This window comes from Hyperoodon ampullatus (assembly GCF_949752795.1).
Source record: "Hyperoodon ampullatus genome assembly, chromosome: 5".
NCBI lineage: Eukaryota > Metazoa > Chordata > Mammalia > Artiodactyla > Ziphiidae > Hyperoodon > Hyperoodon ampullatus.
Genome location: NC_136918.1, coordinates 35,311,019 through 35,383,107, shown reverse-complemented (window position 1 = coordinate 35,383,107; position 72,089 = coordinate 35,311,019). Strand labels below are relative to the sequence as shown.

General features: G+C 37.9%; 2 protein-coding genes and 1 pseudogene across 3 annotated transcripts; 2 read left to right on the top strand and 1 right to left on the bottom strand.

Annotated features, from left to right (window-relative positions):
• Window positions 1–24,549: 24,549 nt before the first annotated feature.
• On the bottom strand, window positions 24,550–55,829 carry PIGX (phosphatidylinositol glycan anchor biosynthesis class X; the record flags this gene model as incomplete). Its single annotated transcript, XM_079705207.1, has 9 exons — window positions 24,550–24,693; window positions 27,383–27,483; window positions 28,772–28,825; window positions 29,387–29,600; window positions 38,745–38,886; window positions 52,471–52,534; window positions 53,785–53,862; window positions 55,232–55,712; window positions 55,788–55,829. 9 exons carry the CDS (start codon window positions 55,827–55,829, stop codon window positions 24,550–24,552), a joined length of 1,320 nt encoding a protein of 439 aa, XP_079561333.1.
• On the top strand, window positions 41,193–41,813 carry LOC307053149 (ras-related protein Rab-5A-like; annotated as a pseudogene). The gene has a single exon. The product of its transcript is annotated as a ras-related protein Rab-5A-like (transcript).
• A 4,885-nt stretch (window positions 55,830–60,714) lies between the features above and the next one.
• CEP19 (centrosomal protein 19) lies at window positions 60,715–61,827 on the top strand (the record flags this gene model as incomplete). Its single annotated transcript, XM_079704437.1, has 2 exons — window positions 60,715–60,844; window positions 61,466–61,827. The coding sequence occupies 2 exons, from the start codon at window positions 60,715–60,717 to the stop codon at window positions 61,825–61,827; spliced, it is 492 nt and encodes a 163-aa protein (XP_079560563.1).
• Between the last annotated feature and the right edge of the window lie 10,262 nt (window positions 61,828–72,089).

The following is a 72,089-nucleotide window of genomic DNA, read 5'->3' as shown; positions in this document are numbered from 1 at the left end:
TAGGAAGCAGATGTCCAGCACATACTACCAATACAGCACCACATCAACTTCTCTGTCATTCAATGATCCACAGCCATGCTCTGTCCAACAAGGTCTGGACCTTCCCCTTCTGGGGGGAAGGAGGACTCTTCCCTAGGTGCTGAGATATGAGCCCTAGGGGTAGTAGTTTCTCCTTATTTCTGTTATTCCTATGTTCTTTGGAGTTCTGTTTACTTTTTACTACTAGCTAGTCCTTCACTCCATTCTCCTGCTATAGTCAATAATTCTTTCCATGTTCAAATTATTGTGTGGTCTCTCTCGTGATTGGACCCAGAGTGATACAGTCTTATCTATTAATTTGACACTTACACACTTCCTTGAACTTCGGTCAACCAACTTCTAACTTTTCTTCTTTCTACAAGATTATAAACTCCTGGCTGCCAAGGAACACTTTTCATACTTCTCTGTATCAATCTGACACTGTGTAGCATAATGCTCTTTAACACAGAAGCACCAACAAATGTTTAAAATCACACTTCAAATGATTCATACTCTATTACACCTTCATTAGTTTAAGGCCACTAGAAACATGTTCTAACAACCCACATTTTTTCCAGAATTTTCACCACCAAAAGCATAAGTAATTTGAATACTATAAGAATGTATTCCTCAGTATTCCTAGACTATAAGGTTTCAAAGTCAGGAACAGCCTGTGGACTTACGACCTTCCAGACCTTGTAAGATAGGAGATAATGAACTACTCATGCTCACAGACTGTTCATGGCTACAGGGTCAAAAAGGGGCTGAGCATGACTAATGCTTATTTTTGTATAAATGTGAACAATGAGGTAAAAAATTATGTTCAGGGCTTCCCTGGTGGCGCAGTGGTTGAGAGTCTGCCTGCCGATGCAGGGGACACGGGTTCGTGCCCTGGTCTGGGAAAATCCCACATGCCGTGGAGCAGCTGGGCCCGTGAGCCACGGCCGCTGAGCCTGCGCGTCCGGAGCCTGTGCTCCGCAACAGGAGAGGCCACAACAGTGAGAGGCCCGCGTACCACAAAAAAAAAAAAAAAAAAAAAAAAAATGTTCAGAATAAGGATATAACAGCCAAGTGACTATTTATTTAGAAACAAATAAGTATATTGGGATTTCAGGGTGACATGGTTGGAAGTATAAGAGGCTTTATGGTAAGCTTCTACTCTGTGCTTCTGAACACCTAGCAGAAACCCCTTCAACAAGAACAATATCATCAACACTGAGGGTCCTATGAGAAAGACTGGGAGGACAGAAGCCTACCCTCATTGGCCCCAAATCCAATTTGCCTTGTTATCTTTTGCTAAAAATGTACCCTCTAGCTTATCCCAATAAAATATAACCAGCTTATATAAAATCTGTATGCAGTGCTCATTTTCATCAAGCCTCAAAACCAGCCCTCTGTGGGATTAATTCAATAGCAAATTAGAATTGGTAGCCATATCCGGAAGTGAGAAAATACAAGAATCATGCAACTGCCTTGAGTTCAAACACGGAAAAAGTTCTACTTTTCAAATGCCTTTTACTCATTTAAAGCAGTACCTCTGGAAGAGTGTTATGTGGACTGGCTATTTATTACCCGTACTGAATGAAATACAAAAATTGAAAATAAGTGTTTAGAAACTTTCAGAGCAATTTGACAGAGTGATTTGCCATTGACTCTAACAACAACAATTGGGGCTTGTATTTTTGCCTGGTTTTTCTTTCATTTCCATTTTATGGTATTGTACAAAAGTTATTATTAGCCCATTACAGAAAATTTCTAAGAAGCATTCATCTAAAATACTCAATTCTGAACATAAAATGCTTTCCCAAAGGAGACGAAGTTAAACAAATGGCCAATAAGCACGTGAAAAGATACTCAACTTTATCAGTGATCAGAGAAATGCAAATCAAAACCACAATGAGATACCATCTCACACCCATTAGGATGGCTATAATCAAAAGACAGAAAATAGCAAGTGTTAGCGAGGATGTAGAGAAACTGGAATCCTCATACACTGCTGGCAGGATTGCAAAATGATGCAGTTGCTCTGTAAAACAGTCTGGTAGCTTCTCAAAAGATTAAACATGGAGTTACTATATGGCTCAGCAATTCCACTCCTATGTATATAAATGAAATGGAATATTATTCAGCCATATAAAGGAATGAAGTACTCATACATGCTGCAATATGGATGAACCTTGAAAACCCTGTGCTAAATGAAACCAATCACAAAAGACTACGTATTGTATGAATCTGCTTATATGTCCAGAATAGACAAACTTATAGACAGAAAATAATCTGTGAAAATAGGTCTTGCCTGGGGCTAGGGGGTGCAGTTCAGGGTAAAATGAATGACTGTTATTGGGTGTAAGATTTCCCCTTGCAGTAATGTAAATATTCTGGTATTAGACAGTGGTGATGGTTGTACAATCTTGTGAATACGACAGAAACAACAACAAAAACCCACTTAATTGTACATCTTTGGAAAGGTGGATTTTATCATATACAAATTATATCTCATGTTTTTAAATTTAAGGGAAAAGAAAGAAACCACGGTGGGGCAGATGTAGTGGAGAAAGCAACGGGGACTGATGGAAACAGGCAGAGGCAAAGATGGAAGGTCTGCCTCTGCTGAAGAAGATACTCTAAAGAACATATGGCAGTCCCCTAGAGTATTTCAAAGAGAAGAGTTCTGAAAAATGAAGAACGGACACATCACTGGAATAACCACACTGCCTTTCAACGGGACTACTTTGAAGGTGACAAAACTATTTCAAGTTACACTTTTCACTGTATTCAGAAAAATAATCACTTCTAAAACTTCACAGCCATGCCTCCTAAGTTCTATGCTGCTGTTCTTCGTATGTAGAAAAAAAAAAAAACAAAAACAAAAAAACTGCTGTCTCGATTTATTCTGCTAGTAAAATTTTTATCCAATGAGATGGAAAAATATAGAAGTAAAAAGGTTTTTTTTTCCCATTTTTAAGAAATTAGCATTCTTGGAGGAAAACAATTTTTGAAAATCATTTGCTTCAGGATTTCATAATACTATCGAAATAACCTAATTCTCAAAACTATCTATGCTTCCCAAAACAGCTTCCTCAACTTCTAAGCTGCTGTAGCCTGTAACCTAATAATTGTTACTTACTGTCCCCAAATCCACTCAGTCTCTCCCAGTCTATTCTTTACAGCACAGGGAGCCACTTTAAAATACATAAAACTTTATCACTTCAGTCCCCTTCTTAAAGCCATTAAGTAGGATACTTAAGATGAAGCCCAGTAGTGCATGCATGATCAGGCTCCTCATTTTCCAGACTCATCTCTCTGTAGACTTTCCCTCAACAGGCTTTAAGTTTTGTCTATTTTTTCAGTTTCTCTAATAGCCATCTCAGGCCTTCACACATGACCTTTCTGGAAAACTGTCGGTTCAGTGACCAATCATCCAGTTTCCCTGGAACTGGGGGAGTTATTCTGGGACACAAGATTTTCAGTGCTAAACCCAGGAAAGCCCGGGGCAAACTGGGATTGAAGGGGTCACCCTACTTTCTGTTCACCACCTCTACCTGTCAAATACCTACTTCAAGTATTATTGGCCTAAAGGTCACTTTCTCAGGATACCTCCTCACTCCCATCCCAGGCACATTATTTTATTCTGTCTTAACATTCATCACACTGGATCTGCTTTTAAAAGTCTGTCTACCCTAACTACGTTATAAACTCCACAAGCACAGATCCAGTGAGTATTCCGTTGACCATTACATCATTAATACCTAACACTGTGTCTAGTTCATGTGTCTCAGAGATGAGTATTCTTGAATGAATAAATCAATCAATGAAAGGTGTATCTGTGATGGCATCGGAGCCAAGTAAAGTTTGTTTCCTTTTTTTTTTTTTTAGATGTTGGGGGTAGGAGTTTATTAATTTATGTATTTATTTTTGCTGCGTTGGGTCTTCGTTTCTGTGCGAGGGCTTTCTCTAGTTGTGGCAAGCGGGGGCCACTCTTCATTGCGGTGCGCGGGCCTCTCACTATCGTGGCCTCTCTTGTTGCGGAGCACAGGCTCCAGACGCGCAGGCTCAGTAGTTGTGGCTCACAGGCCTAGTTGCTCTGCAGCATGTGGGATCCTCCCACACCAGGGCTCGAACCCGTGTCCCCTGCATTAGCAGGCAGATTCTCAACCACTGCGCCAGGGAAGCCCTGTTTCCTTTTTTAGGCTAGGGGAGACCCAGGAAATTTTGAAGATATTTTCACTATTCTATCTTCTTTAAGATCACTACTCTAGAAAGCTAAGATAATTAAATGTTCCATTTATCTCGATTCTCACAACTGATAAAACTCATCCAAGCACCTCACCTTAACTACTGTATATACAAAATAAGACCAGCAGGATATTAGTCTAAATTCTCAATACTCAATCCCTATTACAAGCATTTCTCCATTTACAACAGATCATACTCCTACCCAGGAGATGGGATTCTAGGCAACAGGAACAATAAGAATGATCTAGTTCATAAGACAAAAGGGCACACAGGTGCAAGTAGGGGGAAATAAGACTGTTAAGTGGGACCAGAAAGTTGCAGGTGCTGGGCAATGGGGAACACCTGGAAGTTCGAGAGGTTTGGTTTTAAGTGTCTTTTATTCTCATAATAAAAGTAGTACAAGGTCATTACAAAGAAACCCAAACCAGAATAAAATTTAAAGAAAAATAGAATATCCATAATTACACTTCCCAGAAAGAACTGGTTTTTACATTTCACACTAGAAGCAGGAAAACAACATGGTTGAAGAATGAAGAAATTCTTAGTATGTCCTTCCTAAGTCATTGAAATATTTATTTTGTGAATACAACGTGTCAGATGTTAGAGATCAAAGATAACTAAGACGAAGTCTCAGTTTTGAGCTCACCATCAGTGGGAAAAGAGTAACAAATGACTACTCCGCAATGAGATAAGAGCTGACAGGGATGAGTGGACCCAGAGCTCCTATGCATATGAAAGTAATTAAGGCAAAGAAATCAGAACTGGCCTTTGAAGAATGAGAAAGAACTTGCCAAGCAAAAAGAGAGGAAGGTCTTGGTAAACAGAGGAAGCAGTGTGTTAAAGAAACTTTGTAATCGAAATGTGATCCTCCTTTTTTTTCTTCTTCCCTTTGGCTTTCACCCAATCACTACACTAAAAAAGTGAAACTATGACTAAGCATGAAAGAAGTAAAGGGGTGAGACTCAGAAAATGCTTCAAAAGTGCCTATAAGGTAGTGAATGGTGAAGCAAGGAACAACAAATTAAAAAGTTAAAAAAGTAAGAAGAAATGTGTTCAACAGAGTGAAGTCTAGCTTTCCTCAAGTTTGGTCGCAAAACCCAAATGGCAATTCAAAATGAAAAACGAGGAGAGGGGCAACAAACGCAGATATTCCTTAAGATGGGGCTACATAACGATACGTATGTTGAAAATACCATTAAGTCGAAAATGCATTTAATACACCTAAACCTACCAAGGAACATCATAGCCCAGCCTACCTTAAACATGCTCAAAACACATTAGCTGACAGTTGAGCAAAATCATCTAACACAAGGCCTATTTTATAACAAAGAGTTGAATACCTCCTGTAGTTTACTGAATGCTGTACAGTGAACAAGAGAATGGTAGTATGGGTATAGAACGGTTGTTAAGTGTATCACAAGTGTATACCCTTGTGATTGCATGGCTGACTGGGAGCTACAGCTCGCTGCCTCTGCCCAGCACCACCGGAGTACTGAACCTTGTATAGCTGGCCCAGAAAAAGATCAAAATTCAAAGTATGGTTTCTACTGAATGCATACCACTTCTGCACCATAGTAAAGTCAAAAAATCGTTAAGTAGGGGGACTGTATGTATATAAAAAGTGTTCAACTAGACATCAAAAAGATGCAAATTGTAACAAGATGCCATTTTCCTACAATCAAAGTGAAAACAATCTAAGACCTTATACTGAAAAATGAAGGTCAACTGCAGACTGATTATTTGATTACTTAGGTGGTTATCTAAGTTAAACAAAAACTGAAACCAGTTTATTGTAGTAAAAAATAGTATCATGGGCTTCCCTCCCTGGTGGCGCAGCGGTTGAAAGTCCGCCTGCCGATGCAGGGGACACGGGTTCGTGGCCCGGTCTGAGAAGATCCCACATGCCGTGGAGTGGCTGGGCCCGTGAGCCATGGCCGCTGAGCCTGCGTGTCTGGAGCCTGTGCTCCACAAGGGAAGAGGCCACAACAGTGAGAGGCCCGCGTACCGAAAAAAGAAAAAAAAGTATCATATCAGAAGTCACCATGAAGTCTATCCCAAATTTCCACGAAGACAATTTATATAAAATCTTTGAAGGCTTTCCATTAGATAAGGTCACGCAATCTCAACTAAGAAAAGATTCATGACCCATCTATGTTCTGTTTCACAAAAGAAAGTTTGACCATTTGCCTAAAAGAAGATATAAAGATAGCTCGCTCCTCTCTGCTAGCCATACTTCTATTTGGAGACCCAAAGTCTGCCTCAAAGAAACAAGCTAGTCAGTCATCCTTGCTAAGCCATTTCTTGCTATATAGAAGTGGGTTCTGTGACAGCTGGAGCTCCTTATCATCTCTTCTGATCTTTCTACATACATTTAGGAGACTGCCATGCAAGTTCCAGAAAACAAGTATCTTTCTATGTGCCTGTGTGTATGTAAGGTTCAAGTGGAGCTGTAAATGGGCAGAAAAACCTGGATTGGTACATGGCTTCCTGGGAGGTGTAGTCACACAAGCGAAGTGCTGTGTTGTGGGTACTTGGTTAGAATCAGGAAGAGCCCTAATAGTAGCACATGATAGAAACCAGGGTACCATAAGATCCCACCATCCTAGCCCAGAACTACCCTATAAGATGAATGCCAATTTATCACTGGAACTCAGGCTAGGTGCTGTGTGTATTTATCCTTTAGCAATACACCTAAGAAGAGGTTTCAACTAGAATCCCAGTCAACTGTAGAGGCAAGGACAATCAATCCCACAAATGTTTCTGACAAATGCATATCAGGTAAAAGATAACTGTTACCATTCAAGGATGAATAAGCAGGAAAAAATCCAACACTGATCCCAACAAAAAATAATGCAGCACAAGAAAGAGACAAAATTACCTTTCACAGAAGCAGAATCTAACTTAGAAGGTGAATTAAAATTACTTCAGGACAGGGACTTCCCTGGTGGCTCAGTGGTTAAGAATCCGCCTGCCAATGCAGGAGACACGGGTTCGAGCCCTGATCAGGGAAGATCCCACATGCCGCGGAGCAACTAAGCCCGTGCACCACAACCACTAAGCCTGCGCTCTAGAGCTCACGAGCCACAACTACTGAGTCCATGTGCCACAACTACTGAAACCCGCCTGCCTAGAGCCCATGCTCCACAACAAGGGAAGCCACCGCAATGAGAAGCCCGCGCACTGCAACAAAGAGTAGCCCCACTCGCCGCAACTAGAGAAATCCCACACGTAGCAACAAAGACCCAACACAGCCAAAAATAAATATTAAATAAATTTTAAAAAAATTACTTCAGGACACAGAATTAAGTTCCAAACACTGTTTGGTAAAATCCATGAAACTGGCATATATGAAGAGAAAAGACCAAGATGAAATGAGAGTAATTTAAGAAGAAAAGGGAGTGGAGTAAACTTTTAAAGGATGTAAAGAAACTAAAATTTCCATAGCGGAAATAAACCCTACATTGGAGGTAATAAAGGAAAATCAAATGAGTGCTAAAGACAAACATTCGAGAAGCTCACACAAAAGACAGAAATGATACACCAACCTAATTACTGTAAGTGTTTTCAAGGAAGAAAAAAGAACTAAAAATAACCAAAAATATTTCTGGAAATGAAAAAAAGTATGAAGACCGTAAGGAGTTAATGTATCAGGCAACATTAATAAACATGTACAAGACACAATCAGTCAAAATATTTCAATAAAAAGAAAAAGGAAGATTCCTAGTACCATCAGATATAGGAAGCTCTGAAACAAAATTAATGCGAGACCACATGGCATGAAAGTTTCTGTGGACATTAGTGACCTAATAATTATTAAATGTGCCTTCCAGTTACTCCCATATTAAATGAAAATTTATGTTAGCTGACATACATGATGACTCAATTTAAATGTAAGATTGAGAAACTGACAATGAACATTAAAATGAGGGTTGGTTAAGAGAATAAGCCAGTCTTCAGTTATGGGTAGTCAAAGTATAATTTTCTTTTTCAGACTGACAAATCAGAAATTGTTATTTTTTTAAATTTTAGATTTACAGTTGAATTCACTTATAGATTAGTTAGTTGGCTTTAAGACATTGACAGATAACAGGATAAACACACATGCTATGGAATATTATTCAGCCTCAAAAAGGAATTAAGTACTCATAAATGCTGTAACATGGATGAACCTTGAAAACATGCTACGTGAAATAAGCCAGACACAAAAGGACAAACGTTGTATGATTCCACTTATATGAATCATCTAGAAATGGCAAAATCATAAGAGAAAGTAGATTAGAGACAGTCACCAGGGGTTGTGGGTAGGGAGGAACAGGGAGTCAGTGTTTAATGAGCGTAGATTCTGTTAGGGAAGATGAAAAATTCTGGAGGTGGATGGTGATGATGGTTGTACAACAATGTAAGTGTACTTAATGCCAAAGAACTGTATACAGTTGACCCTGAACAGCTTGGGGGTTGGGGCGCGACCCTCCACACAGTCAAAAATCTGAGTCTAACTTATAGTCTGGCTCTCCATGTACTTGGTTCCTCCAAATCCAAAGTTCCTCTGTATCTGCAGTTCTGCATCCTAGGATTCAACCAACCTTAGATAGTGCAGTACTGTAGTATTTACTACTGAAAAAAATCCACATATAAGTGGACCTGCACAGTTCAAACTCGTGCTGTTCAAGGGCTAACTTTACTTTAAAATGGTTAAGATGATAACTTTACATTATGTATATTTTACAAAAATGTAGAAGCAGTAGCAATGAACCATTAAAAAACAGAAAGCATTAAATAAAATAACAGAAACACACCCAACAGAATTAACTATCACAATACACATAAATGTTTTAAGTATTCACTTTGGATTAAAACAAAAATAAACTATATGTAATTTAAAAGAGATACAACTAAAAATGGCATGGAAAAACAAGGTTGGATAATAATTTATTGAAGAATAACAGGACAGATGGGAATTTAAGATAAGTAAAATACGAGACTTAGAAAGATTAAATATGACAATTATTTTTATTGATTAGGTGTAATACAGATCTTTAGCAGTATAGAACTTAAACATGAATCAGTAATATTACACCAAAAACATGATAAAAATCATTAGGATAGAGAGAACATGAAGACAAGCCGCAGAGTGGAAGAAAATATTTGCAAAAGAAGTATCTGATATAAAGATGCTAAGTCTCATACTGCATTAGGGAACTGCAAATTAAAACAATGAGATAGCACTACACACCTATTAGAATGGCTAAAATCCAAAACACTAACATCAAATGCTCGTGAGGATTTGAGCAACAGAAACTCTCATTCACTGTTGGTAGGAAAGCAAAATGGTTCAGCCACTTTGAAAGACAGTTTTAGCAGATTCTTAACAAAACTAAATATATTCTTACCATACAATCCAGCAATCGTATTCCATGCTATTTACTCAAATCAGCTGAAAACTTATGTCCATGAAAAACCCAAACTTGGATGTTTATAGCAGCTTTATTCATAACTGCCAAATGTGGAAGCAACCAAGATGTCCTTTAGTGGGTAAATGGATAAACAAACTGTGGTATATCCCAACAATGGAGTATTATTCAGCATAAAAAAGCAATGAGCTATTAAGCCATGAAAAGATATGAAGGAAACTCAAATGCACACTGCTAAGTGAAAGAAGCTGAAAAGGTTATACATTGTATAATTCCAACTATCTGACATTCTGGAGAAGGCGAGACTATGGAGACAGTTAAAGCTTCAGTGGTTATCAGGGATTAGTGAGAAGGGAGGGGTAAATAAGTGGAGCACAGAGAATTCTGGGAGTGAAGAAACTATTCTGTATGATACTGTAATGGTGAATACATGTCATTATCCACCATTTGTCCATACCCATACAATGTGTAATATCAAGAGTGAACCCTAATGTAAACTATGAACTTTGATGGGTAACGATGTGTCAATGTTGGTTCATCAATCATAACAAACATACCAAACATTGCAGAATGTTGATGATGGGGGAAGCTGAGGAAGCGGGGAGATCAAGGTATATGGGAACTCTCTGTACTTTTGGCTCAACTTTTCTGCGAACCTAAAATTGTATAAAGTCTATTAATTAAAAAAAAAGTCATTAGAAATACAAAAGGACACTCTTTACTTAACAAACACGTACTGAATACATACTTGTTCTAAGTTCTGAACAGAATAATAGCAAAGAGATAAGTGAATGAAAAAATAATTTCAGGTGGAAGTGCTATAAAGAAAAACACTGAGGGGAAAGAAGTTAGATACTGAGCAGGAGCAGGTGGAGGCTATTTTAGACGGCTGATCAAGTAAGGCCTCTTTAAAACGGTGACATATGAAAGGAACACAGTATTCAGGGGGAAGAAACAAAAATGTAAAGGCCCCAATGTAAGCACAAGCTTTTCAGAAACAACGCTAACTCTTAGTCTTTGACAGATTAAGATTAAAAACTTAATAAAGACTGTCTTATAATAAAAACTATTAAGGAATAATAAGATAATTTGAATAAAGTTTAATTGACAGATATATGTGTGTATATAAAACTGTACGTGCAAACAGAAAATGTTCTTAAGTTTTCAAAGAACATTTAGCAAATTGGATTATGCTTTAAGTCACAAAAAAACCCTCAATAAACTTAAAAGATATTTTAAAAGAACAAAGTCACTGACAATGAAAGAAAATACAGTGAATAGAACTATACCAAATAGTTCCTGAGTCAAAGAGGTAATCAAACTAGAACTAGCAACTATTTGGAAAGCAATGAATATAAGAATATCAGGGCTTCCCAGGTGGCGCAGTGGTTGAGAGTCCGCCTGCCAATGCAGGGGACATGGGTTCGTGCCCCGGTCCGGGAGGATCCCACATGCCGCGGAGTGGCTGGGCCCGTGAGCCATGGCCGCTGAGCCTGCGCGTCCGGAGCCTGTGCTCCGCAGCGGGAGAGGCCACAGCAGTGAGAGGCCCGCGTACCACAGGGGAAAAAAAAAAAAAAAAAGAATATCATTCACAAACATTTTAGAGTGCAGCCAAAGCTGTACTCAGAGGCAAATTAAGAGCATTAAAAATGTTTTCATTTAAAAAAAAAAAAAGAGAGAACTAAGAATTTACTAAGTTAGAAAAAGTACAGTAAGTCCCCTACATATGAACCTCCAAGTTGTGAACCTCCAAGTTGTGAACTTTCAAAGATGCGAACGTGTGTTCACAGGTCCAACCACGTAAGTTAATTCACATGTCTGGCATACACTGTCATATGCGGGCATCCTCTACAAGTGGTTGTGCTTTTGTGTACTTTACTGTACAGTACTGTATAGAGTACAGTAGCACAGTATCTTTATTTCAAGCCCAGGATGTCCAGAAGCAAGTGTAGAAGCAAGCGTAAAAGCAGCGGTGATGTAGCTGGTAGTGAACGTCAGGTATGAGTGAAATTGCAGCTTGCCCTCCATTTCCTATTGCTGACGATCCTTCAGCTCTACCATCTCCCACCTCCTCTCCTTCCTCCAGTTAGTGACTCTTCTTGCCTGTTCACTCGATGCTAGCCCATGTATGCCAGTTGTTGCACTGTACTACTGTACTTTTCAAGGTATTGTACTGTAAGATTAAAAATGTTTTCTTTATTTTTTGCATTTCTTTTTTATGTACTATTTGTGTGAAAAGTATTATAAACCTATTACAGTACAGTACCATATAGCCGATTGTGTTAATTGGGTACCTAGGCTAACTTTGTTGGACTTACGAACAAACTGGATTTACGAATGTGCTCTTGGAATGGAATGCGTTCGTATGTAGGGGACTTACTGTATAAACAAACAAACAAACAAAAAAACAGAAAAACCAGAGCAAAATAAGAAGTAGAAATTAGAAAATCAGAAAACAGAATTAAATCTCAAAGCTTCTTATTAAAAACCACTAAGTAGATAAACATTTGGCAAATCAAATTAAGAAAAATAATGAAATCACTAATAAAAGGTAGAGATGAACACCACAGATTTTAATTATAAAAAATATTATATACACCCATATAATAATATATTTGAAAATCTTAAAAAATGTAATCTGGGGAAATACAAATTTCTCAAAACTGACTCATGAGTAAGTAAGGATTTCTCCAGACTACAGAAGGAACTACAGAAGTTACCATATGGACTGTGTATTCTTATTAAACTAAAGTTCTATGAGACTCTCTTCTATTCTTTCAATAAATTCTGTACACTTGACTAACAAGAGTGGGGTTTTGATTCCTCATGATATATGCCTTAGGATATATAACCTTTGGGAATGTTATTAGCAAATTTATTTATATACTTTTATCAGTAGTTAAAAGAAAAATCTTTTCATCACCTAAATAAGTTACAAAAACATTTGATAAAATTCGGAAGACACTCCTCTTTTTTACAAAGAACAGAATAATAAAAAATTTCTCTCTAAAACCAACAGCTGCATTCATCCCTAAACTGTAAAAATACCAGAGACATTCCAAGACAATTATCACTTCTCTTATATAACTGTGTCTTGGAGATTCTGATCAACGTAATAAAGAGCTAAAATACTAATAAATATTATAACTATTGGAAAGGAAGCAAAAGTTACTATTATTTTCAGGTAAGACAATGAACCTGAAAAACAGAAGTAAATAAAATTTTACTGAAGTCCAGCAAGATAATAAAAATAATTGTGACCACAAAAATCTAGTTACTTCTAGAGGTACAAACTATTGGGTGTAAGATAGGCTAGAGGATATACTACACAATACGAAAAATACAGGCAATGTCTTATAACTGTAAATGGAAAGTTACTTTAAAAACTGTACAAAAAAATTTTTTTATGGAAAAAGTGAACTTACTAAAAAAAAATCTAGATACTTCTGTATACTTATCAGAAATAATGAAACTAAATCAAATTCACAAAAACAAAATTATAATTTAAACAGGAAATGCAAATTAAATTGTATTTTTTATTTGCCTAGCAATAAGCAAATTTAACAATTTCATTAAGAATGATGGTTGTTTCAATGAGGATAGCAACAAAATGAGACAATGCTAGTGATGGTATACATCAAACCTTTCTGAAGGGTAATTTTTTTTTTTTTTTTTTTTTTTTGCGGTACGCGGGCCTCTCACTGTTGTGGCCTCTCCCGTTACGGAGCACAGGCTCCGGACGTGCAGGCTCAGCGGCCATGGCTCACAGGTCCAGCCACTCTGCGGCATATGGGATCTTCCCGGACCGGGGCACAAACCCGTGTCCCCTGCATTGGCAGGCGGGCTCTCAACCACTGCGCCACCAGGGAAGCCCTCTGAAGGGTAATTTAACACTTGTAAATGCTTATACCCTTTCATTCAGTAATTCCACTTCTAAGATAATATTCTAAAGTAATACTCAGGGATGAATAAAAAGATATTCATCATAGCATTATTTATATAAAATATTAGAAATAGGTTATACATTCACCAATAGGAGAATAATGAAACTAAGGCATAGGTGTGCAATGGAATGTTAGGCAAACATTAAAAAATCATTTTTAAACAGAATTTTTAAGGAGAAAGAGGGAAACTTTCAAGATTTGAGGGTAAGTTAAAAAAAAGCAAGATAGCAAATTATACAGAATATGATTCCAATTTTAGAAGAGTAAACTATGTACACACACAAATATAAAGAAACACCAAGGGGGAGGGGATGTGGGAACAGATGTATATGTATGACTGATTCACTTTGTTATAAAGCAGAAACTAATAAAAAAAAAAAAAAAAAAAAAAAAAAAAGAAACACCAAAATATTAAAAGCAGTTATCCACAGGTAATGAATTAATGGTTTTTTTTAAACTTTATTCTTTATCAAACATCTGGTTATATTTTTACCATTATATCTGCCAATGTAACTTTTTATTCTTTAACAATTTGTTCTTTAGAGCACCTGAAATTGTGTTTAAAAGTTTTACTCCAGAGGCTTCCCTGGTGGCGCAGCGGTTCAGAGTCCGCCTGCTGATGCAGGGGACACGGGTTCGTGCCCTGATCCGGGAAGATCCCACATGCCGCAGAGCGGCTAGGCCCATGAGCCATGGCCGCTGAGCCTGCACATCCGGAGCCTGTGCTCCGCAACGGGAGAGGCCACAACAGTGAGAGGCCCGCGTACCGAAAAAAAAAAAAAGAAAAAAAAACCACCTTGTTTTTATGAAATAAATACACCTTGTTCTTATGAAATAAATGCAAGATTAAAATAAAACCTTGTATTTTTCCAGAACCTATTAAACATTTACATGAAAAAATATTACCTACAAGGTAATACAGCCTGATCAGAAAGATGTCAGGAAGAACTCAGTAATGCAGGTTAAAAGGGCCCTGTATGCATACATGTGTATATGCATCACTTTTAACCAACACTACTGAGTTCTTTGCACTTCCCTTTTGATTAATTTCAATTGACAACAATTGAGAAATAACTCTCATTTCCAGATGAATAACTCATTCTCTCAGCACACTGCAAATAAAGATTATGGACGTGTTAAGAAAACATATAAAAGCAATAAGAATATCTAAGTCATACTGGAAATCAGGAAAGAGTCCCAAAGAAAGCTATACTCAAAAGCTGAAATTTGAAGGATGAGGATGAATTAGGTAGATGACAAGAAATAGGCGCCAAAGGGGGCATTTTCCCCCCTTTTTCGATGTGATGCTTACAATAAAATGATTTAAATATTCCTTTCTGAATCCCAATAATGTGACTAATTTTTACACCAACCTCAAACTCCTGAAATATTGTTACACCTGTATTTTATTTCAGTAGCCAAACTCTTACCCCACCAAGCACCCCCCCCAAAAAATATGGAAGTATTAAGATTCAAATACAAGTTATTAAAGAACCAGAAGAAAATATAGAAGACTGTTTTTTGATAAAAATGTAAAAGATCGTCTTAAACAGAAGGCAAAGTATTAATATCTACTATGTGTAAGGAGCTTCTACAATTCAATTAGTATAGTCTTTTAGGAAGGCAATTTGCCATCAAAACTTAAAATGCACACTTAAGAATCCTTTTAATGGAGATACTTGTATACATGTGCATGTGCACAAAGGTATAAGGAAGTTCATTAAAGCTCCAGTTTTTTGGTTTTTGTTTTTTTTTTTGCGGTATGCGGGCCTCCCACTGCCGCGGCCTCTCCCGTTGCGGAGCACAGGCTCTGGAAGCGCAGGCTCAGCGGCCATGGCTCACGGGCCTAGCCGCTCCGCGGCATGTGGGATCTCCCCGTACAGGGGCACGAACCCGTGTCCCCTGCATCGGCAGGTGGACTCTCACCACTGCGCCACCAGGGAAGCCCAAAGCTCCAGTTTTAGTTGCCCAAAAGTGGAAAAAACAAATAACCATGAATAATTAAGTAAAGTACAACTATACAATGGAATATCTCATGACTATTAAAAACATGAGGTTTAACTACAAGTACTGAGATGGAAACGAACTTATAATGATTAGATTTTTTTAATTAAAAAAGAAAATCAAGGTAAAACTACATATACACTGTGCTTATTTCTAATTGCATAAAGAAAACAAACTTGTTTACAGTGGGTACCTGTAAGGAATGGGACTAAAACGTAAAGAAAGTAATTTTCACTTTCTACTCTAAATAATTGACTTGCTTGAACCTTCTGTAATAAGCATGTACTGACTACCTTTGGAATTTAATTTAAAAATAAGGAAAAAATGCACTATTCTCATCTGCTATGATGGCTATCTCTGGGGGCTAAGTGATTTTTGTATAGTAATTTTTGTCCCATTTCTTAATAGTTTTCACTACTTTCTAAATTTTCTACGAGAAGTATGCCTATTTTAAAATCTGAGAAACATGTATTCAAAAAACCTGTATTTTATTTCAGTGATGAAGCTATTTTTTTTCCTGAAAAGTAATTTTTAACAGTTATGGTCTCAGAAACTTGGCCCTGAGATTCAAACCACTTTCAGAAAGCAGTCTTAAATCTAAGTTTGGAAGTATAATATTTGCTGTAGAAGCAATTAAATATAAAACCTATTTCAGAATGGAATATTAACTATTAATATTATTAGCATTAATATTAATAACTAGCATTTATTAATCACTTAAACACTTCATTTGCTAAGTACTTTTCTCTGCATTATCTCATTTGCTCTAAGTAGCCCTATGAAATGTGTATTATATTATTATTAATCCTCATTTTACAGATGAAAAAAACAAGCCTGAAAAGAATGTGTATCTTGCCCAGGGTCAAGTGGAAGAGCCAGCATTCAAACCCAGGTCTCCAGCTCCTCACCACGTGTGATACATGGAATGACAAGTACTACTGTACATCAAAGATAAGAGGCTAGACCTCTGAAATCCGGCATGAATGTTCAGACTGACTACTCTTATTCAGGTTAGTGATCCTAAAATGAAGAAGTAGTGAAACTCAATTCTGCTCACAGAAGAAAATAATCAGTATTTCTTCAAGGCAACAGGGGCTATTTTTTTCCATCTCTTTCTGCTTCTACCAAGGTACAAAAAGGACACCAGGGACAACTCAGATTCGCAAGTAACTTAACACCCTCTCTGATTAGTCTGGAATTACCCCTCTAACTAACTGGAAGGGCTTTTGAAAACAAATTGATCAGAACCCCAAAGTCTTAAAGACTTGAGGAAGGTGCAGTTTCACACTTTAATCATAAGTAGAAAATTCAGAAAGCCAAAAGAAATGTTATACTCAAATATTAGAATAATCAATATTGACAGATTAAACATAGGAAGAATTTAACAATACCTATCTATTTATTTCATCCCTAGCTATTTGAACAAGGTCTCTCTCTTCTAAAAAGAGTAACTGAAAGTTTATCTTTAGCTACCTGAACAAGTTCTAAGTTTTCTCTTTAAAAAAGTACAATTGAAAAGATACACCACTGTTAATCATGTCTACTTGGAAATCGCCCTTTCATAAAGATCAGAGAATCACAAGAACCCCTATTCATTTGTTTAGTAGATAGACTCCAACCACAAGCTTACTTTATGAATTTGGGTTTTCAAGGCTAGTATTTAATGTCACAAAGTTCAGAAGAATAACTCCCTCTTTGAATAACTGTAAACCAGAATCAAGGTCCTAAGAGAAGAACACCCAGAACTCTTCCTCAGTAAAACTGTCTGTTTGTAGAAAGAACTGGCAGAGACGCTGACATCAACAGACCTAGTTTCACACTCCAACATTTCTAGACCTTAACCCCTTAGGCCAAGAAGACCTCTCACTGAATTAAGGACAACTGACACTACCAAAATGACAGTATTGAGATGAAAACACAGAATTCACTGAATTTAGGTCAACCTCTTTCACCAAAACCTGAAAGTGGGTTTAAGCCCTACATACATTACAGGTCAGAAACATTTTAAGGTTCATTTTTCATAATGTAAATCAGTGTTTCTGGTTAATTAATTACTAGAAAGATTTAAAAGCTAAGGATGAAAGAGTTAACTTAAATCAACACCCTTAATAGGAGAACATGAACAAAGCTTTTCATTTGTATATATATTTTTTCATACATATACACAAAATATATATAAGTGATTATGAGTGTGTTTTACAAATGCCACAGCGCTCCTGGCAAAGTTGACAAGTTCTAACCTGCTTTAAAAATTACTGTTCACTACCTTCATCCCAATCTAACTTTATTTAATATTACTGTTTTGAATAAACCTACAAAAACAAAACCCCCAGAGCAAATTCTTCTACATTTCAATATCCTGCCTACTTACTAGAGCGGAAGAGTCAAACAGAGCAGGGGAAAAACGTGACGTGCACAACCTTGATCCAAAACACTGCTCGCCGTAGTCTAATTTTAGGCCTAACCATTTTGATTGTCTTTTTACAAAGGTTTAAAAAGAAAACAAAAAACTATAGATCACTTGTAAAATAAAACTGAGATAATTATACCAATGGGAGTTAGCATTATTTATTGAGGAAAGAAATCACGCTCGCACTGCCCAGAGAATTCCCATTAAAGATAAGATACAAGGACTGGTAGTACAACTCCACAACGACTGACGACAATGGCAATTACTTTCCACTCTTCAGTTCTTGGATGACTCTATCTTTTTAAAGAATTAGTCAAAAGGTTGAGTCCACTGAGGAATATTCGGCAACATGTTGTGTATGTTGTTTGAAAGAAAGCCAAACATGGTGAAAGCCAACCTTCACCTAAGTTACCTAAAGAAGCAAATATTCACCTCCTGGCTGAAGATCAAACAGGAATCACGAGAAGATCCGAAAGTTCTGTTCTTAAGCGGAGGCCCTCAAACCCTCGGAAAACTATTCGTTTCTACTAACGCGGAATATGGAAGATCACAGACTGCAGGTTAGAAAACAGTAAAGGGACCCTAGACAATATGCCTAAGCAAAGAAACTGGGATGACCAGAGAGACAGCAAGGAGGGGCTAGGATTCTGTAAGAGACGAAAAAATCAAGGAATAAAACCCGCAACGTTTTGTACAACACAAAAGTAAATGGAGAAAAGGAGGTTGGAAACGCGGTGGAAGGGAGATCAACAGAGGGCAGACTGGCGCGACAGGGTTCAGGGCAGGGCCGGGTCCAGGAAGAGTTAGACCTCACCAGCCCAGCAAGCTTCCCATTTCAGACTACAGTCGGGGAAGAAAACAGCCGGAGGGCGCAGACAATGAGCCACCGCCCCAAGAGTTGCGGCTCCAGGCACGCAGGTGGCGGCTTCCCGGCCCCGCGCGGGGCAGGTTAGCTGCACCGGGCCGCTCGCACCGGCCAGGCCGCGGAGAAAGAAGAAGGAAGGAGAGCGACGGCCCGCGTCCCGGCCTGTCTGCACACTTACCCCAGGCGAGGAAAGATCCCCGCCCCAGCGAAGAGCCTCCGGCCGAGCTCCCGGCGAGCTCAGGAGCCGCCCCGAGCAAGCGCGCGACACGGGGCGGGGAGGGGAGGGAAAGGGAAGCGGGGCGGGAAGAGGAACCGCGCTGGAGCGCAGCTGCTGTTATTGCTAGGCCGGGCGGCAGCCGAGCCCCGCGGGCGCCGGGAAGGGAGTGCAGGCAGCCTTCGGCAATGGCGACGGCCCAGGCCAGAGGGGAAGCGGAACAACCGCTGCCGCTGCGCGTGGCCACAACCCTGGGGGAGGGCTACGGCACGGAGTGGGGAGGGGTGGGGCCGAAGCCGGGAGCTCCACGGGGCGGAGACGGGCGCCGCCTCCCAGTGGGCGGGTTCACGCGGGGCCTGCTGGGAGTTGTAGTTTGGAGATGTGTACCACTTATCTCCCCCACCCCCCACCCCCCCGCCTTTTTTGGGTATTCTTTATATTGAGAGACACCGCCACTTCCTCATGTAATTCAGCATTACCTCCAGTCAGGTCTGTGGCCAGCCAAAGATGCTGAAAGACGATTCCTGTTATATGAACCTGCTCTAGGATACGTGTTCCTGGGAACTCATCCACTATCCATTTTGCTTTTTACCTACAGCTCTTAATATACTTTGGTGCTAAATTAAGCCCCACCTCCTTGCAAATTAAGGCCTCTGTGTTTTATCCATGGAGGAGTTCATTAATGTATTCACTAATTCTACAAGTATTTCAGTGTCAAATATGTACCAGACAATGCTGGGTATCAGGGATACAAGGGTGAATACAAGTCACTTTGTCCTTGTGGAACTTACAAATATGAAAACACAATAATTAAAATAATGATATCTGGTATGAGGGAAAAACTAGGATGATTACTTTGGATAAGGTGGCCAGGGAAGGCATCTTTAATGAGGTGACATTTAAGCTGAGAACAGAAAGAGAGAGCCATGAGAAGCTCCCAGGAGCATTACAGACAGAAGGAGGAAGAAAAGAACTTGCTAAGGTCAGTTAAGAAGGCCTGTGTAACTGCAGTTTAGTGCAAGAAGAGTAGCATAGTGGGAGAAAACACTAGAGAAGACAAGATTCAGGTCAGGAAGGATCTTAAATGACAGGTAAGGATGTTGGACTTTATTCCAAGAAGTTATTAAAGAGCTGTAAGTAAGGAAGTGATGTTACCTAGTTTACACTTTAAGATCACTAGAGGGCTTCCCTGGTGGCACAGTGGTTAAGAATCTGCCTGCCAATGCAAGGGACACAGGTTTGAGCCCTGGCCGGGGAAGATCCCACATGCCGCAGAGCAACTAAGCTCGTGCTCCACAACTACTGAGCCTGTGCTCTAGAGCCTGCAAGCCACAACTACTGAGCCCACATGCCACAGCTACTGAAGCCTGCAAGCCTAGAGCCTGTGCTCTGCAACAAGAGAAGTCACGACAATGAGAAGCCCGCGCACTGCAACGAAGAGTAGCCCCCACTCACCACAACTAGAAAAAGCCCGCGCACAGCAACAAAGACCTAACACAGGCATAAATAAATAAATAAATAAATTTATTAAAAAAATAAAAAAGATCTCTAGATTGCTACATGGAGAATGGAGTATTGAGATGCAAGAATAGAAGGAATGAACTAGGGAGGCATTAATCATGACTGATACTAGAGCAATAGCTGTGGAAGTGGAGATAGGTAGTAGCCAGATTGTTTTTATTGATAGATGTAGAGCGAAAAACTCAATTGATATGGAGAGTACGAGAGAAGGGATTCAAGAAGCAATATGGCACACTATTAGATAACTTGAAAAACAGTCCCACTATTAAACACACAAAATGCTGCATAAAATAGAACATCCTTTCAAAGGCATAACTAAGCTTTCAAGGAAGAAAAAGGAATACATCTGATAGTCTTCCAAACTCCACATTCAACCCAAAGGGGAGAGCAAGAAACCAGAGTAGTAACCAGGTCAGTGAAGCCTATTGTGTTGTGTTATGTTGAAAGAACCTTCTTATCTCAGAAAAATCTATGGTTTTACTGGCTGCACAGGAGACAAGAGACAAGAGACCAAAGACAAGGCCTTGGGCCTGTAGAAGGTGTTGTGATTATAATCCTGCACAAGGCTGGAAAACTCAAAGGGCTATACCCTCTAAGAACAGACTGGAAAAAAAAAATTCCCTGGACCAACCCAGGGCAATATGCAGATACTTGTAAGTTTTAGCCTGGACTTTGGCATCGAGAGGAAAAAAACCTTCCCTTTAGAATTCATAACCACAAACTTTCCCTCACATGGGTTTGAAAGTTCAAATTTATAGTACCTACACTGCCCAGGAAACTTGAAGTCAAGAAAATGTCCCAGGCTGGTAATGCTTGGAGGCCTGGAAGAAACAAACACAAATCTTCACTGCACAGGTTCACTGTCAACACAGGACTGAAAGGATTTCCACAGACAAACAGGCTATCAAAAGTTAAACATGAACACCCAAAATATAATACATCTGAGAAAATAAGCTAGGAGTGAATCAACAGAAACCATAAACAGAATAATGAAGCCCATGAACTTTAGATATTGGAATTATTGATTACAGAATATAAAATAAATTTATTATAATGACTAAGCAAAGTAAGACAGGATACTATTTTTAAACAAGATACTATTTTTAAAAAATGACCAAGCAGCTTTGAGAAGGAGCCAAGTAGAACTTCTAGAAATAAAGAATATAATAATTGAAACCAAAGCCAATGTTTGGGTTAAATAGATTACACACAGTTGAAGAGAGAATTAATAAACTGGAAGACAGATCTAAAGAAATTACTGACAGCAGCCCAAAGACAGAGGAAATACGAAAGAAAGACTGAGAGACATGGGGATAGATTATGAAGGTATACCATTTGCCTAATGAGAAATTCAGGAGAGTAAAAAGAGAAAACAAAAGAGGCAGTATATGATGAGATAATGGCTAAGAATTTTCCAGAATTGATTAAAGACAAGAACCTTCAGATTCAGGAAGCAAGTGAATCCCAAACAGGATAAGTAAAGGAAATCTTCTCAAACACATCAAAGTGAAACTGCAGAATACCAAAGATAAAGAAACCAGAAAAAAAAGACACCCTCTACGAAGAAACAACTATTAAATTTAGCATAGATTTCTCGACCGCAACAATGTGTGCCATCTGACAATGGAAAAATATTTTCAAACTACCAAGAGAAAATAACTAAACTTAGAAGTATATATCTTGCTAAATTATCAGTAAAAAGAGTGAGGGTGAAATAAAGACACCATCAAGCAAAAAACAGAGATGTTACCAACCACAGAGACCTACTAAAGGAACATCTTAAAAAGATATACTTCAGGAGGAAGGTAATCCCGGAAGTAAGGTCTGAGGTGCAAGAAATCAGATAGGCAGTTAAACCTACCATCCTATCACTGACTAGGACAATTCTCTATATTATTTCATTCTCTCACAGCCTACCAAACCCTATATTCAACTACCTACCAGTAGTATATTTTGTAAGTTTGATGGATAATACAGGTAGGTGTTAGTCACCTCACCCTAAGTTCTTTATCTCCATATCATATCAATTAGTATCAATCATCAAAATATAGGTGAGTAGCATGAGATGAATAGACTATGTGACTAGAGTAATCCTTAAACTCATTATATTCTGAAATCATTAGAGCAGAAATATATCAATATTTTCTCAGTTCCCAAGTCACGTATGTACTATCCTCCATGAGATCTAGCTAAATAATCTAAGTTCCTAGTAGAGTGGCTGAGATACACACACACACACACACAACAATCTCTACCCCACCACCACCCTTAGTTGAGTCTCTGTTATTTTCATCCAAAGAACATTACATGATACTTTAAGAAAAATAAACCATAGAAGTGGAACAAATACTGGAACACAATGACCAGGAGAACAATACCCATTTTCTTGGCTATAAACAAAAAAGACCATACACAGAATTACAAAACTGATTTAAAAAATAAAGTGCTTATTCATTTCTTAAGTATCCAAAGAAGATAATACAGAGTTCAAAACCAGAAATGCTCTGTTATGTTAAAAGTGATGTCATCTGCAAGCATTTATCAGGCAAGAAAAGTCATATCAAAGTATCTTCACTCACATTCACATTTTTATTACATTTCTGAATACCTGTATAAATGAGAAAATGGCTGAATCATGTTCCAAGCCACAATCTCAAATATTAACTTGAAAACATTTAAATACTGAGGAACTTGGCTTCGATGTGCAAAAGAAAATACACACACACACACTTAAGAGGTTAAATATAGTACCGTGTTCCCCCACCTGACTAACCATATTCCAAAATGTTGTTGATGTTACTGAATTTTTACTGACATATAATTCTATTTCAAGCCACTATATTAATCCCACTGTGAAAAAAAATGCCTGGAAAACATGGAATTCTGTCTTATAAGAAAATACTAAACAGCTATAAAGCAAGACTGGGTTGAAATTTTCATCATTTTAAAGATCTCTAATATTTCTGCTTTATGGCATTGGGTTGCCTTTCTCAATACATAAGTTCTCAAACACATCTTAAAAAAGAACTGTTATTAGTAGGTCAAGCTATACGTGGCAAATTATAAAAGATTTATTCCAGAAAAACACCAGAATGTTTTAGGAAATTAACCAGTGATAGCATATATAAAGTACATCATATCCCATTATGCCATAGAAAACAAACAATGCCAACATACCCCAGTTTTTTGGCTTCTGTTTTGGAACATGCTTGCCCTTTTATTTTTAAATTAGCTTATGGCATTTACTTTATTTTCTAATTTTTACAAAGAAAAGCAGTAAATCAAGACCTTTTGTTTTTTAAAAAATCACCTGAAGATTCAAAAAAGTTTTGTAACTGTACAACTTAATAAAATATACTCTTTAATCTTAATTTCATCAAGCCCTTTGCCAATTCATATATTCAAAAGCAGTATTATAAAATAGAAAAGGAGAATGGAAATGCTTTAAGGAAAAATCAATTTTGATATTAATAATTTCTTAGCTGTCCTACTTTAATGATTTTCTTTGAAACACTAGATAAATTAATATTCTCATAAAATTAATATTCAAATAAACTCTGATTCATCCAAATTAATCTTATTCATAACAATTTTCTCAATTTTTAGCGATAATTTGTCTCTAATACATAAAGTACTCATTTATAACACAAATGAAGATAAAGTCACTTCTCACAAGATAAATATTAATTTAACAGAATTAAGTTTCCTCTATTGGCACTTGATGCTTGAGGATTATGAGAGGTCGACACAACAGAGCACTGAATTTTGAAATTAGCTAAGAATCATCCAGAATTTCCTCTAGTAAACATAATATTAGCCATAAATGAAGACGAAAGACAAAAGTAATGACATAATTCTAGAACACTTCTAGTCACAAATGAATAGGTCTTATTTAGGTTTATGGAAAGCATTTAACTACATAAAACTCATAGGGAAAAATGGCCATATTTGAAAACAGCCACAAGGATTAAAGTAGAACACAAGACGGTAATAAACAGAGTCACAGAACATACTAAAGAGGTATGTATGGTCAGTCCCACTGGAACCTGTAGATTCACATTCTTATATACCTAGGGAGAGAGATGGATAGAGAAGTTAAAGACATTTAAGATCAATGTCCTAAGGTGAATCCACTACTTCTTTGATTTTTAATTTTAACTTTTTCTTTTTTCTTTTAAATATCTTTCAACCATTGCTATACTACATATAACATTATTATTTGAATGATTCTTTTAAATTCAACATTTCAATTAATTTAACAGAATCAGACTCAATTCCCACAATAATTCTTAAATTCTCATTAGCTTTGACTTTTTCTGCTTTTTACATAGAGTTGAGTATATTGTTAAAAAACACTGGCTATATCCTAATGTCACCTCTGTAATCTATATAAACATTTACTTCCTCTTACTATGTTTCATATTAGAATACAGAATAATCTAGAAGTTGAAGCCCTAAAGGAAAAACATTAAAACAACAATAAAACTAAAGGATCCATTCATTTCTGTTTTGCTGTTTCTCTCCTCAAATAGCTTTTAAAAGTTTGTTAGGACTTCCCTGGTGGCTCAGTGATTAAGAATCCGCCTGCCAATGCAGGGGACACGGGTTCTATCCCTGGTCCGGGAAGATCCCATGTGCCACGGAGCAACTAAGCCCGTGTGCCACAACTACTGAGCCTGCACTCTAGAGCCCGCACACCACGACTACTGAACCCATGCGCCGCAACTACTGAAGTCCACGTGTCTAGGGCCTACGTGCTGCAACTACCGAGCCCACATGCTGCAACTACTGAAGCCCGCACGTCTAGAGCCTTGCTCCGCAACAAGAGAAGACACTGCAATGAGAAGCCTGTGCACCGCAACGAAGAGTAGTTCCCGCTCGCCGCAACTAGAGAAAGCCCACGTGCAGCAACGAAGACCCAATGCAGCCCCAAATTTTTTTTTAAAGTTTGTTATTCACAAATTACACAATTGAATGTGTCCCTTACTGTTTTTAAAACATCCAAGTAGTTGCAATACTGACTAGCAATACAAAAGTTCTCCTATGTTCAACTTAGTTTCTATTTTCTATTTGGTTTTGAAGATAAAGGGTTTCAATTAGAAACTTTGGGAAATTTTATGGTTTAAAAATAGGTTTTTAAAAACATTAAAATTTAGGTAACTTGGGAATTCTTTTATTTTTGGTTTCTTTTTATAAATGCATGGACTACACTTTCACACGCAAAAAAAAAGTGACCAACACAATCTGTAACAAAGTGCCATCTAAAATTATCTTTCAAATAATGGCATTTTAAAACAAGCCTTAATACAGATCACCATCTTAGTAATGGTCACCTATTTTTCTGGTATATATAAACAAGAAATGTAACAAAGAAAAAAATCAAAGTACTTAATTACGACCTCCTATTTCAAGTTACATGGTCTTAAAGAGAACTGAATTCAAAATGTTTTAATAGAGTGATTATTTATTGTGTAGCAATGCACACCACCCATTTTTTTAAACCAATACATCATAAATAGTATAAATACTAATCACACTCTTCATTCACATAAGAAAATCAAATGCAATTCTCCAGATGTATTTTAGAGTTTGAAAAAAAGTCAGGTACTCTACAGCAATAGAAATCTCAAAAGCAAATTTATGTTGCATAAGATATTAGCACAATCATACATCTTTCCAACTGTCTGTTCAAAGAAGGTTCTCCAATACAAAATAGTAGGCTTTGCAGTAGGGCTTCACTGTCAGTAGTGGTTTTCTGAGTTAGCTGGTAGACATACTTCTAAGCAACTACAAGGAAAACACTTCAAATCTAAATATCCACACATATGAACAAATCTGCTTTATGTTTATCTGATTGACAGTTACGTTGTCTGCTAGTTTAAATTTTTTAATTTTTTTTACTTTTGTTGCAAACTCATTTGACTCCTTGTAAAAATAAATTGTAAAAATAATGACACAGATTGTGGCATTCAACCAAAGAAAACAGGCCTTAAAGAGAATTAGGAACAAAGAGAAATTCAAATACTACAAGCATCAGTTAAAAGGCAGCTCTTAAAAGAGTAACAAAACAACATAAAAAAAGAGGGAAAGAAAAGAGATATGTTGTACAAAGACTTACCACTCTGAAGAGAGGAAAGTAGACTGTTAGCTCAAGAGGGTAAGTAGAAAACTATAGACTCCTTAGACAAAGCCAGTGTTAATGAAGTACTAATACTTACCTAATTTAATAACTGAAAACAAGTTGGGAGGTTAAAATGCTAAAAATGGCCTGAAACAGCCTAGATTTAGATTTATAATAACAATATAACTGTCTAGAAACTTAACCACAGTTGAAATGATACAACTTTAGAGTTTTACTTTCCTTTTTCACTTGTTCTGTCTAATATAATAAAGTCAACTAATTCATTTTGTTGCTCAAAAATTAATAAAAAGTTCTAAATAAAGTGAAGTTTTATTGATTAAAATCAGATGGACACACCACTGTTTTTCTTTACCATTCCACACTTTTAAAAAGCACATCAGCTATACTTAAGCTCTGGATCAATGAGGCATTGGAACTAACTCTAAATCCCCACCCCCCAAATATAATGATTCTATGATTGTTGCTATTAGTAACAAAGAAACAACATTAAAAACAAACAAAAAACAGCTTTCTATGATAGAATATAAAATGCTAATCCCTTAAACGTGGCAGAAACATTATAGAAAGAGTTTTATATGAGGCCACATGACCTAAAACAACATAAAATATTAACTTACTGATTTATATTTCATATTGTTCCATTGGCAGTTATCCTTACTGTTCAAAGCACAAGGAGCTGTCACTTCCGACTGAGCCCAGCATTTCAAAATTGGAAACTCTGAGAAAAAGTGGTAGAACACCATATCAGAAAACTGATCTGGACTAGAGGCTAGGCCGGTCTTTCATGTTGGGATATGAGTATTCAAATATTTTAATACACAATGTACATGATTTGGACCCAACTATCATGTGCTGTTCTATTTTAATAGCCTGTTCTAAGTGGATGGCTAAGAAATTATAAAATTACAAAGACTGTATAGAAGTTGAGCATGACTTCTTAACAAATCACACTACACCAGGGGCCATTTTTTTTTAACTTAAACTTTTTTTGAAGTATAACATATCTCAGAAAAATGAACAGATCCTAAACCTACAACTTGATAAATTTCCGTAGAGAAAACACACTCATGTAAAGAACTCTCAGACCAAAAAAACGAACAATTCCAGAACCCCAGGTGCTCTCTTGGGAGGGGGCACTTTTCCAAAGTTTATTTAGGGTAGGTAAAAGGTACCACGAAAAGAAACAGAAAACTATGTTGGATAAACAAAGCTAACACAGTTGAATACTTTTTAAGTTTTCTCATCATGAAATATATGATGACAGCAAATGTATGATTAAAAACTTTCTATCTGCCAATCTTTAGTAACAGTGCTACTGACTTCTGTTTGGAGACACAAAGAACCAAAATCTGAAAGGGGCTTCTTAAAGTCTTGATTGTAGGAAGACTGAAAATGATGAGAGCATAGTTTTTTAATTTACTCAAATCTACACATAGGGACTTCCCTGGTGGTGCAGTGATTAAGAATCCACCTGCCAATGCAGAGGACACGGGTTTGAGCCCTGGCCCAGGAAGATCCCACATGCCGTGGAGCAACTAAGTCCATGCGCCACAACTACTGAGCCTGAGCTCTAGAGCCCATGAGCCACAACTACTGAAGCCCTCGTGCCTAGAGCCTGTGCTCTGCAACAAAGAGAAGCCACTGCAGTGAGAAGCCCGTGCACTGCAACGAAGAGTAGCCTCCGCTCGCCACAACTAGAGAAAGCCCACATGCAGGAACAAAGACCCAACGCAGCCAAAAAAAAAAAAAATCCACACATAAAAGCAGAAAGAACAATCACACACAAAACCAATAACTCATAGACAACTTTTACAATAAAACTAGGTGATAAAGTATCCCCCTTAAACACCAAAATACACGTGAGTGGACACAAAGCACTAACAGCTACAAATCCTGCAGTATCAGTATGAAGAAACAGAAAGCAGCAAAGGAGTAATAAGGATCAATGGCTGAAAAAAGAAACAACCAGACATCATATGCCCACTCATAAAAGAGCACATCACCACCTATAGTCTGGCCAAAAGAATCAAACCTGAATCTGATCACACCTCTCGAGCCAGCTGCCAATTTCCAAGTAATAAAGAAGTCAGATGAACTAATGAGTATAGTCACCCAAACCCCAACAATGATAGGGTCTCAAATGACCCCGGTTCTTCAACAGATAAATTTTTTTTTAAAGGAGAGAGAGGGGAAATCTGTAAATTAAGAGACTTAATGGAAATAACATTTTTTTTAAATGGCAAGACTAAGCTACAGTGTCTAAGAACGCCCACTTGAGTGATAAAAGTATAAAGAAACATAAGGAAGTGATTAAAAGTCAGGAGAGTGTGTTACTCTTACAGGAAAGGAGATTGGGACAGGACACGTGGAGCTGCTGCTCAGGCAGCTGGCAAAGTTCTGTTTCTTGACCTGGGTGGTAGTTACCTGGGTATCTGCCTTCTAAGAAGTCACTAAACTATATATTTGTGAAGTTTTTCTATATCTGTGCTTTATTTTACAATCAAAAAGTTTAAAAGAAAGAAAAAAGAAACATGATTTTGTTATCACCGTCCTTGACTTCAGACTTACCATTATACCTTTAATTTTATCTTCAACTCTCCAAAAAGACTTGCAATCCTTACCTTGGTCACAATACATCAATAAATCTGGGTTATTGAGCACAATAAAGGTTTCTCCATCTTTACTATGTGGCCGATGATAGCGATAATGCACAGGCAAAAAAGCTTGGAAACAATCAATGCACTGTGAATCCTGTCTGGCATAAATGAGAACTTCAGACTCCCTGGACAAATAGTTGGGAGCCTCTATATTAAAATTTTCTGAAACCATCACTGCCTGTCAAAAAGAAAACAAATATTAGTCCAGAAGAAATGAATGAGGAAGATTAAAAAAAATAAAACCAGAAGATTGTTATATAGATGAGCAAAAATGTCAAAACACCCCCCTTATAAACAATTTCCACTCCCCTTCCATCCTCAATTTTAAGTAGAAAACACAAGATGTGATGTGTGTTTAATAGACATTTACTAAAAGTAAACTGAGGAAATTATACTCTGGGGTGTGAAATTTCCCCATAATAAAAATTTCTATGTAATTTCCTTATCAACCTTTGTTTAGGTAACTACACAGGTACCAAGAAAAGAAATTTCATGAATAAATATAGCATTATTCAATAAGTATGAAAACTATGACAAAAACAGTTAACCCAGTATTGGGTTAAAATGATTGGTGTCATTCTGCTAATTTCCTGTTCTTCACAGAAGTAAGATGGTAGTGAGTAAGATAGAGGACTGCAGTCAGGAAGTCTAAGCAAAGGTCAGCATTCTTTCCATACTGGGCATAAAAAGTTAATGGAAAAAATGGTAAATGATTCTTTTAAAAAATAATACGGTAAAAAACATTTTAAAATAAGTATTCTACACCAAAAGTAAAACTGCACATGTGGCAGAAATTAGCCCTAACTTACAAACGTATCCATATACACATACATACATATTTATGTATGAAACCACACATATATACATATGCATACACATACACATGTATATCAACATTATATACATAATCTGTGTTCGTGTGTGTGTGTGTATGCATACACACATGCAAGTTTTCTCTAGATTCTTTATGGAAAGAGAAAAAAACAGCATTAACTTCTACCCACCACAGTGAGCATTCTAATTCTTCTATTTGACAGTGATACCAAGTGCTATATTTTCACATGTTGTTTCTTCTCTGTTCATCACAGGAGTAACAGAACGTATTGGTAAAGGAACCTAGAGGTAATCAAGTTAAACCACTGTTCCAATGAGAGTATTTATCAAGTATCCAGCCACTATTTTAATGCTTTCAGTGACTGGAAGGGAGTTCATTACTTTGAGTCATCTCACTTTATGTACTGTTAAAATTATTCCTTTTTTATTAGTAGAAACTTGATGCTCTGACCCATAATAATTCACCAATTGTCGATGCTTATAATATCTGCAATAAATATGTCCTCTGTTTTACTAAGGGTCCCTTATACATCAGAAGGCAACCACACTGCCTCCACTAAGTTTTCTCCTCCCCAAAGAAACATGCAGTTTTCTTGGTTTCTCATGACATGGTTTCTAAACCATTCATCCTATCAGTTGCCTTTCAAAATACTCAGAGAAAATAGTAGCAACACTACCTTCTTTAGCAAAAATTGCATTAGCTTTTTTTTTTTTCAGTTTCTAGGTGTAAAAATTGCATTACTTTTTAGCAGCCTCATTTCAGTGTGACACATATCTATATACTATCTCTCTCTATATTATTTTTTTTAATTAATAGATTTCATTTTTTAGAGCAGTTTTAGGTTTACAGAAAAACTGAGCAGAAAATAACAGCATTCCCACATACTCCCCACAGCTCCCACACACATTCAGAGTTTTTTCTATTATTAACAACAGTTTGGTACATTTGTTACAACTGATGAACATTATTATTAACTAAAGTTCATAGTTTAAGTTAGGGTTCACTCTTCACATTGTATATTTTCTGGATTTTTCACGAATGTACAATGACACGTGTCCATCGTGACAGTATCATACAGAATGGTTTCACTGACCCTGGGCTCTGCCTATTCATCCCTGTATTTTTCATTTGAACTTTTTGCGCAAAACTTTAAATAACTCCCATCCTATTTTTTCGAGTAATTGATGTTTTACTAATTAAATGCAGGGATTTATATCTCTCTCTATTAAATTTATCTTTCTGGCTACAGTCCATTTTTTTCTAGGCTGTTGAGATTTAATTGAAATCCCAATCTGTCAACCAGCATTTATGTAACATTTATGAACTTGATAACTGTGTCTTCTGTATTTTTATCTAAGGATAAAAATGTTGACCAGGAGGATCACAAGAGCAAACCCCTAGGAATTTTACTAGAGACCTCCTGCTAGAAATTTATTAATGAACTCTCTTTGGGTACAACTAGTTACAAATCAAAATAACACATAAGCCCAAATTTTCTATCTTGTCAACACAGATGACAAGATAATAAAGATAACTTTCTTTGAGTACTTAGGTATTTCACTAAGTGGTTTATATATGTTATCTCCTTTAATTTTCACAAGAACCCTATCAGGTAGGAACTCTTAGCCCCATTATATAAATGAGCAAACAAAGTATCAGGGTGGATAAACAATATACTGTAGCTAGTAAGTAAAGGAGACAAGATTCAAAGCCAGGTCAAACTGACTCTCCTATTCAATTAGATTAAATAATATAAAATAGCCCATGTTTATCTAGTTGAAAATTAAGTGTAATAAGTAGAACTAACATAAAGTATACTCCTGATTGTGCTATTTAGAATTTATGATGGTACTATGATCTTCAGCTTCTCTAATTATTGAGCTGTTTTGTTTATTTTTGTTTGTTTATTGCTTATTTTTCCATAGAAATAAAAATATGGTCACTTGCCAAAAATTGAGAATATTTTTAATATGAATTTAAGCTGGGATATAATGAAAATGAGGCAAATTGCTACACGGCATTCTGGACTTCAGGTAGGGCCTTGTTGGTCAAAGGATTATTTGGTGATGGTTCAAAAAATTTTATTCTGGGTATCCGAATCTCAAAAATCAGCCTTATAGGGGTTTTCTTTTGCAAGTAATGAAAATATCTGGAATTAGATAGTGGTGGTGATTGCACAACTTTATGAATATACTAAAAACTACTAAATTACACATTTCCAAAGGGTGAATTTTATGTCATGTGAATTATGTCTCAAAATTTTAAATGGGGATAATTTCTTTTTAATGAACCTCAACAGAGACCCAAATCCATTTTAAACCAAGATCAAATAAGAACCAGCAGAAGCTAGTCTACAAACAACAGTCTGAGGTCCTGGAGCTGACTCAGGAGTTTAGGCTATGAATTTCTTGACACCTAGCTACAATAGGGAATAGGGGGAAATGTACAAGTAGGTATACCAACTGACAGGCGATCAAAATCTCAAGAGAGTTACAAGTATGTGTATCACTTTAGATTCAAAATAATAGAGAAATATTTTTGAAAATCATAACCTGACAATCAAAAGTGATCTAGACAATAGCTGGATGCTGGTAAATCTCCCAAACACGTGCCAAACCATCAGTGCAACCCCAAAAATTCCAGTGACTCTACGCTGATCCACAAAAGTCAGAATTAACTGCTCCACTTTCACCATGATAAAACAACAGCAATAGAATGTTATCAAGAAATTGAAATTATGTATCAAAAATTAATCCTAGAGCAACATGCACTGGTTAACAGACATGGACCTATACTTTTTCATGACAACACTCAACTACACGTGTCATAAACCACCAGAGCAAAGTTAAATGAATTAAGCTATAAAACTTTTGTACCATATCTGTAACATTCAACAGACCTTTCTCTCATAGGCTAGAGCTCTTTCAAAACAACCCAAAACATTCCCCAATTAAGACACAGTAATTGGTATCTTTGAATAACTTGTACAATCTAAAAATGTAAAACTTTATAAAAATGAAATGTACAATACTTTTCTGACACAGGGATGTTAATTCTAACAGTACTTTTTTTTTTTATAATCAGTCTGGCTACGGGTCTATCACTTTTATCCCTCTTAAAGAACAAGTTTTTGGTTTCACTGGCTTTCCCTATTGTGTTTCTGTTTTCTAGTTCATTAATTTCTGCTATGATCTTCACTATTTACATTCTTCTACTTTGGTTTCATGTGCTCTTCTTTTCATAGATTAAGGAGGCTTATCTGAAAACACTGACTGAGACCTCTCTTTTTCTAAAATAGGCATTTTAGTGCTACAAATTTCCCTCTAAACACAGCTTTAGCAGTACCCCACCAGTTCTGATATTTTGTATTTTCATTTCCATTCAGTTCAAAATTCTTTATTTCCCTTTTGATTTCTCCTTTGACCATGGATTACTTAGAAGTATGCTAATTAGTTCCCAAATGTTTGAGGGTTTTCTAGAGATCTTTCTGTTCTTTATTTATAATTTAATTCCTTTGTAGTCAGAGAATGTTCTTGGCACATCTTGAATTCTTCTAAATTTATTGAGGCTTGTTTTATGGCCTAGAGTGATCTATCTTGGTAAATATTCCATGTACACCTAAAAAAGAACATGTATTCTATTGTTGTCAGGTGGAATGTTCCATGAATGCTAATTAGGTCAAGTTGGTTGATAGTTTTGTTCAAATCATCCATATCCTTATCAACTTTCCGTCTACTTATTATGTCAACTATTGAGAGAAGGGTACCGAAATCTCCAACTATAACTGTGGATTCATCTATTTCACCTTACAGTTCTACCAGTTTTTCTTTGTGCATTTTGAGTCTCTGTTATTAGTGGCATAAATGTTTAGGATTATTATTTCCTTCTGATTAGTTGATCCCTTTATCAAAATGTCCCTCCTTAGCACTGGTGATAGTCTTGGCTCTGAAATCCCTTTGCCTAATATTAATATAGCCACTTCAGCTTTCTTTTGATCACTGTGAGCATGTTCTATCTTTTGTTTTAAAATTTAAAGTTCATTTCTTGTATGCAACATACAGTTGGGTCTTGCTTTCTTATCCAATCTGAAAATCTCTGACTTTCAATGGAGATATTTAGACATTTACACTTAATATGCTTATTGATATGGTTAAGTTTAATTCATCTTGTTCTCTATATCTTACGTCTATTTTTTGTTCCCTTTATCTTCTTTCTCTGCCTTCTTTCCGAGTGACTGAATGTTTTTTATAGTTCCATTTAATGCGCTTTGCTGGCATATTAACTACAACTCTTTATTTTGTCATTTTTGTGGTTACTTTAGGGTTTATAGTAAACATCTTTAATGTGGCAGAGTCTACCTTCAAGTGATATTAAACTACCTTACATTTAGTATAACAACCTTACAAAAGTGTATTTCATTTTTCACTTCCCAACTTTTGTGATAGTGCTATCATACATTTTATTCTTAGACATGGTTAAGAATGGCTATACTACATTGTTATTATTTTTTGTCGATTATCTTGGAAAAATTTAAATAATAAGAGAAAAAAGTCATATTTACCCACATAGTTATATTTTAAGTGCTAGTCTTTCCTTGGTGTACATATAGATTTCATTTGGTATCATTTTCCTTCTGCCTGAAGGACCTCTTCTAACATTTCTTGTATTGGAGGTCTGATGGTAATGAATTCTTTCAGCCTGTACGTCTGAAAAAGTCTTTATTTCACCTTCACCTTGAAAGGTATTTTCACTGGCTACAGAATTCTAAATTCACAGGTTTTTTCTTTCAATACTTTAAAGATGATGCTACTCCATTTTCTTGTTTGCATTATTTTTGACAAGAAATCTGCTGTTATTCTTATCTTTGGTCCTCTGTATTTTACATGTGGTTTTTTCAACTTGATGCTTTTAAGATTTTCTCATTATCATTGTTTTAAACAATGTTTTAAAAATTTGATTATCATGTACCTTGGTGTAGTTTCCTTCATATTTCTTGTACTTGAGCATCGTAGATATGTGGGTTTATAGTTTTCATCAAATTTGAAAATTTCTCAGCCATTATTTCTTTCTTTCTGGCTGCGTTGGGTCTTAGTTGCGACACACCAGATCTTCTCTGTGGCATGTAGGATCTTTCGTTATGGCACGCAGGCTCTTCATTGCAGCGCACAGGCTTCTCTCTAGTTGCGGCGCATGGGTTCCAGACTGCATGGGCTCTTTAGTTGTGGCACGCAGGCTCTAGAGAGCGTGGGCTCTATAGTTTGTGGCGCGTGGGCTCTATAGTTTGTGGCACACGGGCTCTCTAGTTGAGGCATGTGGGCTCACCAGTTATGGTGCACAGGCTTAGTTGTCCCGTGGCATGTGGGATCTTAGTTCCCGAATCAGGGATTGAACCCACATCCCCTGCATTGGAAGGAGGATTCTTAACCACTGGACCACCAGGGAAGTCCCTCAGCCATTATTTCTCCAAATATTTTTTCCATCTCCATCTCTTTCCTCTCTCATTGTGGACTCCCGTTACACCTCCCCCTAGCTTTATTGAGATATAATTGACATACAACATTGTGTAGGTTTAAGGTGTACATGAAGATCTGATATATGTATATATTACAAAATGATTACCATAATAAGATTAGTTAACACATCCATCACCTCACATAATTACCTTTATGTGTGTGTATATGTGAGGTGAGCACTTTTAAAGTATACTCTCTTAGCAAGTTTCAAGTATACAATACAGTATTGTTAACTATAGTTACCATGCTGTACATTAGATTTTCAGAACTTACTCATCTTATAACTGGAATTTTGTACTCTTTGACTACATTCACCCATTTTTCCCACATTCTCACCCCTGGCAACCAACAATCTACTCTCTGTTTCTGAGTTCAGTTTTTCTTAGATTCCATATATAAGTGAGATCATACAATATTTGTCTTTCTCTGACTTATTTTACCTAGCATAATGTCCTCACAGTTCATGTGTTTTGTTGCAAATGGCAGGATTTCTTTTTTATGGCTGTGCTTTATTCCACTGTGTGTCCATGTGTGTATACATATTTATGTGTATACACACATACATATATACACATATACACACATGTATATACACATTTATATACAGCTCTCATTTTCATATCTATCTCTCTCTCTCACATTTCTTTGTCTGATCATCCACTGATGGACGCCTAGGTTGTTTCCATACCCTGGCTATTGTAAACAGTGCTGCAATGAATGCAGGGGTGCAGACGTTTGTTGGAAGCAGCCCAGTTACACTTACTGTGGGGGCCACTTGAACTTGTCCCACAACTCACTAATGCTCTACTCACTTTTTACATTTCTTTTTTTATCTCTTTTATATTTTTGGTAGTTTCTATTGCTATGATTTCAAGTTCATTAATCTTTTCTTCTGCATTGATCTGCCATTAATTTCATCCAGAATATTTTCCATCTCACACTTTGTAGTCTTAATCTTTAAAAGGTCAACTGTCCTTTCATATATCTTCCATTTCTCTACTTACCTTTTTGAACATATGGAACACAGTTATAATTACTATTTTCTTGGCCTGTCTGTTAATTCTAATATCTGGGTCAGTTCTGCATCAGTTTTGACTGATTCATTGATCTCCTCATTACAGGTCATATTTTCCCACATCCTTGCATCCTTGCAAACTTTTTATTAGAGTCAAGACATTTTGATCTTTTTGGGTGCTAGATATTTCTGCATTCCTATAAATATTCTTGAGCTTTGTTTGGAATGCAGTAAATTTACTTGCAACAGTTTGATTTTTGGAAGGTCTTGGTTTTGAAATTTGTTAAGCAGGACTGAAGCAATGTGCAGTCTAGGGCTTAGTATTCCCCACTACTGAGTAAAAGTTCTTCTGTTTAATCTATCCAATGCCCAGTGAATTATGAGGATTTTCCTCGTCTGGTTGGTGGGAACAGGCACTACAACTGAGCCAGTGTGAGACACTGTTACCTCTAATTTTTTCATATGGTTCTTTTCCCAGCATCAAGCAGTTTCCTCACATGCATGCATTAATTAATACTCAACTACGTACTTGAGGGGAACCTCTATGGATCTCTGCAGTTTGTCTCTTTGCAGTTCTCTCCTCTCTGGTACACTGTCTAGTGAATTCCAGTGACTTTGGTCTTTCCCAAATCTTACCTTTATCTCCTCAACTCAAGAAGTCTACCAGGCTCTGCTTGGGTTCACCCTCCCTGTACTACAGCCTGAAAACTCTCACGCAAAAAGCTAGGACAACTGAAGGGCTAACCTTATTTATTTCGCATCTCTAAGATATCACTGCCTTCACTGCCTGATATTCAATTATTTTTTTCCATTATTTCATATATTTTGTCTATTTCTTGGTTGTTTCAAGTGGGAAAGTAAATCTGGTCCCTGTTCTCCAACTTGGCCAAGGCAGAAGTCCTAACACATTTTGACTGAGTGAAACTTATGATCCAAAAACACAGTATTTCCAGAACACAGGAAGAAATGGTGACTGGGGGTTAAAAAATAGGTGGAAGCTCAACATGTATACATTTTTACACCCCCTGAATTTTGAATCATGAGAATGTAATTACCTACTCAAAAACAAACTTAATAAAACAGGTGAAGAAATTGGCCTAAACCACAATTAGAAATAAACTGCCATCATAAATGACTCTAAGCATATCCATTTTGCCTTTTAAAAATTCATATACAGATTATAATCCTATGAATTAAGACAGTGTTCCCCAAAAATTCTTAATAGGAATCACTTGAGTCATTAACAGATTTGGGGCTCCACTATGAACTGCTGAATTAAACTTTCCCAGAGCAGACAATAACCTGCACGGGTGATTCTTATCAAAGTTAGCGAAACCCTTAACTAAGGAGTAAGATTTATTTCCCAAAAGAATGACAACTTTGCAATCAGACAATCCTGGATTCATTTCTTGGCTTTTCCATTTGCCTATGTGATCCTGGATAAGTTATTTGGCCTCTCTGTGCCTGTTTCCTTAACTATAGAATGCAATCTTTCCAAGGTTGTTATAAGATTAATCTATGTAAAGGGTGTGGGACATAATCTTTCTTATAATGCTTAATTTTACCTTGCTTCCTTTAAAAAGAAAAAAAGAAGATATCTGTCATACAGATATCCAATAAATATTTGTTTCGTTTCCTCCCATACCCAAATTATTAACAGGTGTTGGGGTATATGTCAATTTAACAAAGTTGTTGTCGAAGCAGTATTTATTAACCATTAATCTTCTCAAACAGAAGCTTTAACAACATCAGTTTAGTTGGCTTATTACTGACAAGTATGACAGGTATCACTCACTTTTTAAAGAATACTCCCGTCCTATCTTTAAAAGGTTACTTTATACACTTTTAAAAAATCAATACAAAAGTACCACAATTTTGTCTTACCTATTTTGCCTTAATCCAAATTATAGCATCCCTACAATAATTTCTCTCTCAAAAAATACCCTCTAACACTTGTACCTCTGTTATGTTTCTCTCTCGTAATGAAGCCAACTCATACGGATCCACAAAAAGTCCTGTCGGGATATACTGTTTAATTAAGAGTCGGCAGGTCTGTAAGTCCTCAATGCTCTCTCCAAATTTCACTTTTATTAACAGGTCTCTGTAAGACAAGTATGTTTAAAGTAAATATCTTAATTCATTTTTTAAATGAGTTAGTATAACGTTATATTTAAGTTAGTAGAAATACTATATTTCAAATTAGTTTTTCAAAACAAGATAATATCAAGTCAAATGAAATATTTATATCACATCAGAACCACTCATTAGATCTTTCATAAATTCATGTCATAAGCCATAATATAGTCATAGTGTGAAAACAGACAAAGATCAATGGAAAGGGATGGAGTCCAGAAACAGACACACACTTTTTTAAATAAAGGTGCCAATATAATTTGATGGGGATAAGATTGTCTTTTCAGCAAATGGTACTGAAACAACTGTGTATCTATATAGAAAAAACTGAATCTTGACCTCTACCTCATACCATACTACAAATATTAATTTGAAATAGATTATAAACCTAAATGGATAATTGTCCTGGCATTCTGTCTGGAGGCCCATTCTGGACCAAGTGCAGGGAAGAAGATCCAAAGCATGGTGGTTTTGCTTAAGTGAGAAAACAGAGACAGAAGATAAGGGAGGCTTAAGTAGCTAGAAGTCACAGTGCTATGTTCCAGAAAGGAAGGAACTTCGTAGAAAGAGTTCTAGAAGTCTGAAATGGAGTCCCCTTGAGTTTTTGTTGAATACTAAAATAAGCGTGAGTTAGATGTAACTCCACAAAACTAGACAAAGAATTACAAGGGAAGTGAAAGATGAGAAATTCTGAAATTTCGCAGAGGGTGGGGAGACACTGCATTCCAACCAACCAACCAAAGCGTAGAGACCAAAGGGCTCAGCAGAGATTCCCACAGAGATAGAAATAGAATGGTGGTTGCCTGGGGCAAGGGGAAGGGAAGAACGGTGAGTTATTGTTAAGAGGCACAGAGTTTCAGTTTTGCAACATGAAGAGATTTATGGATGGACAGTAGTGATGGTAACACAACAATGTGAATGTCCTTAATGTCACTGAAGTGTACAATTAAAAACGGTTAAGATGGCAAATTTTATGTTACGGACATTTTACCACAATGAAAATAAATAATAATGTAAAAAATATGTGACTGGCTGTTCAGAGCAAAAGTAAGAACAATATATGGTAGTGTTTATAACATAAGCAAAACATGTAAAGTTAATAAACGTATGGCAAGAATAGCATAAAGGGGAGGAGAAAGAAGTGAACTATTCTGATATAAGATTCATACTTATTCATGGTATACAATAATATTATTTGAAGGTAGACTATGATAAGTTAAAATTGTAAACCCTAAAGCAACAATTTTTTAAAAAGAGAGAGGTATAGTTAATAAGCCAAAAATGGAGATTAAATGGAATGATTAAAAAATATTCCATTTATCCAAAATAAGGCAGAAAAAAGAAAAAAGATTAGATGGGACAAATAGAAAAAAACACAGAAAAAAAGTAGCAAGATGGATAGATTTAAACCAAACCAACCAAATCTATATTTACATTAAAAGTAAATAGTCTAATCACTCCAATTAGAATGTAGAGATTGACAGACTGGATAAAATAGCAACACTTAACTATATGCTGTCTACAAGAAACGTTAAATATAAACACAGAGATAAAAGTAGAAGGATGGGAAAATGTATGCAAATGTTAATAGCAATAAATATGGAGTGGCTATATTAATACTTAAAAAGTGGACTTCAGGACAAGGAATATTGTCAGGGATAAAGAAGGACATTACACAAAAATAAAAGGGTCAATCACCAAGAAAATATAACAATCCTAAATGTACTTTATGCACCTAAAAACAGAGCTTCAAAGTATTCATGTATTTTACTTCTTAGCAAAAACTGGTTGAACTACAAGGATAAACAGACAAATCCACAATTAGGGAAAAAGATTTTGATGCCCTTCTCTCCGTAATGGATAGAACAAGTAGAGAGAAAATCAATAAGGATACAGAAGGCATGAACAACCTTCAATTTAGTTGATCTAATTAACAATTACAGATCATACTCAGTGCATAAGAAAAACTATACGCTGGGCAATAAGTCTAGAAGTTTAAAAGAACTGAAATCATGCAGAATATGGCCTCTAACCACATGGAATTAAATTGGAAATCAATAGGAGGAGGAGACACCGCCTCCACCAAAGCCACAGCTTCAGCTTCTCTGTTGTCCTTCAGGCTATGCCTGGGATCTGCTGCCAGGTAGCTTCAGCCCCACAGCCCTGCGTGTGTGGTCTCAGGTTCCTTTAGTTCCAGAAAGAGAAAAATTGACACCTCGCATCCTGGAAACTGATCTAAGAGACTGAAATTAGGGGCTTCTTTCAAATTTAAACATGGTTAATCAAGAAGCAACAAGACCCAACAGGCCAAACACTGGAAATAAAATACAGTACGCTGGTACAAACTAGTACTTCTGGGAGAGCCTGCTGTTGGCATATCAAACCTGGTACTTCGTATTGTGAAGGACCACTTTCATGAATTTCAAGAGAGTACCACCGGGGCTATTTTTTTAAGCTGTGTGAAATAAGGGACATGAGATACAGCTGGTTAAGAATGATGTCATAGCCTAGCACCGATGTACTAGAGAGGACTACAGGCAGCCATTAGTTGCATATGATATCACAAATGAGAGGTCCTTTGCAAGAGCAAAATACTGGGTTAAAGAACTTCACAGGCAAGTGAGTCCTAACATAGTCATAGCTTTACCAGGAAACAAGGCCGACCTAGAATAAAAGGGCTGAGACTTCCAGGAAGCACAGTCCTATGCAGATGACAAGTTATTCACGAAGACATCAGCTCAAACATCAATAAATGTAAATGGAATATTCACAGTAATAGCTAAAAAGCTGCCAAAGAATGAACTACAGAATCCAGGAGCAAATTCTGCCAGAGGAAGAGCAGCAGGCCTTACTGAACCCACACAGCCAACCAGGGGTCAGTGTTGTAGTTACTAACCTACAGTTGGAACTAGGTAGAACATTCTTCTGCTTTCTAAATGTTAACAGTAGAATTGGAGTGTTTAACAAGTTTAATATGACTTCCAAAAAGAAGAGACTTACAATAGAGTCAATTTTCTAATACAGAATTATTTTAAGTGTTTTGAACTTAATTTTTAATAACATGCATGTGTCCCTGACTAATGTTTCAGGAATAGAAGGAGAGGATGAGAGCTGTGTGTCCACTTATTTCATTGGAAGGTTAGGGGGAATCATTTCTCATCACCAGAGATATAGACAAATGACTGTCTGGACCGACAGTTAACCAGAACCCACAGTTCTATGAAAAAGATTTGGAACTCTTCAGAAACATTCTTTATTTAGAAGGAGGTTCTAAAGATACTTATACTTAGCTACAGTATTCAGGCTAACAGTAATTTCTCCTAGTATCTATATTTAAAGTGTACATTCCACATTTTAACAAATTATCCAAGAGAAAACAGTCCCATATCTTCAAGGGAAAAAAATGAACATCAGTAGCATCTAAACTATAGCTAGTCCTGTTATATTTTAAATGGGCTTAAAAAATCAAATGTAGGGACTTCCCTGGCGGCGCAATGGATGGGACTCCACGCTCCCAATGCAGGGGGCCTGGGTTCAATCCCTGGTCAGGGAACTAGATCCCACATGCATGTCGCAACTAAGAAGTTGGCATGCCACAACTGAGGAGCCCACGTGCCACAACTAAGGAGCCTTCGAGCTGCAACTAAGGAGCCCACCTGCAGCAACTAAGGCCCGGCACAATGAAATAAATAAATAATTAAATATATTTTAAAAAATCAAATGTAACCCCATCTTGTTTTAGGAATATGAAAAATGATAAGTGCATCTTGATGAATGGTGTTCCCTTCAAACATGTGACCTTATCAACAAAAGTGAAACAAACCAGATGCCTGTGATTCTGTTTAATCACTGCTGGTCATTATGTAGGTTTTGTTGTTTAGGGGCAGAGAAGGAGCTTTTGTCCCCGTTGGACATAATACAGTCAATACACTAACAATCATGTACATTCAAACTTATTTTATTATTTATTTTTGGCTGCACTGGGTCTTGGTTGTGGTGCACAGGCTCTTTGTTCAGCCCATGGGCTTCTCTCTAGTTGTGGCGTGTGGGTTTTCTCTCCTCTTGTTGTGGCGTGGAGGCTCCAGGGCACGTGAGCTTCTCTCTAGTTGTGGCGTGTGGGTTTTCTCTTCTCTAGTTGTGGCATGCAGGCTCCAGGGCACGAGCTCAGTAGTTGTGGCATGTGGGCTTAGTTGCCCCGTGGCATGTGGGATCTTAGGTCCCTGACCAAGGATCGAACCCATGTCCCCTGCATTGTAAGGCAGATTCTTTACCACTGGACCACCAGGGAAGTCCCCAAACTTATTTTAAAGTTAGTCTTCAGCTGTGCTGTAAGTAGGGTAATGCATGGTAGTTTCCACATGTATGTTCATTACTTTTCTGTAATATTTAAGAGTTGCTTAAAAGTATGCAAATGCTCTATTTACAATAGCCAGGACATGGAAGCAACCTAAGTGTCCATCAACAGATGAATGGATAAAGAAGATGTGGCACATATATACAATGGAATATTACTCAGCCATAAAAAAGAATGAAACTGAGTTATTTGTAGTGAGGGGGGTGTACCTAGAGACTGTCATACAGAGTGAAGTAAGTCAGAAAGAGAAAAACAAATAACACATATATATGGAATCTAAAAAAATAAAAAATAAAAAATAAAATGGTCAGAAGAACCTAGGGGCAAGACAGGAATAAAGATGCAGACCTGCTAGAGAATGGACTTGAGGATACGGGGAGGGGGAAGGGTAAGCTGGGACAAAGTGAGAGAGTGGCATGGACATATATACACTACCAAACGTAAAATAGATAGCTACTGGGAAGCAGCCGCATAGCACAGGGAGATCAGCTCGGTGCTTTGTGAACACCTAGAGGGGTGGGATAGGGAGGGTGGGAGGGAGGGAGACACAAGAGGGCAGAGATATGGGGACATATGTATATGTATAACTGATTCACTTTGTTATAAAGCAGAAACTGACACACCATTGTAAAGCAATTATACTCTAATAAAGATGTTTTTTAAAAGTATGCAAATGAATAGTTACTAAAATAACTTTTTTCTTCTCTCCCCGTTTGAAAGAAAGGGGCTTCAGTTGTTCCTACATGGCTAGCACCATAATAAACAACATACCTGTAATTTATAACATTAAATATTCTGATATGTTAGTAACGATAATGCAGCCTTGTTTTCCCAATTCATTTTATTTTGATAGGTTTGGTACATTGCATTAATTGTTTTAGGTATGAGATCGACCATGTGTCAGAGATGATTTAATCTATTCAAGTGTTGAACTGTTAGCACAACTTGTACATTTACAGTAATTCAGAATTAGTAAGGAAAACAGTTCACCAGTGTTTAGTTTTATACTAAGGTGCTCAGGTTGAAATAAAATGGTTATTATAAAAAGAAAAAAAATCAATAAAAGATTTCTGGAAAATCCCCTAAAACCTTAAAATCAAACAATTGTGTCTAAAGGACTGACACCAAAGATGAAATAAAAAAGGAAATTAGAAAATATATTGAACTAAATGAAAATAGGGGAATTCCCTGGTGGTCCAGTGGTTAGGGCTCCACACTTCCACTGCAGGGGCATGGGTTCCATCCCTGGTTGGGGAACTAAGATCCCGCATGCCATGCAGCACAGCCAAAAAATAAAATTAAAAAAGCTGCAGTGATCCAAACAGTGTGGTACCAGTGAAAGAATAGAAAATAGATCAATGGAACAGAATAGAGAGCCCAGAAATAGACCCACACACACATAGTCAACTTATGCTTTAAAAAAAAAAATGAAAACAAATATGTCAAAATTTGTAGGATAGCAGAAATACAGAAACAGATGTAGTAGACATACCTATGGATACCAAGGGGGAAAGGAAGGGGGGATGAATTGGGAGATTGACATATTGGGGTTGACAGATATACACTATTGATACTATGTATAAAATAGATAACTAATGAGAATCTACTGTATAGCACAGAGAACTCTACTCAATACTCTGTGGTGACCTAAATGAGAAGGAAATCCAAAAAAAGAGGGGATATATGTATATGTATAGCTGATTCACTTTGCTGTATGGTATAAACTAACACAATATTGTAAAGCAACCATACTCCAATTAAAAAAATCATAAAGAAATAATAAAATTAAAGAAAATTTGTAGTATATAACTAAACCTCTGCTTAGAAGGAAATTTATACTTTTTTGTTTATTCATTTTTTATTGAAGTATAGTTGCTATTCAATATTACGTAGGTTACATGTATATAATAGAGTGATTCATAATTTTTAAAGGTTATACTCCATTTATAGTTACTATAAAATACTGGCTATATTCCCCATGTTGTACAATATACCTCTGTAGCTTATTTTATACCTAATTGTTTGTACCTCTTACTCCCCTACCCGCATGTTGCCCATCCCCACTGGTAACCACTAGTTTGTTCTCTATATGTGTGAGTTTGCTTATTTTTTGTTACATTCACTAGTTTGTTGTATTTTTAGATTCCACATATAAGTGATATCATACTGTTGTATTTTTAGATTCCACATATAAGTGATATCATACCGTATTTGTCTTTCTCTGTCTGACTTATTTCACTTAGCATAATGCCCTCTAAGTCCATCCATTTTGCTGAAAATGGCAAAATTTTGTTCTTTTTTACAGCTGAGTAGTATTCCATTGTATATATATACCACATCTTCTTTATCCATGCATAGAAATTTATACTTTTAAATGCAAAATACTTATATTAGGGGGGGAAAGGTCTAAAAATCAATAACCTAAACTGCCATATTAAACAACTAAAAAGGAAAAGGAAATTAAACTTAAAGTAAAAAGGAAGGAGATAATAAAACGTAGACATTAATGAAAGAGAAAGTAGACAAATAATAGAGAAAAATCAATGAAATATTTCCTTTGCAGAGATCATAACATTGGTAAATCTCTAGACTGATCATGAAAGAAAGAAAAAAGCACAAATTACCAGAATGAAAGAGGGAACATTACTACACAACCTCTACATACTAAGAGGACAATAAGGGAATATTTGAATAATTTTATTCCAATAAATTAAACAACTTAAATAAAATAGACAAATTCCTGGAAAGAAAAAAATCACTAAAACTGATAAATAAAATATCTGAATAGCTCCATATCTTCAATTTTTAATAAAAAAATTTAAAGCCTTCCCACATAGAAAACCTCAGGCCTAGATGTTTGGTTTTTTGTTTTTTAAAAAAATATTTATTTATTTGGCTGCACCGGGTCTTAGTCACAGCCTGTGGGATCTTCGCTGCCTCGTGCAGGATCTTTGTCGTGGCATGTGAGATCTAGTTCCCAGACCAGGGATCAAACCCAGGCCCCCTGCATTGCAAGCATGGATCTTAACCGCTGGACCACCAGGGAAGCCCCAGGCCTAGATGGTTTTATTGTTGAATTCTATTAAACATTTAAGGAAGAAATAATGCCAATGCTACACAATCAGAAAATAGAGAAGGAAATATTTCCCAATTTATTCTACAAGGCTGGCATTGCCCTGACACCAAAACCAGAATAAGGCATCACATCAAAAGAAAAGACCAATATCCCTCAAGAACATGAAATGAAAATCCTTAACAAAGAATTAAAAATCAAATCCAATCCAATCCAGTAATATTTCAAAAGATAATGCTTAGGGGTTAATTGAACAAAATACATGCAAGACCTATACTCTGAAAGTTATAATATTGTTAAGATTAAACTGATAGGGCTTCCCTGGTGGCGCAGTGGTTAAGAATCTGCCTGCCAATGCAGGAGACACAGGTTCGAGCCCTGGTCCAGGATGATCCCACATGCCGCGGAGCAGCTGGGCCGGTGCGCCACAACTACTGAGCCTGTGCCCTAGAGGCTTCAAGCCACAGCTACTGAAGCCCGCGCACCTAGAGCCCGTGCTCTGCAACAACAGAAGCCACTGCAATGAGAAGCCCGTGCACAGCAACGAAAACCCAACGCAGCCATAAATAAATAAATTTATTTAAAAAAAAAGATAAACTGATAAATGCTAAATAAATGGAAATACTATATTCATGCATTGGAACATTCATTAATATTAACATATCAGTTCTGTACAAATTGATCTAGAGTTTCAACAGAATCCCAACCAAAATTTTTTGAAGCTTTTTTGAAGAAATCTACAAGTTGATTTCAAAAGTTATATGAAAATGCAAAGGGTCTAGAATAACCAAAACAACTTTCAAAAAAAAAGGTAAAGGACTCAGACTTCCTGATTTGAAGATGTAGCATCAAGCTACACTTATTATCAAAATAGTACATTACGGGACATACAGATCAGGGGTTGGCAAACATTTTCTGTAAAGGTCCTAAGAGTAAAATTATTTAGGCTTTGTGAGTCATATAAGGCTTCTGTTGAATATTTTTCTTTGCCTTTTTTTTTAACAACCTTTAAAAGTGTAAAAATCATTTTTAGCTCAAGGGTGGTACAAAATGAGCAGGATTTGGCCTATGGGCCATAGTCTGAATACAGTACACAAATAGATCCTCACATATAAGGTAATTAATTTTCAAGAAATGTGTCAAGGTAATTTGATGAGGAAAGAATAGTCCTTTCATCAAATGATGCTGGATCAACTGGATATCCATATGGAAAATTAACCTCAACCCCTACCTAACAGTATATAAAAAAATTAATTCAAAATGGATCATACTCCATATAACACTTCTAAAAGAAAATTTCCATGATCTTGGAATAGACAAGGATTTCTTACACAGGACACAAAAACCATGAACCACAAAAGAAAAAATTTGATAAACTATACTCCATCAAAATTAGAATTCTTGGGGCTTCCTTTAGAATTCTTAAAACTCGATAATAAAATAACAAACAACCCAGTTTAAAAATGGACAAAAGACTAAGACACTTCACAAGTCAGAAAGACAAATACAATATGATATCACTTATATGTGGAATCTAAAATATGACATAAATGAACCTACCTACAAAACAGAAACAGACTCACAGACATAGAGAACAGACTTGTGGTTGCCAAGGGGAAGGGATGGACTGGGAGTTTGGAGTTAGCAGATGCAAACTATTACATATAGAATAGATAAACAACAAGGTCCTACTGTATAGCACAGGGAACTATATTCAATATCCTCAGATAAACATAATGGAAAAGAACATAAAAAAGAATATATACGTATGTATAACTGAATCACTTTCCTGTACAGCAGAAATTAACAAAACACTGCAAATCAGCTATACTTCAATTAAAAAAAAAAGACTAAGACACTTCACAAAGGAAGATATACTAGTGGACAATAAGCACACAAAAAGATGCTCAATATCATTACTCATCAGGGAAATACAAATTAAAATTACAATGAGATACCACTACACATCCACCAGAAAGTCTAAAATTAAAAAGACTGACCATATCAAGTGCTGGCAAGGACGTGGCTGGCAAGTTCTGTTTCATAATGTATGAAACAGAACTCTCATACATTACTGATGAGAATGTAAAACAGCAATAACCACTTTGGAAAACAGTTTGGCAGTTTCTTAAAAAGTTCAACATTTATCTATCATATATCCAGCAATTCTGTTTATTGATATTTACCCAAAATTAATGAAAACCTGTCCATGCCAAGACTTGTACACAACTGCTCATTATAGCTTTATTTATCATAGCCCAAAACTAGGAACAACTCCAATGCCATAGATACGTGAATGAATAAACAAATTTCAGTATTCTGCAACAAAAAGAACCAATTACTACCATGCAGAACATCGTTAAATCTCATTGACATAATGCTGAGTGAAAGAAGCCAGATATCAAAAAGTACATACTGTATGATTTCATTTATATAAAATTCCAGAAAATCTATCTAGTAACAGAAGTAGATCAGTGATTGGCTGAGTGTGGGTATGGGTGAGGGAGAATAACTGCAAGTAGCACATGAGTATTTTTGGAGATGATGAAAATGTTCTATATTTTGACTGGTTACATGGTTACATGGGTGTATATAGTTGTCAAACTCAATGAAGTTTATTTAAAAAAAAACACTATGGGGGCTTTCCTGGTGGTGCAGTGGTTAAGAATCCACCTGCCAATGCAGAGGACACGGGTTCAATCCCTGGTGGGGGAAGATCCCACATGCCGCAGAGCAACTAAGCCCGTGTGCCACAACTACCAAGCCTGAACTCTACAGCCCTCGAGCCACAACTACTGAGCCCATGTGCCACAACTACTGAAGCCCACGCGCCTAGGGCCTGTGCTTCGCAACAAGAGAAGCCACTGCAATGAGAAGCCGGCGCACCGCAAAGACGAGTAGCCCCTGCTCCCCACAACTAAAGAAATTAACCTGCATGCAGCAACGAAGACCCAATGCAGTCAAAAATAAATTAATTTTAAAAAACCCACTATGAAATAGTACTATTATAATTCCTATTTTACCTGTAAGAAAACAAAGCACTAGGGTAAAATACTCATGTTACTCTCTTCATAGAAAAATTGTCATCTCCAACTTAAAAAGTATGGGGAAACGTTTTCAGCCTTTCCATATGATATTAGTTTCTGGTTCCCAGATAATCAATAAATTTATATGAACTCATCACTCTAGGAACACAGCAGAAATTCCAAGAATTAAATATTAAGAGCAGCTATCTCTATAGATATTTTTTGCTTTTATTCTTTAAAGTAGTCTGAGGTAATTTTACATATAGCAGTTTATTTTCCTAATAATTTGCATTCACTGAAAGAATTCTGAATAGTTTCTGTGGTATTGTTATATTCTATTTTTGCCCCAAAATATCATTTCTAGTGATGTAAAAGCTAATCACAGAATATAAAAATCAATTAAATCCAAAAGTTGTGTATATACATGTGAGTAAACAAAAATATTTTCCCTCTTTCAAGAAAAGAAAGAGGGAAAGGAAAGCAAAGCACAGAGAGACTAAGTAACTCAGCCAAGAGCTAAGATTCAAACTCCAATAGTTATAGTCTAGAGCCCAAATTGTTAGCCACTATTTCATTCTGCCTCTATAAAATATCCAGAGCAGCTATCTATATATATATTTTGCTTTAATTCTTCTAAATATATTCCAAAGTAGACTATTATCTATTATCTCTTTTCTTCTAGATACTATATATGTATTTGTGAACATGTAATATCTTATCAGAAAAAACACATATATTTAAAAAGACAGAGACTCTTCAGGACCTCCCTCCAAGATGAATTCAACCAATTAACCAAAACATGTCAGATGTATTTGTTAATCTTTCTGAAGTTATTCACCTGTGTTACCTTCCAGTTCACATTCTTTATCTTGTTCTCAAATATAACACGTAAATTTCATCAAAAGACTTGCAGAAAATCAGATATACTATAGCTAGAGCATTCCTCTGATCCACCTATCCAGTAACTCTATAAAAGAAATAAGCTTGTAATAAAGCTTATTCATGCTAGTCCCCAGAAACCAACAGTTTCTATTCTGTGTTCACAAGCCATCGTTTTAGTAATCTGGCCTAGAATTTTGCCCAGAATCTACAATAATTAACTAACTTCCAGATCATCTAAAGATTATAAACAGAAGTTCAGCAATGGTTTAAGCAAGTTCTCTTACTGCAATGAGATATAATTCATCAGAGAGGGGAGACTCTAAACTCATTTATATTCGTTAAGGCCCTTTTGTGTAATTAATTCCCTTACATTTTCTGCACTTCAGTTTCCTACTACCAATAACCACTTGGTCCTTTCCAGAGTGGGATTAATTCTTCTTGACCAAGAAGACAGAAATAAGAGGGGCTAACAAATTCTACTTTCTATGATATGTTAATATTTCTTCATCTACCCTCTCAAGACTATACCTGCTCTAAACATAACTAAAAAAGCCTTTTTAAAAAATGATTGTTGGCATTTTCTGAAGGTCTCAAATAACTCTAAGATTTCTAGTTTCTGAAGTTATTCTTATGGGTTCTGTCACTCTTCACTGTTGGTTTTATATCCTGCTTTTTATCCTCAGTACTTAGAACTGGACAGCTACTTTTGTTGTCACGATAGTCTCTTCAGTTACTTCTTTCTTCCTTATTGGAATCAGTTATCTCCCATTCCTCTTGAAAATACATTCCAATTATGTTAAAGAGAGAAGCTATATAATTGGCATAATTACCCTGATATTGCTTAAAATGTGTCTGGAACTCTGTCAAAAACTCCTTTCAGAAGTGAATTCCCTCCCAAAATCAGTTTTATACTTTATGGTCACACCTCCTCTTTGAAACGGTACTGCCCAGATTGATCACCTATCTCATTATTAATAATAATAGCTGGGCTTCCCTGGTGGCGCAGTGGTTGACAGTCCGCCTGCCGATGCAGGGGACATGGGTTCGTGCCCCAGTCCGGGAAGATCCCACATGCCGTGGAGCGGCTGGGCCCGTGAGCCATGGCTGCTGAGCCTGCGCGTCTGGAGCCTGTGCTCCGCAATGGGAGAGGCCACAGCAGTGAGAGGCCCGCGTACCTCAAAAAAAATAATAAAATTAAATAAGAATAATAATAATAATAGCTAACATTTCCTGGGTATGTGCTATGTGACAAGCACTACATTAAGGAGCTTTCCATATATTCTCCGATCTAATCATCACAACCCTAATAAGGAAATACTATCATTATCCACCTTTATCAGTAAGGTAGCAATGACTTAAGTAACTTGACTAAGGCCACACAGATACTAAATAACAGAGCTACATTTTGAGCCCAAATTTATCTGAATTAAAAACAAACAAACAGAAAAACCAAGTTCTTCCTACTACACCTCCTAGCCATTCACTTGTAGAGTGAACATTGAAGAGTGAGTTCTTTTAGTTTAAGGTGACTTATAAAATGAAGGGATTTAAAAAATATATGTATCAGAATTTATAAGTCAAATATCTGATAATAATTTCAAAGTGACACCTTGAGAAGTTTTAAAGTTTGGAAATTTCTTATGGAACAGTTTCCACAACATTTTACCAATCTTTTAAATATGTTTAATACTGGCAAATATTCATTTTTGAGGATAGTTTCTTTTTTGGAAATAGTTTGGTCTTTGGAACCAAGTCTTGTAAATTAGAAATAGTGATTTAGGGTGGTATAATATCTTAGTACTTGAGAGTATGGCTTTGGAGTATGATAGTCATAAATCTGAATCAGAGCTCTAACACCCTAACCTCTACACGATTATTTAAATTCCCTGAGCCCTAGTCCCTCATCTGAAATACAAGAAAGGTATCATCTATCTTACAACCATTGTGAAGATTAAATGGAATACTGTATATATAGCTTCTGGCTATATAAATATATAATAGATATGTGTAGTGAATAATAAATGTTTGTTTTCTCCTTCTCTTCTCCACTGTTATTTTAATCATTATTTCAAACTATGAACCACATATCTGTCACTTATAACTTTAAGAAGGCAAGTAATTTTTTTTCAGTTTATCCATTTTTCAACGATTGATTTTTTGCTTTAAATTACATTGAAACAGTATTTTGATGTAAGTATAAGTCAATGGGCAACTTACCTGTGGAAACCATCTTTCAAAACTTCTTGCCTCAAAACAATTTCAGAACAAGTGGCCCTTATGCCTATAAGCATGAAAAGATTTTTTTAAACAAAATAAGCACTCAATGAAAGAATATTTAAATAATCAGAAAATAATAGTTTGAATAGGCTTTAATTGCCTGGAAAATCTAACCAACCTAAAAACAAAAACTTTTAAAACTTAAGCAATTTGAGCTACACATAAATCTATTTCTAGTATAGCATAGGGGTTAAAAGTCTTGACTTTGGAGTTAGATTGGCTAGTTTCAAACCCCAGTCTGTCTATTAACAGCTGTGTGACTTTGGGCAAGATAGTTTCTCTCTCTACTAGTTGTCATGAGAATTTAATATATGTAGAAGCACTTAGAACAGGGTCAGCCATATAGCAAGCACTCTATATAAGTGTTTGCTATTTATATTAATTTATTCAGGTGATCCCAGGACACCAAAAACAACAGAATGGCCAAAGAGTCAGGAAACCTCAATTTTAATCCTAGCTCACTGAAACTGAGTATCAGATACAAACTGGCAACTTCTATATTCTACCATCCACACATAGAAAAAACCGAGAGGATGGTACACCATGCCTTGTGGAGACGTTGAAAGAGTTTAAAGAAACAACAAAAACTGGAGGCTTTTGAAAGGTTCAAAGGGTTCCTTCATAAACTTAGAATAACCAGAAATCTCACTACACTGACTCCATGCAGAATTCAGACATTAAAACTGTTACTCAGTGTCAGTCTCATAAAGTTAAAAATTCAGCTACTAATGACCACCAACTCTGCCCAGGCACTTTGCTATGGAATTTTACTCCATTTTCAAAAGCTGGAAGTGTGTGGGAAGAATATTAAAACAAACATACAGAAAAACCATACACTACTGTATGTTGCTAAGTCCATTAGATGTATTCCTGAGAAGATTTCCCCCCCCCAAAAAAAACATGACAGGGAGATGGAAACATTTGGAATATACTAGGGAAGGAAGGAAAAAAGTATGAAAGACAACATTTATTAAATAATACCTATATGACAGATTCTCTACTTGGGGCTTTCACACGTATTTTAACTTTCACAGTCTAGCTAAACAGGCAGGCAAAATTATTGCCATTTGTACACAGGAGGAAACTCTGACTTATAAACAGTTACTGTCTAGGCCACACAACTAGGTAAGTAACTGATTAGAAGCAAGATCTGCCCAACTTTTAAAGCCTAAGGCATTTCCACTCTCCTAGCTATTTAAAGAAATCCTTAATTGCTTTGGAGAAGCACATATCATCTTTTCCCAAGCAACTTACAGAATATCTCTTGCATAAATCCAGATATTTCTTCAATGTTTAATTTTAATAGAGGTGGGGGTAAGGGTTTATATCTGCCTGTAAATTAATTAGAAAAAAGGTCAGATTAATAGGCTTAAAGTCTATCAGGATATACAGTAGAGACTAGTAAATTTCATTCATCTTGGGATAGTAGAAAAGCTGATTTACAAACAGTATTGCAAGTATTAGATTATTTATGATTTTTAAGGCAAAGGTACCATTTTCTTTCTTTTTTTAATAATATTTATTTAGCTGCATCGGGTCTTAGTTGTGGCACACGGGACCTTCGTTGCAGCATGCAGGAACTCGCCTCGTGTCGTGTGGGCTTCTCTCTAGTTGCGGTGCGCGGGCTCAGTAGTTGCAGCACGGGGGATTAGTTGCCCCGGGGCATGTGGGATCTTAGTTCCCTAACCAGGGATCCAACCCAAGTCCCCTGCATTGGAAGGTGGATTCTTAACCACCGGACCACCAGGGAAGTCCCCAAAGGTACCATTTTCAAAGTGCATTTGTTGCATCTGAATGCACCTTCAAGATTTTTCCTCTTAAATATTAACTTACTTGGTTATTGCGGCCTGAACTGGCTCTGGAAATTGACCCCTTTTTAATCACAAAATGCCAGTGCTGGAAGAGTCTTCAGATATAAGTCCAGTTGTTTAAAAATTCTTTTTGGCCTAGTAATCCTTTCTTCAAATAAATTTGGGAACTTAATATGTAAACACAAAAGCAGAACTGCACTGACTGACAGATACTAGTCTAATATTCTCGTTTTAAAGACAGAGAAACTCACCTGATTTGTACTGACTTTCCTTTCCCTATCAAACGTTGTCACTTTATTGTAATTACTACTGCACTGTATACATCTCCCCCTACTGCAATGCAAGCTCCACGAGGGCTGGATCCACAGCGCCTAGCGCAGCACTTCTGCCCACGGACTCGGGCCCAAAGAAGTGAATCAACTCGCTTGCCCAGCCCTGAGTCATAAAGAAACTCTAGCCCAATCTAGTCCATTATCAAAAATGTTTGTAGGGCTTCCCTGGTGGCGCAGTGGTTGAGAGTCCGCCTGCCGATGCAGGGGATGCGGGTTCGTGCCCCGGTCTGGGAGGATCCCACATGCCGCGGAGCGGCTGGGTCCGTGCGCCATGGCCGCTGAGCCTGCGCATCCAGGAGCCTGTGCTCCGCAATGGGAGAGGCCACAGCAGTGAGAAGCCCGCGTAACGCAAAAAAAAAAAAAAAAAAAAAAAAAAAAATGTTTGTAAAACGAAACTAGTCTTCCTCCCCTTTCCACGTCCCCCGAGGACAACACACTATGTATTCTAGATTGGGGTTCTCACACCTCATAGGGCACTTAGGCTTTGCTGGCCCCGCAGTGGTCAGAAGCTTCACGCATTCCAAGAGCATCCCAAGACGCTTCACGTCTGTACTTTACAATATTTTAGTAATAGTGCGGCCAGTCCCTCCTCAGAAAGACAAAGCCCGACTCTCCAGAGAACCAGGAGCAGCCACAAAGCAATGAAGACGGGGGGCGGGGCGGGGGGAGTAGCAGGAAGCTTGCGGCCTTTGTTTTTAACCTCCTGCAGCTCACCGTACAGTTCTAGGGTCGCGAGAAGTACGTTTGTAAAGCGCGGAAGGGAGAGTACTAGGGAGCCTGGAGTGCTCCCCACCCTCTCGGCCCTAAACCCCGCCCTCACCCCTGAAGCCCCGCCCTTCCCCTTACCAGCGTCGGTGGGGGTGGTGTTGAAGGCTATGGCTGGCGAGCAGGTGAGTCCAGCCGCCTCCCAGAGGAGTAGCCAGGCCACCGCCCGGACGGCCACGGCCGGGGGAGCCAGGACGCCGGAGAACGCGCGCCCCAGAAGAGCGCGCGGGGACAAAATGCGGTCGGAGGAACCTGCACACGCCTCACACCGCTCCTAGAGCACGCTGTCACGGAGTTAGAGACCGGGACGGAAGACTCAATGCGCGCACGCCAGCGGTCCAGCCGTTACCCTGCTCCCCGCATCCCCGGCCCCCGAAAGTTCCGGCGTCATGAAGGCCGCGGTACCGCCCCCTCGTCGGCCCGCCCCTCGCACTCCCGGTCGGGGGCGGAGCGAGGAGCGGCGGAAGCGCCGTGACGTGTGCCAGGGCAGTTGCTCTAGGGGCCGCTCCGCGGGACCCCAGCATGACTCTGAGCTCCGCGCGGTGTCCTGGGAGCAGCCTAGCCCAGCTCCCGGCGTCCACCTCCACTTCCAGGTATTTGCAGATGCGGGCCTCCTGCCGGGGAATTCACCCCACGGTGCGGAGCTGTGGCTGTCGCCTCTTTCTGCAGCGCCAGGCTGCGCCTGGCCTCAAAGTCGAGTGCTCCTAGGTGCACTACGGTTAGTGGAAACACCCCCTCACGGAGATTTTAGACGTTGACCTGCAGAAGATGCATTTTCTGTACTTAGCTATGGGTAAGAAAGTCAGTCTTGCACTAGTGGGGGCATGGATAGGGAGAGGATCGTCTACCTGATGGCAAAATCCGTACACTTTAGGTGCTGTGGGGATGCTTGGCAAGATTATGCAGGTCACTGATCCTTGAGGAGAAAAGTATTAATGTCTAGAAAGAAGTACTGGGTAAATGTGTCGTCTATCTTCATGAATTGAATATGTAAGCAGAGCTGGAGAGTATCCAGTGCAGATTGGAACAGAACGGAGGGCTCTAGGATGGATGTCTTAAAGAGGAAAGATGTCAGAAGATACTACCTAAAACTGAAGATAGCAGTATAAGCATGCTGTTAAGAAATATGAAGATAAATTTTGGAAGAAACATTTAAAAGAATTGAAACTCGTTACCTATGGAGAGGGGAAGGGGAGAGGACAACAGTTTTTTGTTATACGCCTCATAGAATTATGTTATATTTTAAACAGAATACAAACATTACTTTAATAAAAATAAAAGTTTAGCTTTAAAAAGAAAGAAAAGAGTGTAGTCATAAAACTACATTATTGAGCATCACTTGCATATATCATTTATTAATACAGCCATTTGCTTGAGTGTATGGAATTTGTATTGTGCTCAGTAGGATCTTCTAGAAAGTTTACTAACAACAAGTTTTAGTGAGGTGAACTGGGAGTAGTAAAGAAGAAAGAGGTGGAGTGGGATCATGGCATCAGATCAGAGGCAGAGCACAATAATTTGATAACACAGTTCTTTATATATGGGGTTGGCCAAAAGGTTCCCTTGGTTTTTAAGTAAAAGTAAAAGACACATTTTTCCAAAAAATATTTATTTATTTATTTATTTCGGCTGCACCAGGTCTTCATTGAGGCAGGTGGGCACTCTTAGTTACTGCATGCAGACTCCTAGTTACGGCACACATGCAGGATCTAGTTCCCCAACCAGGGAACAAACCCAGGCCTCCTGCATCAGGAGCGCAGAGTCTTACCCACTGGACCACAAGGGAAATCCCACATTTTTCATTTTTCCTTTTTACCAAGAACTTTATTGAACAACGTATTCACCATTTTGTTCCACTACTTTCTGCCATTTTTCAGGCAACTCAATAATTCCATCTTCCCAAAACCTTTTATCCTTTTGAGCAAAGAACTGTTCTAGGTGCCTTTTACAGTCTTCCAGAGACTTGAAATTTTTTCCATTAAGAGAATTTTGTAAAGACCGAAATAAATGGAAATCCGAAGGTGCAATGTCTAGTGAATATGTTGGATGAATCAGAACTTCCCAGCCAAGCTGTAACAGTTTTTGCCTGGTCATCAAAGAAACATGCAGTCTTGTGTTATCCTGATGGAAGATTATGCGTTTTCTGTTGACTAATTCCGGATGCTTTTTGTCGAGTGCTGCTTTGAGTTGGTCTAATTGGGAGCAGTACTTGTTGGAATTAATCGTTTGGTTTTGCGGAAGGAGCTCATAATAGAGGATTCCCTTCCAATCCCACCATATACACAACATCACCTTCTTTGGATGAAGACCAGCCTTTGGTGTGATTGGTGGTGGTTCATTTCACTTGCCCCACCATCTCTTCTGTTCCACGTTATTGTACAGTATCCACTTTTCATCGCCCGTCACAATTTGTTTTAAAAACGGAACGTTTTCATTACGTTTAAGTAGAGAATTGCATTCGGAAATACGGTTCAAAGGTTTTTTTTGCTTGACTTACGTGGAACCCAAACATCAAAGCGATGAACATAACCAAGCTGGTTCAAATGATTTTCAATGCTTGATTTGGATATTTTGAGTATGTCGGCTATCTCCCACATGGTTGATTGTTCTCAATTAATGTCTCGATTTGATGGCTATCAACTTCAACTTGTGTACCCGACCGTGGAGCATCATCCAGCGAGGAATCTCCAGCACGAAACTTGGCAAACCAGTTTTGACACGTTCGATCAGTCATAGCACCTTCTCCATACAATGCACAAATCTTTTTTTGCGTTTCAGTTGTGTTTTTACCTTTCTTGAAATAATAAAGCGTAATATGCCGAAAATGTTGTTTTTTCCCCCTATTTTCTATATTAAAACGGCTACACAAAAATTCACCAATAGTAATGCACACTGATATGGCGGCTGTCTCAATACAGTCTAACAAAACTGTTTCAAATGAAGTTAAAGACAACTAAGCGCTACTAGAGCCAGCTTATGGAACAAACGAACTTTTTAGCCAACACAGTATAATCCATTTCCTAAGAGTAAAAATTCTCACATCCAATAGGAAGGGGTGAATAATATAGGTTATGGTATATGCATAGGACAAAACATTTGCAGTCATAAAAATTTGCATTTTAGAAAGACATTTAATGGCAAAATTATATAGGTTGTTAAATTTAAAAGGCAGGACTTAAAAAAGAATGAAATAATGCCATTTGCAGCTACATGATGAACCTAGAGAGTATCATACTAAGTGAAGTAAGTCAGAAAGAGAAAGACAAATACCATATGATATCACTTATATGTGGAATCTAAAATATGACACAAATGAACTTATCTACAAAACAGAAACAGACTCCCAGAGAACGGACTTGTGATTGCCACGGGGGAGGGGGCGTAGGAGAGGGATGGGTTGGGAGTTTGGGATCAGCAGATGTAAACTATCATGTAGAGAATGGATAAACAAGGTCCTACTGTATAGCACAGGGAACTATATTCAATATCCTGTGATAAATCATAATGGAAAAGCATATGAAAAAATATATTTATTACTGAATCACTTTGCTGTATAGCAGAAATTAACACAACATTGTAAGTCAACTATACTTCCATAAAATAAAATTTTGTAAAAATTTAAAAGGTAGGAAACAGTATGTATGATATAAAAACATACTATAGCTAAAAAAAAAAAACCAAAAAAAAAAAATCCAAACACAAACAAAAAAGTATGCCTAGAAAGACTGGAAGGAATCAGGGATGATTATTTTGTATGTCTCTTCCTCCCCCTTCCCCACTTCCATCCCAGTTTTCTACAATGAACATGTATTAAGTAACCATGTTCCTAGTGATTCTCTAACAGAACTGAATTTATGAAGGTATCATCCCTATGCTGCTTTACCTCCAGGTTCTTTGACATTTGCAAATCTTTCTGAGAATATCATAGTCACATCTAAAGCAGTCCCTATAATTAAGTATATTTTGGCATTGAGAGCAGGGAAGGGAAGAGGGAATGGAAAGTATTAACCTTTAAAATGGTTGTTTCAAATACTGTATGCTAACACACATATATGGAATCTTAAAAAACGGTACTGATGAACCTAGTGGCAGGGCAGGAATAAAGATGCAGACATAGAGAACAGACTTGAGGACAAAGCTGGGGAAGGGGAAACTGGGATGAAGTGAGAGATTAGCACTGACCTATGTACACTACCAAATGTAAAATGGATGGCTAGTGGGAAGCTGCTGCATAGCACAGGGAGATCAGCTCGACACTGTGACGGCCTAGAGGGGTGGGATAGGGAAGGTGGGAGGGAGACGCAAGAGGGAGGGGGTAAGGGGATACATGTATACATATAGCTGATTCACTTTGTGGTACAGCAGAAACTTATACATTGTAAAACAGTTATACTCCAATAAAGATTAAAAAATAAATAAATAAATAAATAAAATGTTTCTTGTAACTGAAAAAACGTCATGTAGTGAGACAAATAAGTTGAAATAAAAGCCATGTAAGCTTTATTGCCTCAAATATGTGGAGGCTGATTATGCCTTTTTTGATCAGACTTCTAAACTATGAACACTTAGAGGATGTACAGGGGCTGTGTCTTCTATTAACACATTGAATTAAACAATGGAATACCTACTACAGTCCAGGTATTGTGCTGGGGATATTGTGGTGAACAGTGGATATGTTCCCTGCCCTCATGAAGCATATAGAATAGAAGGAAAAGAAAAGTGATAAAGTAAGTAGTTACAAAAAACTCAATGAGTAGAATGATTGGGGAAGTACAAAGGAGAGAGGTCTGGTCTAGTGAACCCCTCAGGACATAATGTGTAATATTAAAAAACTCTTAGTACCTTGACATAGAGGGTGCTTGTACATACTTGTTTAATTGATAAACAAAAAAGATGCTGTAAGTTGATTCTTGGGCTGACTCAGAGGTTCATATACAGTCTTTGGTTAAGAGTACAGTACACGAAGAGATCCAAACTGAACTGCATTTCTAGGTTCATGTGTGAACAAATCTACACCCCTCAATGAACCAGGGATTCTATAGACTAAAGATAACCTGGGGCCAAACTGAACTTTCCAGGTAGCTCTTGAAATACTGAGCTTAAGCTGACTATGCATCTCCAGAACTGGAGTAGATTCAGATCTGCTGGGAAGGAAAAGTAGAGGAGAATGTGATTTATCCAACACTTAATTTTTTTTCCACTTTAGCAGGAAGTCATTATGCGACTAACACATTTTCATCAGATTTCCTCTGATTTACTGTGAAGTGTATGTGAGAATGATGTGCACTGCCAAGAAATGTGGAATTAGGTTCCAGCCTCCGGCTGTTATCTTAATCTATGAGAATGAAATGCAGGGGAAAAGTCGCCAGCGCATCATGCCTGTCCGAAACTTTTCGAAGTATTCAGGTATCTTATGTTTTATCTTGCCTCCTATCTTAAATATTCGCTGAGTCAGTTTATAAGAACGATTTGAGTCTCATGTAATGGAATGACATGGCCTTCAGAGTTAGACTGACCAAGGTTCAAGTCATGACTGTCAGGGTAGGTGTGAAACCTTAGCTAAATTACTTAATCTTGGTGAGCATCAGTTTCCTAATCTGTAAAAGGAAATTGATAATCCCACCCTTTGAGATCTGCAGTGTGGGTTAAATGAGATAGCATTATTCAGTAATATTAATTCCCTTCTCTCCCTCCAAATGTGTTTTTTATTTGTAATCTTGATATTTTCTTGGTACCAGTACTAATATCTAAAGCTGTAATACTACTTTTTCTCCTCAGATGTTTTCTCCAGTTGAAAGTATTTAACATCTCCTCAAAGTGATTTTAAGTTACAGAAATAAAAAATATATCCCTCCTTCCCCCATCACACTCAAAGCTGTATATAAAGAAATAGTTCTGTAAAATAGTTCATTCCCAAAAGCCAGTTAGCTACTGACTATAATGACAGGTAATGGTTTCAGTAACTTGTGGTACCTGAATAGTCTGTGGTGTTACGTGTGGTATAATAGTTTTGTTTCTCCCTCCTAGATTGCAGCAGAGCTGCTGAACAATTAAAGAATAATCCACGACACAAGGGTTACCTGGAACAGGTATCCCTGAAGCAACTAGAGAAGTTATTCAGTTTTTTACGAGGTTACTTGTGGGGGCAGAGTTTGGCAGAAACAATGGAAAAAATTCAGCGGGAAACCACCATTGATCCTGAGGAAGACCTGAACAAACTAGATGACAAGGAACTTGCCAAAAGGAAGAGCATCATGGATGAACTTTTTGAGAAAAATCAGAAGAAGAAGGATGATCCAAATTTTGTTTATGACATTGAAGTGGAGTTCCCACAGGATGAACAACTACAGTCCTGTGGCTGGGACACAGAGTCAGCTGATGAGTCCTGATAACCAAAAACTAAAAAAAAAATTATCAGGTAGTAGAAAATCCATGTTTATACAAGACCATAGATTGGTTGTAGAAAAATCTGTAAAGAACACTATGCATATTGGGTCACGTTTGGATTGACCATGTTACTTTTCAAAACCAAGATATGTAGAGCATCTACTATGTAGGTGCATATGGAATATAGGGAAAACAGAATATAGGAATCTGCCTTTAAGGAGCTTACAGTCTAATTGGAAGATAAGTCAAAAGCTTATGAAAAGCTAGTTTAATGGTATTAGGCAGCATTAGATCTAAATGCTTGATAAAGGCTAGAGAGGATCAGAACCTAGATTACGGTAGGGTAGAATAGTCAGGGAGGACTTTGTCCATCGGTGGCAAGCTGGTACTTTGCCTGGCCCTTGAAATGGTAGTATTTGGATAGAAGCTTATATAGGATTCCAGATTAAACTGGGAGGAAAAAAAGGGGGATGTTGCAGGGGATTGGTAAAGAGATAGGAATTAGAACGTTTTATTTGAGGAACAGTAAGCAAATTATAGTTTGATAAGATCAGAGGGCGTATATGGTTGCCAACAATGAATATATGCATTGTTTTTATATCTATTTAACTCTGGAGTAGAAGAGTACCCCTGCAGAATGCCCTGCGGCTTCAAGTGGATGTAATCTGATGGATAGCAGGGGAATTCTGCCCCATCCCCCTGCCCCAGTATCAGGAAGTATGTACTAAAGACATTCTGAAACCCTGAACCTCTTCCCATAAGTAAGAGGTTTGTTTGTAAAATGGGAAATCTACCCATAATAAATGAACATATGTACAGCCAGTTTAGGCCTGTTCATGAGTTTGTATCTCCAAAGAGAAGATCTTTGTTGAACAAGGTTATATATGTACAGATATATCTTTCTTCATATTAGAATATTTAATTGGTAGAAATCCTGTTTTCTGCAAGGAAATTAATACGCATTAAATAAAGCTATAAAAGTTACTCATTCTTTCCACCTGTCCATCCCTACTCTCTTTACCATTAAAAGCCTCATTAAAGAGGCCATTCTTGGGCTTCCCTGGTGGCGCAGTGGTTGAGAGTCCGCCTGCCGATGGAGGGGACACGGGTTCGTGCCCCAGTCTGGGAGGATCCCACATGCCGCGGAGCGGCTGGGCCCGTGAGCCATGGCCGCTGAGCGGGTGCGTCCGGAGCCTGTGCTCCGCAGCGGGAGAAGCCACAACAGTGAGAGGCCCGCGTACCGCAAAAAAAAAAAAAAAGAGGTCATTCTTATAGTGATATCACCAAGGACTTAAGATGGCCACGTCTCAAATGTATATTTGTCAAAGGTAGCAAAACAATTTTCAGAACTGGAGATCCTTCCATAACTACATACTATTTCACTGTATAGATGTAGATGATATATTTTAAAAATTGACCTTAGGCTGTTTTCCCCTTTCACTATTACAAGCAATACCACAGTAAATAACCTTGTACATTCCCTATTTTGCTGAACTAAAAATGACGCCTGGAGGGGGATTGCTGGGTATGTGCATCCTGAATTTTAATAGATATTGCTAGATTGTCCTCCAAAGAGTTTCATTCATTCATTCATTCAGTAATGTACTTAATAAGCGCCTACAACATGCTGAACCTGTACTGTTCTAGAGTCTGGGGATGCAGCAGTGTGCACAACAAAGTCCTTGCCTTTACAAGGTTTACGGTCTGCTTGGAGGGGAGAGACAATAAATATACATAGAATGATGTCACATGATAAGTGCTCAGAGTTCAAAACAGGTAAAAAGAGAATGATGGGGGCTTCCCTGGTGGCGCAGTGGTTGAGAGTCCGCCTGCCTATGCAGGGGACATGGGTTCGTGCCCCGGTCCGGGAAAATCCCACATGCCGCGGAGCGGCTAGGCCTGTGAGCCATAGCCGCTGAGCCTGCGCGTCCGGAGCCTGTGCTCCGCAATGGGAGAGGCCACAACAGTGAGAGGCCCATGTACCGCAAAAAAAAACCCAAAAAAACAAAAGAATGATGGTATGGGCGCCACTATTTTTGATAGGGCCTTCAGAGAAGGCCACACTGAAGAGGTGACATTTGAGCAAAGGCCTGAAGGAGGTAAGGAAAAATTGATGTGCATTTCAGGGGTAGCGGAGAATGATAAGTGCATAGGCCCCCAGGGCTGGAGCGTGCTTGGTATATTTGAGGAAGAGTAAAGTGGCCAATGTGGCTAATACAGATTGAGCAAAAGAAAAATGGTAGGAGGTGACGTTGGAGTGTATTTTACCAACACACGGTACTTACCATGAAGGTTGTAGCAATTTATACTATAAGAAATACGTGAGTACCTGTTTTCCCCACATGCTCATTGACAGAGTTATCAAACTTGATCTTTGTCAATTTTATAATTTAAAAATGGTATCTCATAGTTTTAATTTGTATGTCTTTTCTTATGAGTGAGACTGAGCGTCTTCATACACTTTTTATGAAATAAGCCATTTTTTTATGAAGTAAAAAATGTTAAGTCCTTCACTCAGTTTTCTATTACTTGTCTTTTTCTTATGGATTTGTAAAAAGTTATTCATTAAGGAAAGCAGTTCTTGGTTTATGATATGAGTTGCAGATACTTCCACCTTGTCATCTGTTTTTTGACTTTGTTTATGATATTTTTTCCAAGTCTAATTGATCAATATTTTTCTCTATGCTTCTGCATTTTTGTGTCATATTTAGAGAGGATTTTTCACTCCAAGACTTTTTGTTTTAATCCCATGATTTTTTCTGTACAGGAATTAATTTTGCTGTAAAATATGAGATTACTTTTTTCCAGATGCCCATCCCACTGTCCCAACACCACTATCTATTGAATTACATATCTTTCCCTACACTGACTTGAAATGCATCCTTTATCATATACGAACTTTCCATATGTATCAAAATAATTATCTTTTGATTATGTTAATGTCATCTGCCCCACACTTCCGAATCCATGTTTTGGGTTTTTTTTTTTAATGTTTATCGAGTACATCTATGTTCACTAAATTAAGAACTATAGGAAGATGCAAAATGGGCCATAACTTTCGCCTTTGAGTTGTTAACATAGTTCAGCCAAAGCAACAAAACTAACGTGCAATAGAGGTACTGACTAACTAGAGCAGAAGGGGGTGATCATATGAGCTGAGTAGCTATGGCGTTTTTTCCTCCGTGTACCTTGTTCAAAGCTAATTCTTCTGCTTAGCTCTTTTAAGTGTTTTTTTCTATTATAGAATTAATACATATTCACTGTTCATTATCTTAAATTTTTAGGCAAATACCAGAGTGTAAAAGTGAAATGGGAATATTTCCCCTCACCTTCTCTCAATTCCCAGTCCGCAGAGAAATTAGCTTCCCTAGAGCGCTCTGGATTCCATCTTCTCTTATGACCCGGCTTTATCAATTATTCTTTCTCTCTCTCTCTGCCCCTGTCTTTCTCATTTTCACTTTCATTCTCTGCTGGCTTTCTCTGCAGTCTGTCAACGTACGTAAGGCTCCACCATACTAAAACAAGAAAACACATCGCCTTCTCTTTCTTTATCTAATATGGCATGTAACCAAATTTTAGCTCATTTAGTTTGTTAGATAAATCTAACCACCATCCTCCTCTCTCCCTCCCAACCCCATCCCATCCCCTTTAGAGCTGATCTGGCTCTAATCCAAGTGTAGAGATGTATGCTCAGGCTATGAAGCTCAATACTTTGAGAGCTTCCCTGAATATTCAGTTTGTCCCTGGGTTATCCTCAGTCTGTTGGATCCCTAGAATCTCTGGCTCATTGAGTGGTGAAGGTTTGTGCACATGTGAACCTGGAAACGCAATTCAGTTTGGACCTCTTAGTGTACTGTACTCTTAACTAAAGATTGTATGTGAATCCCTGGATCAGCCCAAGAATTGACCTAAAGGTTTTTTTTTCTATTTCCCAATTAAACAAGTATGACTCAAGCACCCTGTATGTCAAAGTACTGTGAGTGGTCACTGTAAAACATTATGTCCTGAGAAGTTCATCAGATCTGTCTCCTTGTACTTTTGGGACTATTTTATTCATCAAGTTTTTTGTAATTATTTAATCACCTATCTATATTTTGACAAAAGCAGTGGGTGAAAACTGAGGAAAGGCAAGTAGGTCTCTATTAATGTTCAAGGATGAATCTTGAAGGGAGTAATTAGGATGGAAGTTACAGGATATTAAAAAGGAAATAGAAGACCATACACCTACATGAAAAAAGCTAAAACTATCCAACTTTTAGAAGAAAATAAAAGAGAAAATCTCTATGACCTTGGCGTTTTAGCCAGATCAGGCTGCTATAACAAAATACTATAAACTGGGTGGACTATAAAAAAAACAGAAATTTATTTCTCATAGTTCTGGAGACTGGAAGTCCAAGATCAGGGTGCCAGCATGGTCAGCATGGTTAGTTTGGTCAGTTTCTGGTGAGAACCCTCTTCCAGGTTGCAGACTATCAACTTCTGGTTGTATTCTCACATGGTGGAGAACAGAGAATAGCAAACAAGCTCTCTTCTGACTTTTTTAAAAAAAAGCATGAGCTTTCCCTAACCTTTAAAGCTGCCCCTTTCCAGATGTCCTGGGAGCCTCCACAGAATAAATACTCAAAAAGTGTTTATTGGGCTTCCCTGGTGGCGCAGTGGTTGAGAGTCCACCTGCCGATGCAGGGGACACGGGTTTGTGCCCCGGTCCGGGAAGATCCCACATGCCGCGGAGCGGCTGGGCCCGTGAGCCATGGCCGCTGAGCCTGCGCATCCGGAGCCTGTGCTCCGCAACGGGAGAGGCCACAGCAGTGAGAGGCCCGCGTACTGCAAAAAAAAAAAAAAAAAAAAAAAAAAAAAAAAAAAAAAAAGTGTTTATTGAATGAATGCATTTATTCCATCCCTTCTCCAATCTTTTTCAGTCTCCATCTCTACGTGGGTTTGAAGAGGTTTTGTGCATATGTTTGACCCTTCTTGTTCGTTCTTAGAACAAATGACCTGTAGATGTTGATTCTATTCTATTTCCTATTTTTTAAACAGTTTTATTGAGGTATAACTTATATACCTCAATATATATACCACAAAATTCACCTGTTTTTAAGTGCACAAAATCAATGTTTTTGGTGAAATGTCTAGGTAAGTCTTTTGCTCATTTAAAAACTGGGTTGTTTTTCTTATTATTGACTTGTAAGACTTCTTTATATATGCTGGATACAGGTTCTTTTTCAGATATATGATCTGCAGATATTTTTCTCAGTCTGTGGATTGACTTTTTATGTTCTCAATGTTTTCTTTGAAGTATAAAATTTAAAATTTTTGATGAAGTCCAATATATCATTTTATTTTCTTCTATAGATCATACTTTTGGTGTCAATTCTAAGACCTCTTTGCCTAACCTAAGTGTTATGAACTGAATGTATCTGCTATTCCAAAATTAATTTGTTGAAACTCTACCCCTCAATGTGATGGTATTAGGAGATGGGGACTTTGGGATGTGATTAGGATTAGATGAAATCATGAGGGTGAAGCTCTCATGAATGGGATTAGTGCCCTTAAAAGAGTCAGAAGAGGGGACTTCCCTGATGGCACAGTGGTTAAGAATCTGCCTGACAATGCAGAGGACATGGGTTCGAGCCCTGGTCCAGGAAGATCCCACATGCCACGGAACAAAGAAACCCATGTGCTACAACTACTGAGCCTGCGCTCTAGAGCCTGTGAACCAAAACTACTGAGCCTGCGAGCCACAACTACTGAGCCCACGTGCCACAACTACTGAAGCCCGCGTGCCTAGAGCCCATGCTCCGCAACAAGAGAAGCCACTGCAACGAGAAGCCCCCGCACCGCAATGAAGAGTAGCCCCCGCTCACTTCAACTAGAGAAAGCCCGCGCGCAGCAACGAAGACCCAACACAGCCAAAAATAAATAAATTAATTAATTTTTAAAAAGTCTACAAATAATAAAGGCTGGAGAGGGTGTGGAGCAAAGGGAACCCTCCTACACTGCTGGTGGGAATATAAATTGATGCAGCCACTATGGAGAACAGTATGGAGATTCCTTAAAAAACTGAAAATAGAATTACCATATGACCCAGCAATCCCACTACTGGGCATATACCCAGAAAAAACATTGATTCAAAAAGACACATGCACCCCAATGTTCATTGCAGCACTATTTACAATAGTCAGGACATGGAAGCAACCTGAATGTCCATCACAGAGGAATGGATAAAGAAGATGTGGTACATATATACCATGGAGTATTAGCCATAAAAAAGAATGAAATATTGCCATTTGCAGCAACATGGATGAACCTAGAGATTGTCATACTGAGTGAAGTAAGTCAGACAGAGAAAGACAAACATCGTATGATACCACTTATATGTGGAATCCTAAAAAATGGTACAAATGAACTTATCTACAAAACAGAAATAGAGTCACAGATGTAGAAAACAAGCTTATGGTTACCAGGGAGGAAAGCAGGGTGGCTTGGGAGGGATAAATTGTGAGGTTGGGATTGACATATACACACTATTATATATAAAATAGATAACTAATAAGGACCTACTGCATAGCACAGGGAACTCTACTCAATACTCTGTAATGACCTATATGGGACAAGAATCTAAAAAACAGTGGATATATGTATATGTATAACTGATTCACTTTGCTATACACCTAACACTAACACATAACTGTAAATCAACTATACTCCAATAAAATTTTATAAAAAAATAAAGGAAAGGGAAGAATAAGAGAGAAGACTGATGATAGTCCAGTTATGATGTCAGGGGAAGGTTCATGATTTCAGTCTTGTTTTTTTGTTGTTTTAATTAATTAATTAATTTTTGGCTGTGTTGGGTCTTCGTTGCTGGACGTGGGCTTTCTCTAGTTGCGACGAGTGGTGGAAGCTACTTTTCGTTGCGGTGTGTGGGCTTCTCATTGCAGTGGCTTCTCTTTGTGGAGCATGGGCTCTAGGCATGCAGGTTTCAGTAGTTGCAGCACACGGGCTCAGTAGTTGTGGCACATGGGCTTAGTTGTTCTGCGGCATGCGGGATCTTCCCGGACCAGGGCTTGAACCCATGTCCCCTGCATTGGTAGGCAGATTCTTAACCACTATGCCACCAGGGAAGTCCAGTCCTCTTCTTAATGAGCCAGGCAGAGCCATCAGATTATAGTGAGACTGAGGAGAAGCCAGGGTAAGAGTGAGTAGTTAAGGTGAAAATGAAGGGTGAGCATGTCGATGAAAAAAATTAATCCATAGCCCATCTAAGAAAGAAACGAAAAATTTTATTCGAATGAAACTGAGTATTATAACCCGGGAGGCAGTCTCTCAGAGAGCTCTGAGAACTGTTCGAAAGAGGTAAGGGGATTTTGGTGAAAGAGATATGTGCAACCAAGCACACATCTCAGTAGAAGGTTGCTACTAGCCATGGGGAATAGACATCTTAGTTAATGGTTTTAGTGCTTTTCTAAGTATGGGAAGATTCAAGAATCCAGGTTTATAAAAAATTTCTCCTGAAAGTATCTATCTGAGGGCCAGTTCTGTCAGTTTTCCCAGAGCACAGAGTGCCTCATACTGATCTTTCGCCCTGAATTCATTTCAGGGTGTATTGTAGGTCAGTGACTGCAGCAGTTAAGGACTTGATTCTTGAACTCAGTGGTGGGCAACGTTTTCTTTCTTTCTTTCTTTCTTTCTTTCTTTCTTTCTTTCTTTCTTTCTTTCCTTCCTTCCTTCCTTCCTTCCTTCCTTTCTCTCTCTCTCTCTCTCTCTCTCTCTCTCTCTCTCTCTCTCTCTCTTTCTTCCTTCCTTCCTTTCTTTCTTTCCATTTTGGCTGCACTGGGTCTTCCTGGCAACATGCAGGCTCTCTAGTTGCGGCACTCAGAGAGTGGGCTCAGTAGTTGCAGGGCACAGGCTTAGTTGCAGTGTGTGGGATCTTAGTTCCCCGACCAGGGATTGAAGCCAGACCCCCTGCATTGGGAGCGCGGAGTCCTAACCACTGGACCACCAGGGAGGTCTCAACATTCTTTGTTTATCGATCACTTCCCTTTTGATCTTAATTTCGACCAAGGTTTGGGAGGCATTTGGTGACCAATTTGTTCCAGAGCACTGGGAATGCTCATTCCCAGGTCAGGCAAGGATTTCATTGATAGGCCACTCAATGTGCTCTTACTGGACTATGCCCTGTTAACAGCAGCCAAAAGCCTCTGGATTGCCTGTCTTACTAGTCTGTTATGGTCCAGGAAATGGCTCCCTCTTGTTGCTTCTTCCCGTATCTAGAGTTACACTATTACAATCATTGGTCTTATAGGACTATATATTTGGTCCATCATTTCAGGTCACTTAGGCATCATTAATTTTATCTGAGGCTCAGTCACATATTTGGTAATGCAAGAAATAATAATCTTGTAAAATAGGCAGAATACAAGTAATACAGCTAGTAACATTAATAAGGTCATAAGTAAGTATTTAAGCTAAGGACCTCCATGAAGTGTGGCCCAGTATCTCCCCAGGTTGTCTGACCAGTCTGTTCTGCACAAATCATTATCTTTTAAAAATATATTTATTTATTTATATTTATTAAAGTATGGTTGATTTATAATGTGTTAATTTCAGGTTTGCAGCAAAGTGATTCAGTTACATACACACACACACACACACACATATATATATTCTTTTGTAGATTCTTTTCACATATAGGTTATTACAAAATATTGAGTATAGGTCCCTGACCAATCACTTTTTTTTTTAATTAATTAATTTATTTTATTTTTGGCTGCGTTGGGTCTTCGTTGCTGCTCACAGGCTTTCTCTAGTTGCAGCGAGCGGGTCTACTCTTTGTTGTGGTGCATGGGCTTCTCATTGCGGTGGCTTCTCCTGTTGTGGAGCGTGAGCTCTAGGCGCACAGGTTTCAGTAGTTGTGGCATGCAGGCTCAGTAGTTGTGGCTCGCAGGCTTTAGAGCACAGGCTCAGTAGTTGTGGTGCACAGGCTTAGTTGCTCCGTGGCATGTGGGATCTTCCTGGACCAGGGCTTGAACCCATGCCCCCTGCATTGGCAGGTGGATTCTTTTTTTAGATGTTGCGGGTAGGAGTTTATTAATTAATTAATTAATTTTTGCTGTGTTGCATCTTCGTTTCCATGCAAGGGCTTTCTCTAGTTGTGGCAAGCGGGGGCCACTCTTCATCGCGGTGCGCGGGCCTCTCACTATGGCGGCCTCTCTTGTTGCGGAGCACAGGCTCCAGACGCGCAGACTCAGTAGTTGTGGCTCATGGGCCCAGTTGCTCCACGCCACGTGGGATCCTCCCAGACCAGGGCTCGAACCCATGTCCCCTGCATTAGCAGGCAGATTCTCAACCACTGCGCCACCAGGGAAGCCCTGGCAGGCGGATTCTTAACCTCTGCACCACCAGGGAAGTCCTTGAAAAATTTTGTGTTTAAATTTTTCTTGTCTTGCCTTAAAATGTGATTTTTTATTTCATTAAGAAGAAGGAGAGGACTTCCCTGGTAGTCCAGCAGTAAAGAATCCACCTTCCAATGCAGGGGACGTGGGTTCGAGCCCTGGTTGGGGAACTAAAATCCCACATGCCACAGAGGAACTAAGCCCACACGTGGCAACTACTGAGCCCACGCGCCTCAACTAGAGAGCCTCTGTGCCACAAACTACAGAGCCCATGCGCTCTGGAGCCTGCAGGCCACAACTAGAGAGAAGTCTGTAGGCCACAACTAGAGAGAAGTCTGTGCACCACAACAAAGAGCCTGAGTGCCACAATGAGAGATCCTGCCTGATAAAACGAAGATCCCATGTGCTGCATCTAAGACCCGACACAGCCAAAAATTTAAAGAAAGAAAGAAAGAAGGAAGGAAGGAAAGAAAGAAAGAAAGGAGGAGCTTTGTTCAGATGGAAGGGTGAGGTTGGATGTGTTCAACATAGATGGAGAAAGTAGAGTGTGGGGAGTCAAATGAAAACCTACAACCCAGGGGTCACAAACTGAAAAGGATCTCTCCTATCCTCACCTCCTCTCTCCTAGAAACAAACTAACAAAAGAACTTCCCCTGGCCAAGTTTACAAGAGTGTTAATGGCTGAATGAACAATCAGCCTTCAAGCTCAAAATTTTTAGCTTTTATGGCTATAAAATCCTCTCAGTGGTTCACCATTTCACACTGTAGCAGATACTGTTATATAGCAGATTACCTACTCAACATCCTTTCACTTCCTTCACTGCCTGCAGAGGCCCAATACTGTTTGTTCAGGTATAATCCCTCTCACA